This window comes from Balaenoptera musculus, chromosome 13 (genome assembly GCF_009873245.2).
Source record: "Balaenoptera musculus isolate JJ_BM4_2016_0621 chromosome 13, mBalMus1.pri.v3, whole genome shotgun sequence".
NCBI classification, from domain to species: Eukaryota; Metazoa; Chordata; class Mammalia; order Artiodactyla; family Balaenopteridae; genus Balaenoptera; species Balaenoptera musculus.
The window spans coordinates 72,690,882-72,748,315 of NC_045797.1; the positions used below are offsets into that span (position 1 = coordinate 72,690,882).

General features: G+C 41.5%; 1 protein-coding gene and 1 pseudogene across 1 annotated transcript; both read left to right on the plus strand.

Annotated features, from left to right (window-relative positions):
* The first annotated feature begins 22,750 nt into the window (after positions 1–22,750).
* LOC118906387 lies at positions 22,751–23,808 on the plus strand (annotated as a pseudogene).
* Positions 23,809–23,988: 180 nt separating this feature from the next.
* On the plus strand, positions 23,989–24,404 carry LOC118906053 (acyl-CoA-binding protein-like). The gene has a single exon (XM_036873276.1). The coding sequence runs from the start codon at positions 24,040–24,042 to the stop codon at positions 24,301–24,303; it is 264 nt and encodes an 87-aa protein (XP_036729171.1). The 5' UTR covers positions 23,989–24,039; the 3' UTR covers positions 24,304–24,404.
* Positions 24,405–57,434: the final 33,030 nt, after the last annotated feature.

The window sequence follows — 57,434 nt, forward strand, 5'->3', positions numbered from 1 at the left end:
CTGCAGTGTTCACTGTACCCTAACGTTGGGCTATCCTTGCCCGGCCTTTCCTCGAGAGTTGGGGAGGCACTGGCTGTGATTTTCCCTGATGTCCCCACTTAGAACAAGGCAAGTCTGAGGAGGCACCAGCAGTTCCATTACTATGTCCATTTACTTTGTTTCATATACTGAAGTCACTCATTCATTCAACAAATACTTACTGTGACTGGCTCTTCCCTTTACCCTTATATTTCTGGCTGTTTCAGGACATGTTTTTTTTAAACGCTGCCAGTCACTGAGAGCCAAAGGATTTTATGCTCTCAGAAGTGCCAAGAAACCTCTCTTTTGTCTTTGAGTATCTGTTGGCCATAGCTCATCAGTATATTCTTGGCATTTTCACCCCATCTGAATAAGTTTACATGTCTCAGTGGGGTGGAAAAGGAAGAGAACAGGAGAGCATTGCCACCTCAGGAGGAGGGAGAAGGAAGGATAGGGTGAAGAGGGGAGAAGCCAGGGCCCTGGCTTGGCTTCCAAGTCCTTCCAGCTGTTGCTCATGGACCACCCTTGGTATGAGAAAAGATAAAGAAGAGACAGGCTTTGTGGATGGATCCCACCTGTCTAGCATGGGTGTTGGAGAATTCAGGTGCTCGTCCAAGGCCACCCTGGGAGCTTGTTGCTATGGAAGCACCTACTTAACCCAGGGTGGCTGAGGCTTTATGAACCCATCACTGCACTTTTTATGATGTCACAGAGAGGCCATCCATTTATCACTCACTTCCCCATGTGGTCCCAGAATCCCAGTCTATAAAATTGAAGCTTCTGATCATTTGATCTCAAAGGTCCTTTTCAGAGGGAGAGCCTCTATTGCAATGATTCCTGGCTCAAATGGTTAAGAATAATTAATCCAGGCTGAGGGGACGTGTCTACTGGCATGTCTACTGGCATGTCAACTTGGATGGAGGGACAATGGCATGCTGCTCAGGTTTTGGAGGCATTGAATTGAGGTTGAGGGGACCCACCATTGTGTTGGAATCAAGACTTACTAAACTTGAAAGGCTGGAAAAATGGACAAAAACCCAAAAGATAAAATGCTGCATTTTTAAAGTTAAAAACTAGCAATTGTACAAATACAGTTGAGATAAACCCAGTCAATGAGCAGTTCAAGTGAAAATACATCAGAGTTTTAGTTCAGAATATATTTATAAGTTCAATAAATACTAATTGGATACCAGGCACTGACCCAGGAGCTGGGGACACAGCAGTGAATAAGAAGACATCGTCCTCAAATAGCTTACATTCTAGTATTAAAATGTAATACACAATACACAGTATGCAATACAAATAAGTAGGTTATATGATACGGGCTAGCAAAGGGTGGTGAGAGGAGAGAGAAAGCCTAGCAATGGTAAATGGAATGATGGAGTGCTATTTTAAATGGGGGAGGCAGGGAAGACTTCTACAAGGAAGTAACACTTGGCCCACTAGCTGTTTGACATGGTTGTTATAAAGCTACTGCAATCCTGGGCTCTATGACGAATCATTCGCACTAGTTAGAGTGACCTGCTTGGATACCTCCGCCTACTTAAGATCATGTGACTTCCTTCAGCTGCAGGGTCAGCCCTGCAGGCCAATCCGGGCCTTTCAGAAAATTACCAAGCCAGCCTTGTCTGACCTTGGCCTCATTTCAGTGACTCTGCGTCTCCTGGGCTCTTGTGAGCCATCATCCATGGCAGGACATCCTACCACTGACCACTTCCAGTACTGCCACCCAGGATCTGTGATGATACTACAGAGATTTGGGACTGGCTGGACTCCCCCAGCCCCCTCCGGCCCTAACTGGGGCCCCCCACAGTGCCCAGATGACCCAGCAACCCTGATTTATTCAACCTGAGCTTTCCCACGCCCTTCACTCTTTCAAAGTGCTCTGTTGGCACTGGCTCTAGAATAAGATTCAAAGGGAACATTTTCTGTTTTATTGATGTTCATCTTCCTGAGTTTGCACCATGTGTGGCATAAATGCTAATTATTCTAGGTGGGGGAGAAAGTTTTCTCCCAAACTTCTCGCAATTCTATTAATAATGTAGCAAGGGAGACAACATATTCTGACGGCTTAGTCAGTCCCAGGGAGGCAGCCTGGGCCTTGGAGCACCCACGTTCTCCCTCCTGCAGGCTCGGTCTCTCTCTCCGGTGGGTTGCTGAGGCACTGAGACCAGAGGGCAGGGGGAATTATGTGTGAACAGAGAGATGAGAGGCTGACCTTCTGCGTTTAAAGGTTAAAATGATTTCTTGCGAAATGGAACAAACTCACTAATCAGAGCTGTTCTGAATTTTTTCTGCAAAAATTAGACTCTGTGACTCTCTTCACAAGCTCTGTTTGTGAGGAGATATACACACACACACATTTAACAACTAAGTCAGGTTCAGCCTAAATTCATTGAACCCCTACTATGTTCACAGTACTGGGATGAGTTAGGCTAACAGGGACACAAGGAAATAAATCAAAACCCTTAGTCACCTATAACTAGAACAACAGGAACATGCAATGAGCCATCTTTCAGCTTCATGCTACTTAAAAGGAATAAGATAGTTATTCCAGGGATTTTGTAAAAAGCAAACAAGATCAGGGCCCATCGTGGAGTCTAGCCCACTTCCACAGCCATGGTGCTGGTGGTGAAGTAGCCCTCAGGATGAAGGTCATGGGCACTATGAGATCTTAGGCAGTGGGCTGAACTGAAAACAGAGGAATGGCTTGGAACACAAAAGGCAAACATGGACTGAGTACATTCTCTGTGTCCAGCACTATCGTGGGCACTTGAAAATAGAAGCAAGTCCGATGCAGCTTCTAAAATATAATCCCAGTAAAGGAAGAGACCTTTTCTGTCTTGTTCTCTGCTATATTCCCAGAACTAGACTGGCAGTTAGTAGAGGAGACATCTTTGTCCCTTTACTGGACACAGCCAGGGTGGCTTTCACTACGGACACTGCAATGCTGGGCGCTGGGCACTGCCACTTGAGCCTGGACATTGCCGTCCCCACCCTCGGCAGAATGAGCTCTGTGCTGTGCATCCTTCTTCGTACTGCTGGCTTCAGATTCAGAATCTGACTTGGGTTCATCTGGCGGGGGAAGCTGAGGTCACCTCAGGCAGCCTGGACCTTAGCTGCAAGGGAAGCTGGGAGCATGACCATTTGGTTTGTATTCTGTTTCCACAAAACTCATGAGGTGAGGGATTTGTGAAACATGGGAGGGCGTCCAAAGGTGTTAGTGGTCAAGAAGAAAGATTAATGATTGTTACAGTAGGATAGGTGGTCCTAGTTTGCCAGGGATAAAGTTGCAGATGTGGTGAGAGCAGGTTATGTAGAGCTTTGTATATCTTGTTTTAAAGTTTGGACTCTTACCCATAAACAATTGGGAGTCACTGGTGGGTTTTAGGCAAGGGAGTGACATGGTCAGATTTGCATTTTAGAATTATGACGCTGAAGGCAGAGTGGGGAGGATGGGTAGGAAAGACTGGGGGTAGGATGACTAGTTGGGGAGGGGGGATAGGGAGGGAGAGAAGGAGGAGGAGGGGGAGGGAGAGGAGAAAGGGGAGGAAGAGAGAGAAAGAGAAAGAAAGAAAGAATGAACCTGGGAGGGCAGGTTCTTAGAGGAGAGGAAATCTTGAGCAAAAAGGAGGCTGCAGTCCTGAATGAGGGGAACATTTGCCATTTCCCAGAGGCCAGAGGGAAGAAGGTGCAGCTGAAGGTGTCTGTAGGTGCAGGTGATATGGTTTAGGAAGTTGGGGGAGTTCATGCTTGAGGGACACATTTTCCAAGTTCCTTGAGCCCCAGGGCAGCCTTCCTACATCCTCTTTATGGATTGTTTTTCTCTTTCCCTCTTCCTGTAGCTCAGGGTTCAGCAAACTTTTTCTTAAATGGCCAGATGGTAAATATTTTCGGCTTTGTGGGCCATGAGGTCCCTGCCTAGACTCTAGGGTTGTGGAGCAAAAGCAGCCGTAGACATTCCGTACATGGAAGGGTGAGGCTGTGTGCCAGTAAACTCTGTTTACTAAAGCTGCCAAGCCATAGTTTGCTGACCCCTGATCTACCTGATTCCTACTCATCCTGACCCTCTGGTAGATGCTCTCATTGCCCTTTGCCCTTTTCCTTCGGAGTGCTCATCTCCGCTCTAATTAATTATTTGTCCAATTATTACGTGTTTAGCACTGATTCCCCTGTTCGAATTACAGCAGGGCCTGTGTCCATCTTGTCCTCTTGGCTCCCAGAGCTGGCACACGTGAGAACCAGAATGCATCTCATGCTCACGGTGTGCCAGGCATTGTTCTAAGTGCTTCACATTCATCAATTCATTCAAACCGCCCAGGGGTTGCTCAGTAGATAGATACAGCTCTTAGCCCCCTTTTACAGATAAAGAACCTGAGACTCAGAGAGGCTTACTAACATGCTTGAAATCACACAACTGGAAAGTAGAGGGATCAAGATTTGGACCTAGTCTGGCTCTGTAACCACAATACCATTGACAAGTTGCTGGTGAAAAGTGAACCAAGCGAATAAGAAGTTCAGTTCCTCATCTGGTAGAAAAAGTGGCAGGGTGAGTAGGGCTTCCCAAGGAGGATGATGGAAACCTGGCATTGTCACTGTGGGGAAAGGAAGTGGGATCTGACTGTGGGCAAGAAGTGGCTTTGCCCTGTGGTCCAGGTGAGGATGGAGGACTTGTATGGACTTTCCTAGGGACGGATGCAGCTGTGTGTGTCTGGGAGGAGCAGCTGAGGTCTAGGTTGATGCAGGTTGTGGGTTTACCAGCAGGTTATCTGGGATCAGAGCAGCAGCAGTTGGAGCCTGGATGAGATCACTCTTTGGTTCTGATTTTGGCGCTTACTGACCTTATGACACGGACGCATGGCCTAATTTAGGTGAGCCTTAATTTTATGTACAAATATGCTGATGTTTATAAGATCTATGCTGGTGTTTTGGTGACTGGAAGAGCAAATGCATCTGAAGGTGCAGGCCTGTAATAGGAGCTCAGCAAATTGGCCCTGCTCTCCCTTCAGAGAACTTTTTGACCATGAGGCTCCATGAGGGCAATATCTGGTCCAGGATGCTCAAGCCACGCCTTGGGAAGCTGCACCTCCTCCTGCCTCGCTGTGTGCCTGTGCCCCTCTCTTTATGGCCCCAGCAAGTGTTCTCAACCAGGTAGCACCTAGTACAGACTATGTCCTGCCTACCATGTGCTTTGGACCCATTTTGATGTTGTATTGAGGTGCGTCTGTGGGTGTTTGTCAGGAGAAGTGCCCAGAGCGTGCCTATGCTTTGGGTGAAGGAGTGGGTGCATTCCCCCGTGTGACATGCGTCATTGTGCATCTGAATGTATGTACATGGCTTTCAAATTACAACCTGCAGTTCCTTGTGGTGGAGATGAGTTTCTTTCATGATGTGATGAACAACTAAAAATAAAAAGGCGACTCTACAGCCATGTTGATAAGTCTTCGGAGAACAGGGATCATGGTGTGTAACAAACCCAGGTATCAAACAGGTTGCAAAGAGCTGAAAGGACCGGTCATATCTAATAAGATGAATTTTAGTAGGGGCAAAAGCAAAACAAAGCAGGTTTTGTTTTTTTTTTCAAGATTGATATAATGAATTGGGCAAGTCCATGTACAAGAGGCTGAATAACAGATTACTGGGTGAAGAAGCCCTGGAGGTTTTGTTGACTGAAGCTCATTATGGGTGAAAGACTGCAGGGTTGATCTGGGCCTTTGCCTCCTCTCTTCCTCCTGATTGGGTTGCTTTCCTCTTTTATTATCATCAGCAAATAGTAATTGAGTGTGTAGTGTGTGATATTTGCAGAAGGAATTAATGAAATATGAAATTTAATCTTTGACTTTCATATGTTTTCTTTCATTCATTCTAAAACTATTACTGAAAACCTATATTGTACTAAAATACAAAGGTGAATAAAACATAGTTCTTAAAGAATCCACAACTTATTCGGGAAGACAGGATGAATACACAGGAAAAAATGTCTAGAATACAAGGATATATAATAAGTATATGATGGGATACAAATTCATGAGGTCCGCATGTTCAAAGTCATTGCCTTTCCCCCAGAACACCAAAGAGAATCATGTGGTCTCTACTTTAATCTTCCCCGCTGTAGTAAAGGAAGAAAGAAAGACTCATGGGCTGGGGGACAAAGAGGCACTTTCTGGGGGGGGGGGTTGACAAAAGTGCTGTGGGAGTCTCTTGGGGATAGGAAGGACAATGACGAAAGAGAGTTTTAATAAATATGCCTATAAACTATGCTTTTGGAGACCTTCTCATGACTTTTGAGAAATGTGAGTAGAGAATGAAGTTCCTTTTTAATTACTTTGGGTGGTTGAAATTTAACTTCTTGAAATCAACCCCACTCTGAAATAGAACCTCTGGTTCCAAGGGATGTAGATAATGCTAAATATGTAATGCCATGATAGCCTTCATGGTGGAGATGAAGTGGAGCCTGATTTCCAAGGATGGGAGAAGCCAGGCAGACAGAAGGGTCAAGGGAGGACATTGCATGGTGGAGGGCTAGGGGATGGTGTGGGGAAAGCAGTAGTGGAGGTGCTGAGGAGGGAACGCTCAGGGCATCTCCAGAGGTCAGTGCAGAGGCCCGTGTAAAGGAGAGTTTGGGGATGCTAGCCCGACCCATGCCCTCCTTTGGGAGCTGTCCTTCATCCACCAAGGCTTTCTCCTATATTTCCTACACAAAGTGTCTCCAGAGAATCAGAGTCAGCCCAGTGAATACAGTGATGGTGTGCCCCTTCCTGTCTCCTTGGCACTGTTACCCCTTCTGACAGGAGTCCAACTGCTCTCTATTTGGGTCTTTCCAACCACAGACCTGGGTATAAGAATCCTTGCACCTTATTTTCACTCGTAGGAGGCTTCCTAAATGACAAAGGGCTATTTCCTAAATGACAAAGACAGAATTCAGAGCCACATAAATGCATAAAATATTTATAATGAACCTGAGAGGTTAGTTTAATCACATACATCTCTTTCCTCTTGTGTATTAATTAATCCTGATAAATCCCCCTCCTCTTTTTGTTTTTTTTCCTCCTTCTACACCTAAATCACTCAGAAAAGGCATGTTTGTGGAAGACAAGCTGAAGGGGGTGTTTCGGGATCATCTTAAAAGAACAAGCCCTAAATATTTCAGATGGAGTCATGAGTGTAGCAGATACATCATCAGAGAATATGATTATGTTGACTTCATGAGAAACACCCATTTTTATGTACTTGAAAACTGCCCTGAACTCACTCTGGTCTCTGAGACCTTCTCTGTTATTACAGAAGACCAGCAGGATGGGTTGGGTTTGAATCCATCAAAATGGAACCCTATGCTCTACCATCAGTACCTACTAAGTCATAACCAAATTGTCTGGATATATTATGCTAGAGGATGAGGAAAGAATGGGGAGAGGTGTCAGGAATTATGATTCCCTTTCATAGCTCTGGCAACTGCAATAAATCTTTTTCTATAGTTAGACAATGGGTTTTACCCTGCAGATGAAGAAAACCAACACCAACACAATATATCCACCACAGAGATGAGCTGCTGCAGAGGAATCTTAAAAGACTTCACTCTGTATTTTCTTCTCATTTAGATTCATCAAATTTCCCAAATTTCCCAGACTAGCTTTTGATGTAGTTTCCTTACTCTGGTGATTTAACTCTTGCTCAAAATGAAACATTATTTCTGACATTCATTTCCAGGGAAAAAAATAACCTGATTTGGGAGGCAATGTTTTAGTGTTTGGGCTGCTATAACAAAATACCACAGACTGGGTAGCTTATAAACAACAGAAATGGGTTTCTCACAGTTCTGGAGGCTGGGAAGTTCAGGATGAAGGCACCAGGGTGGTCGCATTTGGTGAGGGCCCTCTTCCTGGTTCATAGCCGGCAACTTCTCCCTGTATCCTCACATGGAGGAAGGAGCAAGGAGTCTCTCTGGAGCCTCTTATAAGGTGCTAATCCCATTTATGAGTGTACCACTCTCATGACTTAAGAACCTCTCAAAGGCCCTATCTCTTAATACCATCATCTTTGGGGGTTAGGATTTCAGCATATGAATTTGCGGGGGACATAAGCATTCAGATCATAGGAGGCAAATACTACTGATAGGGAGACCTTGGAAGAGACATTAACATCATTCCTAACTTCAGATTTCTCCAAGTATGGTGAAACAGATCTGGGGGTCTGGGCAGGCATGATGTGCATGAAAAAGGACATTTATTTCAGTACAACTAGAGAGGCACGTGCATGGGGTAGATGATGGGAGAAGCAGGGGTCAGAGCACAGAGGACATTTTATGCCACCAGTTCTCAAGACAGGCTGCTCATGAAAATCTCCTGGGGAGATTAAAAAAAATACCATTGTCAGGTCCTATATCAGAATGATGTATTTTTAATAATTTATGCTTTAGGGTGAATTAATTCAATTAGTTCACTTTCCTTCTAAACTCTTGTTGAGACTACTGAATAAATTGTTTTGTTTGGGGGAGTTAATTAACCTTGGAGCATGGATTAATTAATTAATTAATTAATTAATTAATTAATTAAGCAACCATGTGTGTGTTATTTTTCTAGGCAGTGTGTTAGAATGAAGAGATAAGGAAGTCCTTGTCCCATGCTTTGAAGAGTTCACCCACCAGTGGAGGATATATGCAGATAGACAGATATTTTTTCATACTGCTCAAAAAAAGTTCTCTAGGCAGAGAGAACCCTGGTTCTTTTCAGTAAACAGTCTTTTATTCTCATACTTTTGGCTCTTACAATGACCCTTGGACACCAACCACCACTCTTGAGTCTTGAAGGTCTGTGTTCTGGTGAGGTGTGGATGGAGTGAGGGGATAGAGGGTCTTTCCACATGTGGAGCACAGAGGCAGATACAGGAGGTCATGTTCTAAAGGGGTGAAAAGGCCAAGTCAAGAAGCTTGATAGAGTTTGACAGCCAAGATTGGTGTCAAAGAGAATGAAAGAGAATCGAGAACTAGGGTACTAGCGTACGGGAACAATTGGAATTGGTTGGCTAGAGGGGACCTGGAGATATTCTGGAAGGACTGCTCTTTTATGATTTCTCCTAACAGCTGACATGGGCTTGGCAGGTGCATTTAAAGGGCTGAAATAGAAGGGATACTAATTGCCATATGTATTACATTGTCTCTTTGGGAAAATGCATTCTGTGTTAGGAAAGGAAGTAAGGTGGAACCCAAAGACATTTCGATTCATAGAAAAATAGTGGCATTATTGATGCTTTTCCTTTGCTTCATCAAGTAAATGGAATGACAAGGTAGCCACGTGATATGATTACTTGACTTTTCTGCTTATAGGCAAGGAAAGGAGAACTCATTATTTCAATTACCATTGGAAATATTTCAAGAATATGTTAATCTACTTTCCTGCCTTGCTAATAGAGTGTAGTGGATATAATGGAATATTTGTTTCCCTGAACCTCAGCAGCCTCACATTTTGATTGTTTTAATCACATATCTCCTTGTGTTATTTAATAATTATATCACATATGAATCTTACCTTCCTGCTATGGTCTGAATGTTTCTATCCCCCCCGCCCAAATTTATATACTGAAATCTTAACCCCCAAGGTAATTGTATTAGGAAGTGGGGACTTTGGGAGGTGACTGGGTCACAAGGGCAGAGCCCTAATGATTGGAATTATGCCATCCTCTGAGGGCACAGCAAAACGGCACCATTTATGCACCAAAAAGTGGGTCTCACTAGACACCAAATCTGCTGGTGCTGTGATCTTGGACTTCCCAGCCTCTAGAACTGTGAGTAATAAATGTTTGTTGTTTATCAGCCATCCAGTTTATGGTATTTTTCTTACAGCAGCCTGAATGGACCAAGACACTCTCCAAAGAGTCCATTAATTCCTTGGGAAGCAGAACATATTTCCTAAATCTTGACCTTCCCTACAAAACCCAGCCCTTTGGCTTGGGCATTAGCAGTGACCCATGAAGAGCTATGAATAGAACTGGAATGATCAAGGAACATCAGTCCTTTGGCTATTGCTATGGTCTGAATGTTTGTATTCCCCTAGAATTCATGTTGAAACTTCAGCACCCAAAAGTGATGGTATTAGTAGGTGGGGCCTTTAGGAGGTGATTAGGTCATGAGGATGGAGTCCTCATGAATGGGATCAACGTCCTTATAAAAGAGAGCTCCCTGGTCCCTTCCACCATGTGAAGCCACAAAAAGTCTGCAGCCCAGAAGAGGGCCCTCACCCGACCATACTGGCACCATGATCCTGGACTTTGAGCCTCCAGAACTGTGAGAAACCAACTTCTGTTTATAAGCCACCCAGTCTGTGGTATTTCGTTATAGCAGCCCAAACAGACTAAGACAGCTGTTTTAGTTTCCTGACGAGTGAGGCGCTACAGATGCTTGCTTAATAAGGGATGCTGATCAATCAAAGAGGGTAGAACTAAGGTATTAAGAGTAGAAATTGCAGCACATTAAAAAGTAGAAGTTCCTTGTCGAGACATTAGGAGACCCTCTTAAAAGTAAATTTATTAGTTGATTAAATGTGTGTTTTCTCTCACTGGAATCCAAGTCTCTGAGATCTGAAGAGACAGGAGCACCTGAGGGCTCCTTTATTCGATGGGTACGTATCGGTGACCCTTGGAGCCCATTGTGCAGTCACGACCCACCTGGGCGGTCCACTTCCTGTCTGAGCAGAGGTCTGTCTGCTTCAGCTCCCTCACGGCTTGGTGAGCACTCCTGCTGGCAAAGGTGGGATTCTGCAGCTAAGTCTAGACTTGGGAATCTGCAGGGAGGAAGATTTCTTGCGGAGGAAACATTTTTTTAATGTAAACAGTATTTTGGCTAAGAGTTCTTTTTCTACTGAAGGAAAATAGGACTAGTGCACCGACATCCACAGTGTAATGATTTTATATCTAATCCATACCACAGGCCATATTGTGCAGGGCACAGGAAGTGCAAACTATGTGTGGACTCAAACACACACAGTCATGCAGCAGATGCACATTTTTCTCTCTAGAGTGTGGTTGAATTATCGTTGGGGTATAGGCGAGAATCACACCGTGGTCTGGCCTTCACTAATCTGTATATCTTTCCTTGAAGGAAGGCTTTAGCTGTTCAATTTAGTTTTGTTTACTTAAGATGTTGTGTTTGAACTTGGCCTGCATGCCTAGAGGCTAGAAGGACATGGAAAAATGTGTGCATTCTAACTAAATCCCAAAGCACATCACATCAATTCAGACACGGACAGCTGGGGACCATCTTTTACTCCTAGAAGCAAGTTAGGGTGGAAAAGAAAGCTCTTTCCACCCTTGAAAAGATGGAAAAGGAAAAAAAAATGTTTAAAAGTGAAATTTCATACAACAAAATCTTGTATCCAAAAATATAACAAAATTTCCAAAAGGATATTATGAGAAAATTTCCTTCTGCATTGGTTTCATTTCAAATTATTCTGTGTCCCTAACTGCCTGCTAGTTTTAGTTTTTGTTAACTCAAGAATATGCTCTCACCCCATCTGATTTAAGTAATATTAATTGAGGCTTTCAATTATATTGAATGAATATTTATTGTGGTAAAAGGAGAGAGGGCATCTAGAGAATCTGTTTATTAGGAACATTGCAAAGGTTTAGCTTTTCCCTCTCAACAGCAGTGCTTAAAGAACAACCTTCCAGATTAATAAAAAAAAAAAAAGATTAGTTCTCTCCTAAAATATTTCAAATAACTGATAGTTTATAAGAGTACAGATTACTCTGTGAAGAGATTGTCTAATGATTAGAGTTCACAGAAAAAGAAGCTAAAATGTAAAGAAAAATAGGTTTGGGGTTTCCATAATGCAGAAAATATGGGAAAGATTAAATCCAGTTTTTGAGAGGTCAAGCGAATCAACATAATTAGCATACAAAAGCAGCCAGTGATTAAATATCTAATGTTTTATAGGTTTGGTACAATGTCCAGCAAACCACATGTGCTTAGTAAATTTTAAATGATATCAACAATATTCCCTTGCTGCTGATAGACAGTTAATGTTATCAGTTTGGGAGGCATAATTAACCCTTTAAGTATGGTTATTTCACTGAGTGAAGAGGGGAAAGGGTTCATCGGACAACAGTGGTGGGGTGGAAATGATGCTTCTTCCCATAATGAACAGATGTCTCGCCTCTCATCGGAATAATCGATTCTAATATTACTAAGCACAAGCCCCATATATCTGCCCTTATATTTTTCGGATACAAATACAATATACCTACCACTGCTCAATATCTTTCGTATGTGAAGTAATAAAACTGCTTCAATATGAAATCGTGTACTTTACATGTAGATTGGATTGCTATGGGCCATTAGACTCTTTACATAAACAATATATTTTGTTTAAAAGAAAACTGTGCTCAGTTTAACATTCTGAAAGTTCATAACGTGCAAAACCACCTTAGCAGTGTAAACGGTGTCAGGAAGGAATCTGGCATGGCCAACCGAGGCACGAAGGAGAAAGGAGCCTTAACTTCTAGTAAAACAACTTTTCTCCCATGGGTGGTTTTATCAAGATGGCTGCCAACAGGTGAAAGCTCACTAATGTCAGGTGTAATTAAAAACCTTAATTCCAGAATCATTCTCTGAAGCATTCACAGTGTACCATGCTGAGGGGCTGAGGCGGAGAATTCTAACCAAGGCAGCACATTATTTGCCTTTCTGAGAAGAGAGCCATTTCTGCACAGAGAGGTGATGACGTATTGAGGCCAAGTCTGGCAGTATAATATGATGTCACAGGATCCATTTTTGATAGTAGATAATAGCCTTCATTCTGGTAGGTCAGTATCTCATTCCTTAGCTTATTTATCTCCATTAGGTAAAAAATCTGCAAACCAGAATTTGTAGACAAACCTTACCCAAGTGTCCTGCAATATTTGCATCTTGGGCTCCTTTGCATCACTGATCCGTGTGCTCTGCCACAGCTGTCAGAGTAATGGCTTTTTTTCCCTTTTTATCTGGGTTGGCTTTATTCCCAGATTCCAAATGAAAGAGACAGCATTTTACTTGACCACCCCATTCCAACCGTTAAATACTGTGCCTTCAGGCTCCGATGCTCTAATGGTCGATTAAAGTTGATAACAGTCTGTCCAATTTCCATTTTTTAACATCCAGCCTGCTGAAATTGTAATATTGTGAAAATCTGAAGTCTACAGGACCTGCCTAAGAATCTGTCTCGATGTCAACACATAATAAACAAGGAGAAAAAGTAATGCCAACAGGCCTCAGCATTTGCAGAGCTTGGGTTAGCTACGTAGCCTAGCCATGTTTGTGTAGAGTAGAACTAGCTGATAGATCAACTGATCTATCAAACAGGATGTAGAGTGGAGACACTCATGGGGTCATTCACAGCTGCAGAAGGCAGACATCCTCAAAAACTCTCTAAACCAATGAATGACCTATGCATTCCCTTCCCTACCTGCCTTACCAAGAGCTCAGTCTTTATTTGGTCTTATTAAAACCCTTTCTTAACTTGTTTGGCAGACACATAACTCATAGCTCCTGGACTTTGTTGTTAGGGATGTTGTTGTGGGATGAAGGGTCACAAGGGTACAAATCTAATTGAAATATTTTTGAAAATCTGATATCTCAGGGGATCAGAATAAAATAGTTTGAAATAATCTCTTTTCAAACCAACAGTGGTCTTTCTTGAGCCTTAGAAAAACAAAACTAAAATCAGGGATTCTGAGATGGATTTGTAGACCAGTAGAACTCTGAGATAAGCAGTTTGATCCCAGTCTTCTAAGTGATGGAAAAAAATAACAATTTCACCATGAGCCATGCTCCCTCTGTTTGTAATATGCAGAATCTACTGAGTTCCTTCCATTGTACTAGTCATCTTGCCTTTCTCAGTCACGCTTAGATCCTCTATCTGAACGTGGATGACCTCCCAGTGTTCTCATCTTTTAGGCTAGTCTCATTTTTTCCAATCAATTGCTTTGCTCTTGGATGCTTTTTTCATGTTGGGGAAGCGATTGCCCATTTTCTGAGTCTTTGCTGCTAAATTAAGTGCAGATGAGTCCCTCAGATTCTGAGAAATTTATCACTGTCGATAAATATGACATTTCTGGGAATGTGGCTTCAATCTCCTTTTTCCTAGGCAGGTTGAAATGATGACCAAAGAACCTAAAGGGCCAAATATTTAGTTCTTCATGTTATGACCACATCACAGAGCCTGTGCTTACTTTTTTAGACAAATAATCTTTTCATCTAAAAACATGGCTATTATTGCTTAAAAAAAGACTCTAACACTATCAAACAATTTGAACTCTGTCTTTTGTCCACTTCAGCTTTTTCAGAGGGGTCTTTTCTTCGAGGGAAGGGAGTATTCATGTTTTCTCATATGCAATGAGATAAAAGAAGAGTATGCAGAAATTTAACATCAAAAATTGATATGACTCCAGAAGTTTTCTTTCTCCTGTTTTTGGACTGTGGTGGAATAAAGTCTGCCCCCTGGCACATAAGAACTGATGATATTTGTCTTTATTGTTCTTTTTCTTCATATTAATGCAAATATTGGTGCTTAATGTTTATTGCTGAAATGCTTTTGAATGCTGGGAAGCCCAGACTTCTGACAATGAGTGTGAATTAAAGGGGAGACATACTCTGTCTTCCAGAAATGTCTTCATTTCCTAGAATTAGCTATTGATGTTTGCCGGGTACAAGCTTTAGGTCACAAACTTTCTGCCTCAAAAATCCATTTCTGTTTACATGTTTCCTCTAGTCTCTAGTTTCTCTCTAGTCTCATCAATCTTCTTCTGCCTTTCTGGAAACGCATGAAAAATCCTGGCACATTAGATGATGATGATGATGATGATAGTAATAGTAATAATAGTAGCAACTAATATAGCATATGCCAGATAGTTTTTTAAGCACATTACAAAGATTAATTTATTTAATTCTTATGACAACTTTGTGAGCTAGGTACCATTATCCTCCTTGTTAAACAGATGAGAAAATTGAGGCACAGTTTGGTTACATAACTTGCCCAAGGTCACATAGCTAGTAAGTGGTCAGGTGAGATTGGAACCCAGGAAATCTGACCTGAGGGTTTTCTGCTTAACTTATCCTCTGGGTGAATGCATTAGTTTGCTTGGGTTGCCATAACAAAATACAGGTTGGATGACTTAAACAACGGAAATTTATTTTTTTTAAGCTAGAATTCCAACATCAAGGTGTAGGCAGGTTTGGTTTCTTCTGAGGACTCTCTCCTTGGCTTGCAGACTGCCATCTTCTTGCTGTGTCTCACCTGGTCTTTCCTCTGTGTGTGCATCCCTGGTGTCTCTTTCTGTGTCCAAATTTCCTCTTCTTGTAATAACACCAGTCAGATTGGATTAGGGCCCACCCTAATGGCCTCCTCATTTTAGCTTAATCACCTCTGTAGAGGCCCTATCTCCAATTTTGGCCATAACAGTGAACTTCTGAAGACCTGTTTTCCTGGCCTTTGAGTCTTCTGCCTGGCATCGTTGTTGGGTATCTCTTTTTCTTCCCTCTCTACCTAGGATTCTACTCTGCTTACTTGCCCAGACCTTCTGCCCACAGAGGCCCATACCTTGCAGACTTAGTTCCACCTGAGAACCAGATTAAGTCTCATTTAAGAGCCCATTTCTATGATCTGTGATGCCTGGAATGAGGTGCTTCCCAGAGCCTGCTGTTGGAGTTAGTGAGGGATGCTTAGGTCTTCTGTGGGCCTCAGAGTTGTAGCATTTCCCATTTTTGTTGGGTGTGCTTGATTGTGAGGTTTTAATCCTCTGTTTTCTAATTATCCTTACACATTGCTTATAGGATGTGAACTCTGGCTTCAGTGTCAACTTTTTGTTCTGCTACTTCAAAAAGTTCAAAATCCCTTGGTCTAGATCCAGCTCTGAAGTGCTTTCCATGGTTCTTTATGATGATTGATAATGCAAAGTGAGTGGGAAAGAGAAATTACAATAGGAGATTAGAAGAAAATAGAAAATAATTAGAATAATAATTAGAAGAAAGCAGGAAATTAAAAAAAGTCTGTTATGTAATGTGTCTTCTGGATGGGAGAATTTATAGGAAAGTGTTTGAAAAGCCCTCAGTGCTCTCTAGTGTGAGGTGGCATTATTATTATAATTGTTTCATTTGCTTTATTATTCTCACCTCAAGATTCTGGTTTCTGTCAAAGGTAAACATAGAAATAAATCAGTAGGTGGATTGGAAACCCAGAAGGCTGGGGTGCTGTTGAACTACCATGAATGGGGAAGATGTCTTCTTGGAGCTCTTGCCTGACCAATGAGTGTCCTGAAGATCAAGGGAACATTCAGTCCAGCTTCATGAAGGGGCAGCTGGAAGATGAAGGAAAAGACCCATCTGTGCTATAAACGGGAAGAGAGAGCCCATTCCCAAATCAAGGCCATGCGAGACTAGTTCAAACTGCTGGGAAAAGGCACAGGCCACCAAAACACAGAAAAATTCCAACCTGGCAAAGGGGTCAGAGAGAATCAGAAACACTCTTGCAAATACGGCAGAGAAGGAGGTGAGGCTAGCGAAAAAATAGAACAAGTAATAAGTGTGAAAGGGGATTAAAGCTAGTAATGACTCAAAAATGACTGAGCTGCCGAACCTATTTAAAAATCCTCTTAAAAACAGAAGCAGAGAAGAAAAGGAACATGGACAGGAGTGGCAAAGGGATGACCTTGAAGAATAATTAAGCCAAAACCAAGTGAGGGGCTATTTTGCAGCTCAGAACATAGAGAAATCAGTGGGGGATGGCAGGATTCCGAAGGCATTAAGGGAGCTTGTGCTCTCTAAGCTAATTAGTTCACACACTTACAGTTATTTTGGGGAAAAGTAATAGGGATCTTAGGATGCTAGGAAGAGAGGGGAATATAAAAGGTGGTTTCAATCTTAAACCAAGACAGAAGCCTTATGGAAATGCAGTTCAATATAGCTGATGTAAACATGCAATGGGGATGTGAAGGAGGGACCCCGGCACCCAGAGGGTAATGGGATCGTTGGCAAGAACTATGATTGATTTTTGTTTTTCAAGAACAAAGCAGGCCCAACAATTGATTTTTTCTTGTGCACAGGAATTGGCCGAATTTTAAAAGATAGCATAAGTCTTTGAACTTTACTTACACATTTGGCACCAGTGTTCACATCATTTATTTCAAAGCTGGGGTAGCTTGGCTGTATGGGCCCTTGTCACACGGATTAAGAGTGGCCAGAAGACCAAAGCAAAGGAGGAGACAGACAGCAGTTTATCCAGCTCATGGTTGGGTGGTGAGTAAATCCTTCAGGTTAACGAAGCCTTCAGGTGATTCTCAACTGGGGGATTCTGATGATTCCCTCAGAATGTGAAGTCCTGAACAATGAGATGAGAAAATTGTAAGATGAGGTTTGGCTGAGGGCAAAACTACTGTCTTAGTAATGTAACTGGGCTTGAAAAGATTCTTGCTTTGGATGGATGACTGGACTATATGAATGCTCATGTTCCTTATATATTGAGTATTTTATAATTCTAGAAATAGTGGCTATTGTAATTTTTGAACAGTAAGAGGAAGCAGGCAGACAGACCAACCAGAGACTAAGTTGGAATCTCAAGGAAATAGGAGTTATCCCAGGGTAATGAGAATGACAGACCCTTCGATGCCCTTCTTTTTTTCCACCCACGCTCTGTTCTAAGATTGAATATGCTGTTTCTATTGCCCCAGCCATCTCTGAGTCTTGCACTTTTAATCCCACAACCTATAACTCACCTGATTCCTGAGTACCACCACTGTTATTCCTAACTTGAACCTGATTCTATTTTTGGTAGAGTTTGTACTATGAAAGTGCAGAGTAGGGCAAAATGTTAGGGATACAGAGGCCAAAAGGAATACATAATCTAGTACTTTATGACTTAATTCAGAAATCCTCATGGGCAAAGATACGTTAAGTCTGTGAGATTCTGAATGAGTAGAATGAAAAAGTAATCAGCTTTGATAAAATGAAAGGCTGATAGATCGCATAGAAAGAAGGTCCTGGCTCATGATCCTCCTGAAAGACCCCCTCCCTATATGATTCATCACCTTGCAGCCTCCAGGGCAGGGTCTTTTCCACTTTCTAGGTGAGAATATTGAAACACAAGTCAAAAGGAACATCCAATTTTAGCTCCTACATGTGAAGATCCTGGAAGTCATCACTGTCATCCTTACAACAAGAAAAAGCTGAGCAAACTGAAAACCAGTGACTTTTCTTGGACCATCAGAGAATGATGTTGTGGAGCAAACTATCACTTTGAAATCTGGAGAGACAGGTGAATACAGAAAAGTCACATTGAAATATGCTTACCTGGAGAACAAAAGTAAAATAAAATTTTTTACATTTCTTACTCTTAATTCATTTAAAAGATAACTGTTGAAGTAGTATATGGCTTATGGATAAATGAAATGACTAATAGCAATGTCATAAGGGATGGGGAGGAGGAATTGGGAAAACTCTGTTATAAGGTACTTTCCATAAATGTGGAACAGTATACTGTTATTTGAAGGTGGGCCTAGATTAATTAAAAATGTATATTTCAAACTCTAGGGCAACCACTAAATTTTTTTAAAAAGAAGAATAATTGATATGCTAAGAGAGGAGAGAAAATAGACTCATGTAATTAAAACCAGAGAAAGCACAGAAAGGTGGGGAAAAGAAACAAGTAACAAGTATAGTGAATAGAAACAGCTACAGATATAATAGACATTAATCCAACTATATCAATAATCACTTTAATGTAAATGGTCTAAATACACCAATTAAAAGAGAGAAATTGTCAGAGTGAATTAAAAAAACAAGAACCAACTATATTTTGTCTACAAGAAAAACACTTTAAATGTTTCAGATATATTAAAAGTAAGGGGATGGTGAAAGATATACCATACCATGCTACCGTTAATCAAAAGAAAGCTGGAGTAACTATGCTAATTTCAGACAAAGCAGACTTCAGGACAAGGAAAATTATTAGGAATAAAGAAGCTATATAATAATATTGGGGTTGTAATTATATAATAATGTAGGGATCAGTTCTCCAAGAAGACATGACAATCCTTAATGTATATGTAACTAACAAAAGAGTGCCAAAATACATGAGGCAAAACTGACAGAACTGCAAGGAGAAATGGAAAAATCCATTACCATAGCTGCAAACTTTAATACCCCTCTTTAGTCATTGATAGATAGAGTAGGTTCAAAATCAGTAAGGATATACTTGATCTGAACAGCATTATCAATCAACTTGATTTGTACAATATTCCATCCCATGACAACAGAATATACATTTTTTTCGAATTCACATGGAACATTCACCAAAATAGACTACATTCTGGACCTTAAAACACATCTTAACAAATTTAAAATAACAGAAATCATATTAAGTATGTCTCAGACTATAATATAATTAAACTGGAAATCAATAACAAAAAGATAACTGGAAGATACTCAAATATTTGGAAATTAAACACAACATTTCTAAATAACACACAGATGAAAGAAAAAGTTTCAAGAGAAATTAAAAATTATTTTGAACTAAATGAAAATAAAACATCAAAATTTGTGGAATTCAGTGAAAACAGTGCTTAGAAGGAAATTTATAGTGTTAAATGCATATGTTAGAAAAGAACAAATATCTTAAATCAATAATCTAGCTTCCACCTTAGGAAACTAGAGAAAGAAGTGCAATTTAAGCCTAAAGCAAGCCAAAAAATAATAAAAATTAGAGCAAATGTCAATGAAACTGAAAATAGGAAAATAATAGGGAAAGTCAATAAAACCAAAATCTCATTCTTTGAAAATATCAATAAATCTGATAAACATCTAGTCAGGCTAACCAAGGGAAAAAGAGAGAAGATACAAAATTTTCCAAAATCAGAAATAAAGGAGGAATATCACTACTGAGTCCACAGACATTAAAAGAATAATAAAGGAATACCATGTATAACTCTATGCTCACAAAATTGATAACTTAGATTAATGGATGAATTCCTTGAAAGACAAGAACTGCCAAACTCTCACAAGGATAAATAGGTTACATGAATAGCCCTATATCTATTAAAGAGATAAAATCAGTAATTAATAACCTTTCAAAAAAAGAAAACATCAGTCCCAGATAGTTCACTAGTAGATTATGCCATGTATTTAAAGAAGTGATACTACTTTTCAACAGTCTCCTCCAGAAAAGTAGAAGCAGAAAGAATACTTCTTGATTCATTCTATGACTACAGCATTAAACTGATTTTAAAAAAAAACCCAAAACAGATAAAGACGTTACAAGAAGGGAAGACTACATCAACATAGAAGCAAAAGTTTTCAACAAAATATTAGTTGATGGAGTCAAACATTGTATAAAAAGAATTATACACCACAGCCAAATAGGATTTATCCCAGGTCTGCAAAACTAGTTCAACATCAGAAAATCAATCAGCATAATCCACCACACTAACAGGTTAAAAAAAAAAAAAAGTCATATGATAATATAAATTGGTACAGAGAAGACATTTGACAAAGTCCAGCACCAATTCATGATAAAAACTCCCAGTAAACTAGGATTAGAGGGGAATTTCCTCAATTTTGTAAAGAACACCTACAAAAACCCTGCAGTTGACATGACACTTAATGGTGAGAAACTTACTCCCTAAGATCGGGAACAAGTCTAGGATGCCCTCTCTTACCACTTCTATTTACCATCATACTGGAGTCCCAGCTAATGCAAAAAGACAATAAAAACAAATATAGTTATACAGATTGGGCAGGAAAAAATAAAACTGTCTTTGTTATTTGTAGACTTTTTAATGATGGCCATTCTGACTGATGTGAGGTGACAACCTCACTGTAGTTTTGATTCGCATTTCTCTAATAATTATCAATATTGAGCATCTTTTCATGTGCTTGGTCATCTGTATATCTTCTTTGAAGAAATGTCTATTTAGATCTTCTGCCCATTTTTTGATTGGATTGTTTGTTTTTTGATATTAAGCTGTATGAGCTATTTGTATACTTTAGAAATTAACTCCTTGTTGGTAACATCGTTTGCAAATATTTTCTCCTAGTCTATAGGTTGTCTTTTTATTTTGTTCATGGTTTCCTTTGCTGTGAAAAAGCTTTTAAGTTCAATTAGGTCCCATTTATTTATTTTTGTTTTTATTTCCATTACTCTAGGAGACAGATCCAAAAAAATCGTGCTGCAATTTATGTCAAAAAGTGTTCTGCCTATGTTTTCCTCTAGGAGTTTTATAGTCTTACATTTAGGTCTTTAATCCATTTTGAGTTTATTTTTGTATATGGTGTTAGAGAATGTTTTAATTTCATTCTTTTACATTTCATTCTTTTTCATTCTTTTCCAGTTTTCTCAGCACCACTTGTTGAAAAGACTGTCTTTTCTCCATTGTATATTCTTGCCTCCTTTGTCAGAGATTAATTGACCATAAGTGCATGGGTTTATTTCTGGGCTTTCTATCCCATTCCATTGATGTATATGTCTGTTTTTATTCCAGTACCATACTAATTTTATTACTGTAGCTTTGTAGTATAGTCTGAAATTGGGGAGCATGGTTCCTCCAGCTCCATTCTTCTTTCTCAAGTTTGTTTTTGCTATTCGGGTACTTGGGGTCTTTTGTGTTTCCATACAAATTTAAAAAATTTTTGTTCTAGTTCTGTTAAAAATGCCATTGGTAATTTGATATGGATTACATTGAATTTATAGATTGCCTTGGGTAGTGTAGTCATTTTAACAATATTGATTCTTCCAATCCAAGAATACGGTATATTTTTCCATCTGTGTCGTCCTCAATTTCTCTCATCAGCATCTTATAGTTTTTGGAGTGCAGGTCTTTTGCTTCCTTAGGTAGGTTTATTCCTAGGTATTTTATTCTTTTAGATGCATGGTAAATGGGATTGTTTCCTTAATTTCTCTTTCTGATATTTCATTGTTAGTGTATAGAAATGCTGGAGAGGGTGTGGAGAAAAAGGAACCCTCCTACACTGTTGGTGGGAATGTAAATTGTTGCAGCCACTATGGAGAACAGTATGGAGGCTCCTTAAAAAGCTAAAAATAGTTACCATATGATCCTGCAATCCCACTTCTGGGCATATATCCAGAGAAAACTCTAATTCAAAAAGATACATGCACCCAAATGTTTATTGCAGCACTATTTACAATAGCCAAGACATGGAAGCAACCTAAATGTCCATCAACAGATGACTGGATAAAGAAAGTGTGGTATATATTGATATACACAATGGAATATTACACAACCATAAAAAAGAATGAAATAATGCCATTTGCAGCAACATGGGTAGACAGAGATTATCATATTAAGTGAAGTAAGTCGGACAGAGTAAGACAAATTTATGATATTACTTATATGTGGAGTCTAAAAAAGAAGATACAAATGAACTTATTTACAATACAGAAATAGACTCGCTTTTTCCAGCAAGCTACAGGCTGTCTGCATCTCAGGAGTGGGTCCCAGGACAGCTCTTGAACTGGGGGAACCTGCATCAGCCTTTTTCACAAATCAGACTCTGGAAAATTGAAAGGTGTTCCAAGAATTATTCAAGGGAGTCACCGGGTCCTGTGTGGAGGTGCTCCTAGAAAGTGTTGCTGGAGCATTGGAGGTTCGTTCTCACCTCAGATCCGGGGCAGGTCAGGTTCCAGGTCCATGATCTTCCCCTGGGATCTCCCTTATCTCTCTCAGCTTCAAGAAAATGGCTGAAGCAATGGAGTCCGAGATGGAGGAAACTTTCAAAACTGTTACTTTCTGGAGGAAGAAGAAGGAACAAGAAGAATTCCGTAAACTCTTTATTGGTGGCTTGAGCTCTGAAACCACAGAAGAAAGTCTGAGGAACTACTACCAGCAATGGGGAAAACTTACAGGCTGTGTGGTCATAAGGGATCCTGCCAGCAAAAGATCAAGAGGATTCGGTTTTGTCACGTTTTCATCCATGGCTGAGGTGGATGTTGCCATGGCTGCCAGACCTCATTCCATTGATGGGAAAACGGTTGCGCCCAAACGTGCTGTCCCAAGAGAGGATTCTGGACAGCGGGGTGCTTTCTTGACTGTGAAGAAGCTGTTTGTTGGTGGAATTGAAGAAGATACTGAGGAGCATCATCTTAGAGGTTACTTTGAGAAATATGGAAAAATCGATGCCATTGAGATAATTACCGATAGGGAGTCTGAAAGAAAAGAGGCTTTGGATTTGTTACTTTTAATGACCATGATCCCGTGGATAAGCTTGTGCTGCAGAAATACCATAGCATCAATGGTCATCATGCAGAAGTAAGAAAGACCTTGTCTCGACCTAAAATGCAGGAAATCCACAGTTCTAGAGGTGGAAGAGGAGGCAACGTCGGTTTTGGAGATTCTCCTGGTGGTGGTGGAAATGTTGGAGCAGGACCAGGACGAGGAAGGAAATTTGGAGGATGATCTGACGGATTCAGGAGTGGTCGGTGGACTTGGTCATGGCTCTAATAGGTGTGGAGGAGGACCTGGAGGTGACAATTTTGGAGGTGGCCCTGGTTATGGAGGAGGAGGAAGATATGGTGGTGGAGGACCTGGATCTGGCAACCAGGGTGGAGGATCCGGGGGTGGGTATGGCATCTATGGAGGAGGAAAGTGTGCGAGTGGAAACGACAGTGATTTTCAGAAATCATAACCAGCAACCTTCTAACTGAGCTTAGTGAAGAGTGGAAACTTTGGCTGCAGGAACAAGGATTACACCGTGGAGGAAAGTATGGTCCAGGAGGCAGTGGAGGAAGTGGGCGTTATGGAGGGACCATCCGATACTGAGCTTCTATTTGCTGTGGGCAAGCGGGAAAGCCCAGAGGCAGCAGAACATCTTCAGGTCGTGGAAACTCTTACCTCAGTCATGCAGAAAATATGCAGTGATATGGCAGAAGACATCAGAGCAGATGCGGAGAGCCATTTGTGAATGGATTGGATTATTTAAGAACATTACCTGGACTGCTTTCTGCTCCTCCATCTTCGTGGGCTTCCTAGAATTATTGCAACACCACCAGCATGTCTCAGGCTGAGTTTGAGAAAGCTGCTGAGGAAGTTAAGCACCTCAAGACCAAGCCAGCAGACGATGAGATGCTGTTCATCTACAGCCGCTACAAACAAGCAACCGTGGGTGACATAAATACAGAATGGCCTGGAATGTTGGACCTCAAAGGCAAAGCCAAGTGGGATGCCTGGAATGAGCTGAAAGGGACTTCCAGGGAAGATGCCATGAAAGCTTATGTCGACAAAGTAGAAGAACTAAAGAAAAAATATGGAATGTAAGGGACTGGGTTTGGCTGCCAGCCACACATTTCACCTAAACTGATCTAATACCTTGTTTTTCTAATACTGTGGATGAAGTTAATAAATAACTAGTTAACCCAGTTGCTCAAAATAGCCCAGGATATGACACTAACAGAGTAGGGGCTGAAATGGTTACTGATCCTCGCTGAGTAGTTTTTATCAATAGATCAATTAAAAGTACGTTTGTTACTTAAAAAAAAAAAAAAAAGAACATTACCTTACTATGGAGGAAAGATTGTGGAAAAAAATGCTTTTGAGACAGTTTCTTGGCTTTCTAATTGTTTCTTTCTACTGGTCTTTGTAAGAGTGTAGAAGTATACCTTCTTTGATAATGTTGAAATTTGTAAGTGTTGGGTGACATATGAAACCATTTTCAAGAATTTTCTCACAAAGTTTTGAAAAGCTGTTATCCAGGACCATGGTGTAATGAGACATAATGTTACATGTATTCCTTTAAAAAACCGAAGTGTCTGTGTAGACTTAAGAAGCTATTGTACATTTATGATCTAATAAAGACTTCTAAAGGAAAAACAAAAAAAAAAAAAAAAAGAAATAGACTCACAGTCATAGAAAACAAACTTATGGTTACCAAAGGGGGTAGCAGGTGTGGGGGGGGAGGTAAATTAGGAGTTTGGGATGAACATATACACACTACTATGTATAAAATAGATAAATAACAAGAACCTACTGAATAGCACAGGGAACTATACTCAATACCTTGTAATAACCTATAATGGAAAAAAAATCTGAAAAAGAATATGTACATATATATATGAGATATATATATATATATATATACATATCTATATGAGATATATATATATATATATATATATATATATATATGTGTGTGTGTGTGTGAATCACTTTGCTGTACACTTGAAACTAATACAACACTGTAAATTAACTATACTTCCATTTAAAAAAAAAAACCTGTGCAACACAAAAAAAGAAAAAAAATCTTTGTTTACAGATGACATGATTGTCTAAAGTCCCAAAGAATTGAGAAACAAGCAAACAACTCTCCTGGAACTCATGAGTGAGTATAGCAAGGTCATAGGACACAAGCTTAATGTACAAAAGTCAAATGTTTTCCTATATACCAGTAATGAACAATTGAAATTTGAAATTAAAAAAAATTACAATGGTACCAGAAACCAAAATGCTTAGGTATAAATCTAACAAGATATGTATTATAAGATGTATATGTGGAAAACTACAAAATTGATGAAAGAAATAGAAGAAAATCAATAAATGGAACAATTCTGTGTTCATGGATTGGAAACACAAGTCATGAGACATATTAAGGAGAGGGCTGGGACTAAAACTTCTGTTTTCAGATCCTCAAACCAGAAAAGAACTTTAATTTGTGGGACTAGATTTGATGTCTTCTTAACAAGAACAACTTTTAAAAATTAGCCAATTGATTAATTGTCTGATTTGGTTATTACCTTCACTTTTAGAAGACAATGCATGCTTAGAGTGAAAAATTTAAACACTGTAAAAGGTTATGAAAAGTAAGTTTTTCTCCATTCCAAGAAGTAATTATAGTTATCACTTTCTGGTATGATTTTCCAGAAATGTTCTAATCATCTACTATCTTTCAGAAGGTAAATCAGAGCTTGTAGCTCAAGATGTTAAGAAGAATGTTGACTTTCCCATTTGTGAAATCTTCATAAACCATATATATATACGGAAACTTTTACTTTCTAGTTTGCATTGTTTTAATTTTTTTTACAAGGAGTACTTACTAATTTCATTGTTAACTAATTCATAGTTAACTCATAGATACTAATTTTATAGTTAACATGTAAAATTTCTGGTTTCTACTGCCTTCTATTCTTTTTGGGCAAATAATTCAAGAACGAGGTCAGAGTTGGTGAGATTTTTCCTGTTCTTTCCAACTGTGCATTGCATGTGCATATGTATGTGGAGTTTGGAAAGGAGAAAATAGCCAGAGAAGATGGAAAGCAAGAGATAAGAAAAGACTTTTCCCTTCTGTGTGTCTCTAGGTCCTCCAGAATGTCTTAGGAGGGGCACAGGGATGTCCCAGATCATGGGACATTTCCTGTGGACAACACTATTCTGGAAACACATTAGAAGCAGCAGTCAGAGCCTTAAGGTACAGTGGGTCCTTAAAACCTGTGGTTTAGAGGCATGAGCCTGTGCAATTTTCTAGGGTCTGATTGTGGATAGGGAAGCTCTGCGTCTTTAGGAAGATCTCTCTGCCTCCCTACTCAGAGTCTTGTAACCTTCTTCATTCAGCAAAGTCAGTGTGAGATGAGAAGGGAAATGTACAGAGAGCACCCATCCATTATGATCATCTTCAATACCTGGCCCTGATTAAAATGACTTCTGTCTTACTAGTTTTCTTGTTCTGAATTTCTTGCAAACCATCACAAACATATCACAGTTTAGACAGCAAATTGCCTGCCATTTTAATGAACTTAAAAAATGAGTCCAATAAGGAGGAGTTTGATATGCAAGAGTGAACACTGTGATGACACTGGTACAGGGCAGTTGCCTTGACCAATGTCATATATGAGGACTTTATCCTGGGATTTCCATGTGTTTTGAGGTTGAAGCAAATAGGGTTCTGTTCTTTCAGTCGTACCACAGGCATTAGTGTGGGGCCTGTGCTGAGGTTAGGACTAAAGCTAGGCCTGGGGCAGGGGTTTGGAGAAAGAGAGGAGGACATGAGGAATTGGAGAAGGGCTTCCTGCTGCTCTTGAAGAATTTAAGATTAAGGAGGGTAGGCAGAACATTTGAACAACGTTAACAGCATTATTTCAGCAGAAATCAAATAACGCGTCAATATCTGGGAGTACCTTGAATGGTACAGGAGCCTGTGTGGGAGTAGACAGAAGCGAAGAGCATGTGGTTGGAAGATTTCACACTTGCACAGGGGTGTCTGGGAGCATCTTTCAGTTGTGATTGGCAGGCTGTCCTCAGTTCACTATCTGGAGGCTCCATGTATAGCAAGGTCACATTCCCAAATACTCTGCTTTTGGAGTCCAGCCAGATGAGGCCACTATTTTTGCTCAGAATTTACTGGATGCCCTGTTTGAGGTCCTTTGGCTTAGTGACATCTCCCTGTAATGCGGCACTGCATGACTATGCAGACATGTGCAGCCCACGGATATGAACCCCGGGGGAATCTGGTGGTTCTGGTGTTTACCCTTTATAGGGTTGAAAAAGAGCGTGTCTCTCTTCCTGGGCAAAACTGGTTCTCATCTTTCCAGTGCTCTTGTCTTGGTGAAGATAATATAATTGTGATTTTTAGTTCTCATCATTTCTCAGTGGAATAATTGTTGTGTTTTCGATACCCTGTGAAGAATACCTTGGATTGCTCTGAAAAAGAACTATCTGAGGCCAGTTGTCCGTCAAATCTGCGGATGTGAGCAAGGGCAGCCTGGGTGAGTCAGATGCCTCCTGTCCCCCAGTGAATCACCTGGGAACTTTATTAGGAACTTTCCAATGACAGGCTCAGATATATTTACCTGATATCACTAGGTTCTTTTGACTTTAGCTTGCTCATCTCAGAAAGTAGGAAGGTGATGCTAGGTGCTGCCAGCTGTCTTCGTTTGTCTGCTCGAGGGAACTCTTAGCCGTCGAAGTGTCAATCCGTTACTGATGCATTTGAATAGTGTAAAGTTCAGAGTGGAAGGGAGCTTAATGGCATCTAAATCATTCTGCAGCCCCAAGTCAGAAGCAGCTCCTTTTCTCCCCTAAAATTTTATATAAGGACCTACTATTTATCCTGTGCTTGCTTTGTGCCAGGCACAATGCTTTAGACCAAGCATTAGATGTCTCCTTTAATTCTTTCATTTAGCTCTCATGTTAAATGAGGCCCCATCTTACAGGTGAGAAAACTGAGGTGATGCTTTAAGAATGCTTTCTTAGTTAACTCAACCAACGTCCCGTCACTAGACTGTGTCAGAACAGTGGAAACACCACGTTGACCTCACTTTGTTACTTCTTGGAAGTCCTCATGCGGTGTGGATTCACCTCAAAGAGCTCAACTCAGGTTCATTAACCTCAGGGAAGATGTGCTAGGTGTGGGGGGCAGACTGTTTAAATCACCATCGAAGATGTTTGAGGACTAGCGGAGAAGTTTTGACTCAATATTCACTTCTCTCCTTCCTTGAAAAGAACATACAGATTTCACCAAATTTACCCATCACCCACAACCCCTCCAAAACATTTGTTGCATCCAGTTTCCATTCTTATCTGCTGGCCTAATTCATCTGTAAACCCATGTTCAACCATTCTCTCTGTCTTTTTCAAATTGTTCACTTATCTGTCTCCAAACTGATTATCTTGTATTATTTATCTGTTTTTGAAGGGATTATACTGGGAATTAAAGTTTTTCCTGCTCCATGACATCAATAAAGATAAACTATATTCAGTACCAAATACAAGGAAGAGATAGCTTTGTTACTTCCTCACTAAGAGCTTCAGTTTTGCACTTATCTATAGTATGGGTGAGTCAAGTTCAGCCCCATGCTGAACCTTAGCTTTGATCTCTGGAAAATAGTGATAGTTATGACTCAGATGTGTCTAACACCTCAAAGCTGTTGTGAGGACAAAAGAAGTTAATAATGTCCTCCAAAGAGCTTGGAATATATACGAATGAAAGGTTGTATTATGAGCAGTCATGGCCTTGACCTTTCTCTTGTGGCCCCCTGCCTTCTGCCCTTGCCAAAATATGCCCTCTCCTACTCATACTTCAGTCTCAGATGTGTTGTCGTGTCTCTCTGAAGAGTACCATTGCCACACCCTATGTATGCTTGGGCTGCCGTAAGGAAGTACTACAGACTGTGTGGCTTAAACAAGGGAAGTTTATGTCCTCACAGTTCTGGAGGCTAGAAGTCTAAGACGAAGGTGTTGTCAGGGTTGGTTTCCTCTGAAGGCCTCACTTTTTGGCTTGTAGATGGCCATCTTCTCCTGTCTTCACATGGTCTTCCCTTTATGTGTGTTTGTGTCCTAATTTTTTCCTCCTGGAAGGACATCTGTTACATTGTATTAGGGCCTAATCTAATGACCTCATTTAACCTTAATTCCCTCTTTAAATACCTTATCTCCCAGTACATTCACATTAGGAAGTACTGGGAGTTCGAACTTCAACGTATGACTTTTGGGGTGACAAAATTCAGCCCATAACACCTCATTACTTTTTCCTCATTTCCATCCTTCCAAGAGGCCCTTTCTGTGTGTTTTCACACCATCCTTTATTTTTTCCCTATCATGGCACTTACCACTTGCTTGAATTTCTTATTTACTTCTTTATATTCCACATTAGACTCTAATAAATCTGAGTAGATCTCCGCTTTGTTCTCCCTGTATCCTCAGTTCCTGGAGCAAATGGATTTCTAATTAATCCTTGAATATTTGTTGAATGATTGAGTTCTTGTTACCACCTCTAAGTATATGAAATTAGACCAAATATTTATTTCACATATATGATGTCTCAGTTAATTTATATATCTTATGTCATGTAAAAATCACAAGAACCCCATGAGGTAGATGCTACTATTAACATCCCTGTTTTATAGTTGAGGAATTTGAGGCACAAAAAGGTCAAGCAATTTACCTAAGGTCAAAGAGCAAGTCATACTGGTGAAGATGGAATTTGAACCCAGTAAGTATGACTTCAGAGCCCTCGTGGTTAAATACAATATTGAGATGTCTCTTGGTAGAACAACAGTGTGGTTTACAGTGATACCAGCTACTGTCTTATCCAAGTTGAGCCCAATTCTCCCCCTAATCCATGTCCTAAACTGAGGGGTTTTTTTAATGGTTGTCTTAAGAGTGGTAAAATGGAGGTAGAAGGAAGGGAGGGGAGTGATTAGCACATTTGGGTTACAGTATGGGGATTGTGTTTGGAGCCAAGTTAGCTGGAAGAGAGATAATGGAGCTCCTAAGGTATGCAGTATAGATGAAAGAGGATTCACCACAATTTTCATCATCCATTTTACCTTAGAGATGAACAGCTTACAAGTCTTTACAGTCTTCAAAGCACTCTCCCTTTTATCATCTCATGTGATTTTCAAGAGTCAACTAACATAAGCTGAAAAGATAATATTATCTGTGTTTTATTGGTAAGGAAACCGATTGAGGATGGCTAAGTACATTGCCCAACGTTGCCAAGCTAGTCATTGGAGGTCCCTAGGATTAAATTCTAAGCCTTCTGCCTTTCTCTCCCTTGGATTGAGTTTAATATGGGAAAGGAGTAAAGAGAGAGCTGAATTTCAGGGGGGAACACCTTCAATCTGGAAGGGAGAGGAGGGAGAGTGTCCTGAAAAGGAGACTGAATTCGATTGCTAGGAAGCATTGAAGGACATCCAAGAAAGTGCTGGTGGCAGAAGTCAAGGGATCAGGGAGTCTCAGAGTTGAACTCATCAAGGGAGATGACTTAAATGAATGCTTGATACATGTGAATGCTCAGAAGTTGGCGATTGGGAGACCACTGAGCATGTTCTAGAGCATGTTCTCAGTGGTACAGTGTGGTCAGGTCTCAGGTGAACTCCTCTCTCTGAATGAAGTTTGTATTTTTTCTCTAGAATTTCCATTAGTTGAATAACACCAAATTGCTAGATGTCTTTTTATTTGCTTTTGTTTGTTTGAGTTCTATCTGCCTAAAGACATACAGCTTTGATCTTTCCTCAGGATGAGTCCTCTGGAGCAGGTTTGTTTGCAACACCAAAGTACACATTTACTCCTGCCTCTCCCCGACATACCCAAGGCCCCTTTGTTGTAACACAAACAAGACTATTATTTTAAAACCACTATCTCTGAGATTTGGCATCTTAATCTTCATCTGGACTTTCTTTCCTTCTCTCCTTCTATGAGCTAGAATTAAAAATTAGATATATTTTAGAAATATGTCTAGAATAAGAAATAAGATGTTTTCTCCCTTGTACCTTGAGGATTCCTCAGCTTTCCTTCCTCCCTCTAATCTGTTTTCTGACTGCAAGTTGTTGTGCTGTGGTGGCTGCTCTATGAGGTAGCCTAACTTGTAATGAGGATGTGATGTGCTTAACTGGTGTTGCAAGTCGGCAATGAGGTCACTGAATACAAGACACTTGAACAAAATGTTATTTGTCTAACTTCTAAAAACTCTTATGGACTCTCTATTCTTCTTGCCAGAATTAACCCTCACCATTGGATTTTCTTATTTACCAGGATGAGAGCACACTAGCTTGAAGAAGAAACATTATCCTGGTTAACTTCACAGATAACTTTTTGGGAGAGTCATGGGGTGAAATACTGCTTGGCCCTGATGTTTCTCTGTACCTTAGCAGCATATCCTACTGTAGCCAGCAATGTAGAAATTTAATTTTCATACTAGATGTCATTCAATTTTTGACAAAGTGGTTCAGTCCAGTATTGATGTACACAGAGCCTTGAGTATTCAACTGCCTCAACTGCTGCCTCAAATCTCTCCCTTGATGTGGAGACTTTGGGTACTGTCTCTCTTGTATCTAGATCATGCATTTGGCTTCAGATGGGCAGTGTTACCTTTCTCAAAACATAATTGACTCATTCCTGCCTCTGCGGCTTTGCTAATTGCTTTGTCCTTAAGTGCTGACCCCCATTTTTTTCCTGCCTGTGCAAATTCTACCTGCTCTTTAAATTTGATTCAGGTCCTATCTCCTCTCAGAAGCCTTCCATGATATGAAAGTTAACAATTCTCCTCTGTATTCTGATAGCTCCTGTTGTCTCTAGTCATGATCTAACATATATTACTAATTTGGTTTCTGCATGCTTAATCTTTGCCACTAGATTCTAAGCTCTCCAAGGCCAATGACTCTGCCCTTTTCAATCTTTGTATGACCAGCATCTTTCTAGCACAGAGATTTGTTTATAGTAGGTGTGAAATAAATGTGTGATATTGGTTGATTTATGATCATGCTCTCTAACACAAGACATATGGAGTTCACTGGCTTGGTGCTTGAGTGTCAACACCCCCACTACCACCCCTTTCTCCAAGTTATCCTCCTGGCCTGGCCCAGCTGAAGCTGTGGAAAGTAGATAAATCACTCAGCTCCTAGGTCAGACAGCTCAGAGAGAAATGTACACAGCAGGTCGTTGCCACTATAATGATGCAGTGGCTGTGCTGTTTGCCAGTTTCTGGACAACAATAGATTGCCTTCCTTCTCTTAACTTTAATTCCATTTCTCATAAGCCTGAAATTGCACTTGCTGTTTTCCAACTTTTTTCCCCCACCCTGCCCTAGTTCATGTCAGTGTTCCTTAACTAACATTTTTATGGCTTTAAAATCAATTCTGTACCAGATATAAAGACATACTCTGTCTTCAGCCTTTGTTCTCAGTACCAGTCTCAGCACACTGCATTAGCTCAGTGCTGTGGCTTGAGACTCACTCGATGGTTTCTAGTCTCTGATTGTTTTTATTTGAACTCTGGTTAGATCTGGGTTGATGTTTATGAAATAGACCTTCTAATTCTCTCTTTTCATCAATTTATTCCCAGATAATGGAATCTTTGGAATTATAGAACTGAAAAGATTTTCGTTTGAACAATTCTTGTTAATTGAAAGCCTCACTTATTCTATCCAGTTCAAGTTGAAGATTTTGGAAAAGAGGAGAGATTTGTAGGCTAAAGCAGAGGGTTTGAAAAAGCCTTTACTGATTTTGAATGGCCAGCCTCAGAGTAATATTCAAGATCCTTTACAATTCAGATTCAGATTACTTTGTTTTTGTTTTATGCCAACTATGCGGGTCTTCAAATTCAGCACCACGGACAGGGGAGATTAGATCAGGGAATGGTTGGAGCAAACCTCAGCCTGGGGAAGTTTAGTAGGGCACCATAGGACCACTTTTCATTCTCAGGGATGGCCTTATTTAAAGGCACATGCATTGTGAGTTGAGAAACTCCATAAAGGACATCTTTGCTGCCCTAAACAATCACGTGAACTAAAATAATCTGTAAAAAAGCACGTACTTTGGAATCAAAATATCAAAACTTGAATTCTAACATTTTTTTATATTTACTAAGTGTATGACTTTGGGCCTGGTACCCTCTCTGAGGACCAGTTCCTTTATGTGTAGATTTGGGAATCCACTGTCCTTAGAAACTCCTGCTTTGTCATTGCTGCTAGCACAGCCCTTGGTATCTTTCTGCAATCCCTTCACTGGCTTGTCTGCTACCAAATGCTGGTAGATCACAGTGTAGCCCAGTGTCTATACCTGGCACTCACCTGACACAGTCCAGCCTTGATGCACCAGATACAACACAGACACTTCTGTCTCTACCAGAGACCATGTGGCAGCCTGAGGCACAGAGGTCTTTCTGGGCAAACTATATAGAGCTGGGCCTGGTGGCTCTTTTGTTTGCATATACCAAATTTGAAATGGGCTATCATTAACCAAATGGAGAGCAGCTGTGCTTACTGAGAAAGCGTGCTTCCTCAGATTTGTGGACACGATAGAAATTCCTCAGCTAGAATGTCTGGCTCAAGAGGCCTCAGGAATGTGTGAAACTGCCTTTGTCAATGTTCTAGAAGAACCCCTTTCTCTCTGGCCTAATATCTCCTGGGCTGATCCAGTGATGAATCCTTAAGTTTCTCAATTAGAAGATTATGCCTTTGGGATGAGTAGGATTTTCACTGTTAAAAGGCAAATTCCAAAAACAATATCTCACATTAAGCAGTTCCCAGCCAGTGATACCTTCTTTAGTGTGAATTAAGGGCTGGCAACTTCCTTTAGAACTTACACACAGAGCCGAAAAGGGACCAGATGAGGAAGAGAAAAGTCTAGAGTACAAGTCCCCTCACCCGGAGGCTACCAGGGATGAGGAGAAGTTCACGGATGGAAGGTAGAGCTGCCAAAGACCACGTATGCACACCTCAAAATTGTGTCCAAAGTTGCCACTGACTGAAACCAGATTAATTTTTATTTGTTTTTGCAATATGTTCAAACTTATGATTAGATAGACATCTCCTCCACCTTTTCTCTTTGTTTCTCTCTTCCCCAACACTCTCCATTTTTTACCTTTTCGTCTTCTTATCTCTATTCTCAGTGGTCCATGATCCAAGTTGCCACCAGTATCTCACAGTGCACATTACCCACACACTTCTAGGAACCCCAGCATGACTTGTGGAGACATGATTTCTGCAATGGTGGTGTGGGGCACTCCATGGACCCTCTCCGTTCAAAGTCTCTGGACACTGTCTTCAGGACATACAGCAAATGAAATATTTATTCAAGAGAGTTTACTAAATCTCAGTAAGAACAGTAACGTTGTGTGGCACCTGTGCCACAAGTTACTCCTCCCTTCCCCTCTCCCAGCTCACAGTGATGGACATCCACTCCAGGAAAATGCAACCAGGAGCACAGGGCTCCATCTTTACCCAGACCCCAGATGAGGGCTGTGGTGTCTCCTGGGGAGGGGCAGGCAACCAGCACTTCTCATCCTGCCCCCACTCCCATCTCTGTGTTGCAGAGGCTCTGTTCCTGGCAGGAGTGACTGAGAAGTACGGGGCTTTCTTCCTCTACCCAGTTTGCACTTGTAGGGTGGAAAATCTACTTCACACATGGAAGGCCAGAGATAGAGCGCCCTAGTCACCTCACCCTAGCGTGGTTTTAAGGCAGAGGCTCCATTCCAGGAAATGCAAGCTGCAAAGACTGGAGGCTGCTATCCCAGCCCAGGTGACAGTAATGAAGGTCGTGGAGCAGGGGTGTGACTCTGAGAGAAGTAGGCCACTGTCCCTGACCCCAGCTGTGGAGCAGTGGTGCAGATTTTTTGCTCAAGAGGAGAGGCAGGCCATAAGAATAAAGAGCTCTGAAGCTCTCCCCAAGAGAACTAACTTTGTTTGTACAATGGTGTGAGGAAGTTCAAACCTAGGAGTGTTCTTAAAAACAATGGAGATTTTAGTGACAAGCAATTAAGAGGAGACTTGTAGTTCCAGTTCCATGTGACTAACAAGCTAAACCTTAGACCATATAGCAACTTACCAGAGAGAATTATGGAAAGAGACAGTTAAGAAGAACCCTCTTGGGGTTAACACAAACCTCCAAGACTGGCCTCAAAGATTACCACTGCAAAGGTACCCACATTTAATCGTAACAGGCTGTGGAGCAATTTATGCCCCAGAGCATTGTCAAAATAATAGAATAATCAGTGAGCAATTAGTGGAGGCTAGTAGCTAGGCATGATATCAATGGAGGCAGACAACAGAGAGGTCAGCAAAAGAGACAAAAAGATCACTAATAAAATCACTGCCATCCCAGAGTGACAGTATGCATGCCCAAGGCTGAACCCTCTGAGCAGTGATAGCAGAGGCTGCTTTCTCAGGGAGAAGTAAACCACTAAAATAATTCAACCAACTCACCAAACAAATAGCAAACAACAACAAGCCCCAGAGAAGGGGATCAACATACAGAGGTGCATTATTTAAAATGTCCAGTTTTCAATAATTATGAGACATGCAAAGAAATAGAAGAAGGTGACCCAGATGGAAAAAAGCAGGCCACAGAAACTGCCTGTCAAGGACCCAAATGTCAGATTTAGCAGACAAAGACTTTAAAGCAACTAGAGGCATACCTCAGAGATATTGCAGGTTTGGTTCCAGGCCACTGCAATAAAGCATATATCACCACAAAGTGATTCACACAAACTTTTTGGTTTCCCAATGCATATAAAAGTTATGTTTACACTACACTATAGTCTGTTAAGTATGCAATAGCATTATGTCCAAAAAAGTACATATCTTAATTGAAAAATACTTTATTGCTAAAAAATGCCAAAACAATTACCATAGTAACAAAGATCACTGATCAAAGATCACTGATCGCAGATCAGATCACTATAACAAATATAACAATAATTTTAAAGTTATTAATATTAATAATGAAAATAATAATGAAAAAGAAATATTGTGAGAATTACCAGAATGTGACACAGAGACATGACGTGAGCAAATGCTGTCAAGAAATGGTGCTGATAGACTTGCTTGACACAGAGTTGACACAAATCTTCCATCTGTAAAAAATGCAGTATCTGCAAAGTGTAATAAAAAGAAGTGTAATGAAATGAGGTCTGCCAGTATTATATACTCAAGGAACTATAGGAAACTACAGTTAAAGAAGTAAAGAGTGGAAAGGAGATGCAATGACTGTGTCTCATAAAATAGAGAATAATAATGAAGAGTTAGAAATGATATATATAAAAAAGAACCAAATGGAAATGAAGAAGGTGAAAAGTACAATAACTGAAATTAAAATTTTACTAGAGGGGCTTAACTGTAGATTTGAGTTGGCAGATGAAAGAATCAGTGAACTTAAAAGTATATTAATTAGAGACTATGCAATCTGAATAACAGAGAAAAAAATGAAGAAAAATGAACAGACTCAGAAATATGGGACACATATGTGTAATAAAAGTACTAGAAGGAGAGGAGAAAAAAGAGCAAAAAATATATTTGAAGAAATCATGGCTGAAAACTTTCTAAATTTGATGAAAACCATTAATCTACACAACCAAGAAGCTCAACAAATTCCAAATATGATGACCACAAAGGAATTTACATCCAGGCATATCACAGTAAAAAAGCTGAAAGAAAAAAAAATCTTGAAAGCAACAAGAGAAGGTGACTCATAATATATAAGGAGACCTCAATAATATTGTGAACTAATTTTTCATTGGAAACAATAGAGGCCAGAAAAGCAGTGGGATATTCAAAGTGCTGGATAAACAACAACAACAAAAACCAAACTTGTCAAACCAAGAGTCTCATATCCAGCACAACAGTCTTTTGAAAATGAAGGTAAAATAAAAACATTCCCATATAAACAAAATCTGAGAGAATTCGTTGCTAGCAAATCTGCAGGAAATACTAAAGGAAGCTCTCAGGATAAAAACAAATGACTCCAAGCAGTAATTTGAAACCACGTTAAAAGAAAGAAGGACTAAAGATAATTATGTTATTATAAAAGATAGCATAAAAGCATATTTTTTTCTTTTTTCTTCTCTTCCCTGGTTTAAAAAGGAGTTTATTGAACAGTAAGTAAATAATTCTATTGTTTGGGACTTTAACAAAGAGAGATGGTACTTTTTGACAACATAAGTACAAGGAGATAGGTTGGAGAAAAACTGTATTGAGCAAAGAAATGACACTAGTTGGTAACTTGAATTTACAGGAACAAAGAACCAGAAATGGCAAATAAGAAGGTTAACACAACAAACTCTATAAATAAATATTTGTTCTTCTCTATTCTCTAAACTTCTTTAAAAGACATAAAATTATATAAAGTCATACTATGACAATGTATTTTGGGTTTGTAGCTTATCTATATATAATATGTATACCAATAACAGCACAACAGGAGAGGAAAAGGTACAGGTTTATATAGGAGTAACATTGCTATGTCTCACTGTAATTAAATTGGCGTAAATCTGAAATAGATTTATTTTCTGATAAATTTATATGTATATGGTAAGCCCTAGAGCTTTCACTAAGAAAATATCTTCTAAAAATGATGAAAGAGTTATTAAAGGGATTAAAATGTTACTTTGGAAAATGTTTGCTTTATGCAAAAGGAAGCAGTAAAGGAAGAATAAAGGAACAAAAAAGATATGAGACATATAGACAACAAAAAGTAAAAGGGCAACCATAAATTCAAATATAATAATAATAGCATTAAATGTGAATAGATTAAACAATCTGATCAAAATACAGAGATTTTCAGACTGGATTTAAAAAAGTTGTGATCCAGCTATAGGCTGTCTATAGGAGATACATTTGAAATTCAAACATACAAATAGAATTAAAGTAAAGAATGGACAAAGATATATCACACAAATCAACTATAGGAAACCAGGAGTGGCTCTCACTAAGATCAGACAAAATAAAAGGCAAAAAAAATGTTAATAGACATAAAGAGGGACATTTTATAATCATAAAAGTATCAATTTATCATGATGATATAGCAATTAACATATATATACCTAACAGACAGAGCCCATGAATGCATAAAGCACAGACTGTTAGAAATGCGGGGAGAAATAGACAACCCAAAACTAATAGTTGGAAATCTTAATACTCTACTTTCAATAATGGATAGAACATCTAGGCAGAAGATTAACAAGGAAATAGAAGACTTGAACAACACTGTAAACCAAATTGACCTAATAGACATCTATAGAAAAATAAGAGCCAAATTATACTCTTCTCAAGTGCACATGGATATGGTAGTCCATGAAAAAAGCTTTGATAAATATAGAAGAATTAGAATCATACAAAGTATACTCTCTGATCGTAGTAGAATGAAATTACAGATCAATAACAAAAAAATGAAAATTCACAAACATATGGATATTAAACAACTCACTCCTAAATGACCAGTGGATCAAAGAAGAAACTGAAGAAAACTTAGAAAATACATTGAGATGAATGAAAATAAAGACACACATACCAAAACTTACAGCAGTGCTTAGGGAGAAATCTATAGTTTTGAATGCCTATATGAATAAAAAAATGAAGAAAGATCTTAAATCAATAACCTCATCTTTCATCTTAAGACACTGAAAAAAACAGCACAATAAACCTAAAGCCAACAGAAGGAAGAAAACAAAGATTTGAGCAGAAATTAATGAAATAGGGACTTCCCTGGTGGTGCAATGGTTAGGAATCCACCTGCCAATGCAGGAGGCACTGGTTCGAGCCCTCGTCCAGGAAGATCCCACATGCTGCGGTGCAACTAAGCCCATGCACCACAACTACTGAGCCTGCGCTCTAGAGCCTGAGTGCCACAACTACTGAAGCCCGTGTGCCTAGAGGCCGTGCTCCACAACAAAAGAAGCCACCACAATGAGAAGCCCGTGCACCGCAACAAAGACTAGCCCGCTCACCACAACTAGAGAAGGCCCGCCCGCAGCAACGAAGACCCCACGCAGCCAAAAATAAATTAAATAAATTAATTTTAAAAAAAGAAATTAATGAAATACAGAAAATGATAGAGAATGTAAACAAAAGCAAAAGTTGTTTCTTTGAAAATACCAACAAAATTGACAAATCTTTAGCTAAACTGACCAAGGCAATAAAGAAAGAAATGACTTAAATTACTAAAATCACTATAGTCCACAGATTTATGGAGGTTCTGGTCAATGAAGTAACACACAAAAGACACACAAACACAAAGACACACACCCACTTTGAGTAAAAGGGAAGATACAAAACTGTTACTCTCTTCTTATAAAAACCATCAGAATCAACAAACCACTAGGACCAGTAAGAGAGTACGGTTATGAAACAAGATGACATAAAAATATATAGAGTCTTTCTATATCAGAAGTAACAGAATTGAAGACATAATAGAGTATAAAATACCATTCATGATATCAATAAAACCCTGCAGGATATATAAGCATTAATCTAATGAAGAATGTATAAAACACAAATGGAAAAAATTCTATTAAAGGACATTTAAGAAGACTTTTAAAAAGCAAAAAAACATACTGTGTTTATGAGTGGGGCACTCATGAAGGTAATTCACCTCAAATTAATCTAGGAATATGGCATGCGGCACTCTCCCCAGACAGCTCAGGGAAGGGCTGATGCTCGCAGACCTGGCCTCATTCCTGTGAGCGCTACACCAGGTCAGGGAGAAGGAAGGTAGAAAGAGAAAAGTTGGGAAAGAGGCCAAGGCAGATACCTTACTGATCTCTCAGTGTATATGTGGCCCAGAGGAGTGTACTGAGCACCAGGAACAGTGACAGTGAGTGACGGTGACCACCAGAAGGGAGAGGTGGAGGCCACCCCAAGGTCTGGACCCAACTCTGTCAGTGATTCGTGTCTGACTTCTGGTAACTTCTTGAATGATGCTGAATGTTGCAGGATCTCCCTGTACACAGTGAGGATACTAATCCCTTCCCCACCCTCCTCACAGAGTGGCTGTAAGGGTCTAATAACATGATGGAAGTACTCCTTGAAAAATGTAAGAACACTGTGTGACATTTGAGGTGACATTCCAGCTGTCTTGCTAAGACACACAAAATGACACTTAGATTCTGATCATCAGAAATGTCCAGATTTCCCGTCTCATGTGTCACTCCTCAGTACCACAGTGGAAGGCCTTGGTGAGGCTGGGGCTAAGTTGGAATCAGTGCCCAATTTAATAATTTAGTAACTTAGGGACCTACACCTACAAGGCGCTGCCTCTGATTCGCCTGAGTACAACAGATGCGGCTGCCAGCAGTCTGTTCTCTATCAAACCCAGTTCCATTAGGTGGGAGAAATATGCAGAAAACTTGCCTTTGCAGCTGGCTGGATGCTTAGTTAGAAGAAAGTGAACATGAAAGGACTCATCCCCACCAGGAACTTAGGATCCTAATTTTGAGGAGGTGCCTCCAGCCAGTAGCATTGAGAATGGGGAAGTCCTGTCTATGATTTAACCCGAACACACTTTAGACAGTTTTCAGAAACAAGTAGGACCTCTCTTGGGATCAGATGAAATCACTACGATAAAAAAATTTCTTAGTAATCTTACCTTACATCTTACCTTAGAGCAGAGGAGAAGAGGAGGGTGGAGTCTGATGTATCTATCTGTCTTATTTTCATTTGTTAACTAAATATTTATTGAATGCCTACTATTTTTAAAGTCCTTAAAATGCTTTAAGTTTTTGAATCTCAGCTGCCGTAGCATTAAAAAATCAGGGGAAAAAAGTCCAACCTCCTGCATCAAGTCAAGCTCCCTTAGGAGTAGGAGGTGATCTCAAGTTACGTCTCAGATGCACTAGTTGGCTCTTTCTTGTAGTGATGCCAGCCTCACTTTCTTTAGTAAGTGTAGGAAGGGTCACCCAGTATACTGCTTACATGTCCCCATCCCCACAGACCAGCGGACTGGAGTGGCTTCGTATTGTCTGAAGGGGATGAGTACTTTTGCCTGCTGCAAAGGAAGCTGGTTTAGTGCACAGTGAGAGAACCGTGGGGATACTCACAATGGTTGCTGCAGCTTAGCCTGGGAAGAGTGATCTGGCTCCTTCAGCGGGAACGAAGGGCTTCCTCTGGCATGGAGGTCGCCAAAGCGTATTCAGGATTCTCAATAGCATATGGCTACTTCCTGGATAGTAACCCAGAGTTACTGGAAGGATGATTATTTCCTGTTCACTGACATCCAGGCCTGTGTTCTAAAGATTTGGCAATTAGTGAGAATCTAAGACAAAAGCTGTTGCTAAATTAGAGTGGTTGAATCTTGGGGGCTAGATCCCCAAGGAGGTAGACCCAATGGGACCATGATTGTCCAGTCATGTTTCTTCCTGTTTATCCGAACCTGTCATTGTGCCAGGTAGATGTTAAATATGGTGAAAAAATATGTTTGAAAGAAATATCGGGAAGCTGTTTCCTGACCGGGAGATCAGGGTGTGTGAATGGTCCACCAAATAGCAGCCCAGGCTCTGCTTGTGGATGGGAGGTTTGCCTTCCTGGGTACAAGGGCACCCCATTTTTCCAGCAACTATATCCTACCTGATTCCAGCTCCATCTTCTGTCCTGGCTTCTCCATTTGATACTTTGATCAATTAACCAGGTAGTAGGCAACATGAAAGCAGGAAGGAGGAGGAGAGATCCACCAGGGGAATCGAGTACTTTATCCCTGGATGGGTACAGCTTCTTTCGTTCTTTCAAAAATACTCCATCATCTCTACCCTTGTTTGCTTCTGGTTCTGGAGCACACAGGGCACCGGGCTGGCAATGTCCCCCACTGCACACTTCTTTAGAAAGCCAATCCTCACGCTCAGCGAGACAAGGGGAGAGAGGGCTAAGGCATGAGGTCTGCTTTCACGTAGCTGCTCCTGGGCTGTGCCTAGCTCACAGTGCTCAGGGTGCCATCAGGGGATGGGGTGTCCTGTGGCTGGGCAGAGGGCTTGTCGGAGCTGGTCCTGATAATAATTGGGTAGAAACTGTAGTCAGGGTCTCCCAAGGCAATGTGGATTGTAAGCATACACATGTACTCATTTCTCTGACTAACATCCCAGTTAATTTGTATAGAAACCAGTTTTTAAAATGTCATCTTTGTTGGAATGGGGTGGTCTAGATAGAAGGTGACATTTTCATGGCTGGAAAGTGCTGGAGTGAGAAGGGAAAAGTATCAAGACAGTGTAGATGTAGGGTAGGGATCTGATGGGATCCAGCAGTTAGCTAGGTTTAGAGAGAAAAATGCTGAGCGAGGCAGCAGGGGCTTTTCTGTGATTTAACAGAAGTGGGTTTGCTGCACTAGCCCTTCTGAGAAGACTCCTTCCTCTAAGGCGCAGGCTTATAATTTGGGTATATTGTGGGCTGGTAAACAGAAGTACTGAGACACAGCCCCAGGGTCCAAGCAGTGGTTGATACATGGGTATGGGTCAATGGAGAAGAAGATTCTTATGTTTTTCCAGTCAAATAGAACATTTTCCAAAGGGGATCTGAGACACCAATATGACTTTTCTGTCTTTGCCTGAGCACAAAGGGGCAGGACAGGCAGGTGAAAGGAAATGGGGGAAATGGTAGGGTCCTTCCCTTTTCTGACTTGCCCTACGAGGAAAACAATCTGCTTGTGGCTAAGGTGGAAGAAGGCTGTGGACAAGATGCCAAAAAAGGCTTTTTTTAAAAAAAAATTTATTTATTTTATTTATTTATTTTTGGCTGCATTGGGTCTTCATTGCTGTGCGCGGGCTTTCTCTAGTTGCGGAGAGCGGGGGCTACTCTTTATTGAGGTGCGCGGGCTTCTCGTTGCGGTGGCTTCTCTTGCTGCAGAGCACAGGCTCTAGGCACGCGGGCTTCAGTAGTTGTGGCTCATGGGCTTAGTTGCTCCGCGGCATGTGGGATCTTCCCGGACCAGGGCTCGAACCCGTGTCCCCTGCATTGGCAGGCAGATTCTTAACCACTGTGCCACCAGGGAAGCCCCCAAAAAGGCGTTTGATGTCACCCCGGCATGCAGTTTGGGAGCTGTTGTCCTAGAGAGACTGTTTTTGAAATAAAGATTTAGGATAAATTAAGAGGAAGTCCTCTGATGAACCCTAGAAGTAAAAACCAGGTTAAGGAATAAATAAAAAACAATCTGAGTTAGAGAGGTACCAAATGCATCTTGAAATTTTATTTACTTAAAATGTGGCTTTTTAGGACTCTTTCCTTTAGCCTTTCAGGTTTCAACCATGCTACCCAAAAAAATGGAGTTTATTATGGAAAATTGTGAGCGTAAAAGGCAGACAGACTCTTGTAGGGAACTCCCATGTACTCATCACCTGGTCCCCGTGGTGGTTCACTCAAGCCGAGACTGCCCCATCCACACACTAGGCTCGCTAACCCCCTCCCAGATTATTCTGAAGGAAATCTTGTAAGTCACATCATTTCCTCTATATAAATATCTCAGTGTATTTCTCTAAAAGAGAAATCATCGCCCCTTTAATAACCAAGATAAACCTTTCGCTCATCCATCCAGGCCTGGGGGGAGATGAACTGTGCGACTGGTGAGGTCAGAATTAGGTGATGTTGGCTCCCATTGGGGGATCCAGAACCCTCCAGCCTCTTGAGTTCTTGACCTAGAAACTTAAGCTTGGAATGGAATAGAAAATGACGGCATATGTACGAGCCCCTTTGCTGAGAGAGCCCTTCCCCAGTGAGTGCAGGATGGTGCTTTGAGTTAGCCATGCTCCCAGCCAGGCTGTATTAACTGGGCCATTTAGCTGCAAGCAGACTTAAGTTACTAACTGCAGAGGAGGGAAAGAGAAATTAGGAGGTTTAGTATGGTCAAGGGAAATGAGATGGGTTTTCACTTAAGACACACTTTTATTTTCTGCATAGGGCAAGGGGGGCACAATTAGCCCTGGAACACAATGCAATCAGCACCGACGAGCAGCTGTGCTTCCCTGTTCCAGAAACCATACACAGGGAACAGAGCCTGGCTGGACCTTTGTTTTGAGGCTGGAGGGTATCCTGAATGGGATGATTAAGTTTATGTGTCAACTTGATTCGCTTAAGGGATGCTCAGATAGCTGGTAAAACATTGTTTCTGGGTTTGTTGTTTGTGAGAATGTTTCTGAATGAGATTAGCATTAGAGTCTATAGACTGAGTGAAGAAGATTCACACTCACTCCCTCATCAGTCCAATCTACTGGGGATCCAGATAGAACAAACAGGCAAACAGAGGGCGAATTCTCTCCCCCCATTTTTTTGAGTTGGGACTTGTATCTTCTCCCACCCTCAGACATTGGAGCTCCCGGTTCTCAGGCCTTTGGCCTTGGACTTATTATAACACTGGCTTTCCTGATTTTCCATCTTGCAGAAGGCAGATTGTGGGGCTTGTCAGCCTCTGTAACCACCTGATCCAATTCCTATAGTAAGTCTCCACTGCTGTATCTCTCTCTCTCTATCCTATTGGTTCTGTTTCTCTGGAGAATCTTAACCAATACACTGAGTCCTTGTTCCCTGCCTTCCCTCTTACTTGGTCCTTGGGTCCAAGGTCAGCAGTAAGGAGGGTAGAGGCTGACTGTGCCAGTCTCCAGGCTTCTCTTCCTAAGATAGGGTGGGCTATATTAACAAGAGCTTGTTCATGCTCTTTTTTCCTAGTGTGTACTCACAACAAGCCTGTGCGTGAACTGTTTTCATTCCTACTTCACAGTAAGAGTGCTAGTGAAGTGGGAGGCTAGGAGAACAAGGGGTCGCAGGGTTGGACGTATAATCTAAGGACAAGCCATTGAAGCTGCTGCCCCTTGTAGGTTTCCTGATTTCAAAAGTGTCTTTCTGTCTGTGATTTTTGAGTTCCAACTATGAACCGCCCTCTGATGGGGCCATCAGGCAGCCCTGTTTCAGACTAAACCTGTTTGAGGCTTCTAAGTGGGGCCAGCTCCATCATGAATCTATGTCTGGGAAAAGTGGGTGTGTCATGCTACTAATTATGAGAGTCGAGTCCCTGCTGGGTGGACAAGACCCCAGGGCCTCTGTGGCTCTAGTTTTCTGTGTAAGCTGGGACCTCAGTCATTGTAGCTCTCATGTGGGAGTAAGAACCACCACCATTTCCTAGACCTACAGGGAATTTGCCATCAGGAAGTTCTCCAAGCCACACAGAGAAGAAAAAGCGCAGGGATGAAGTCAGAAGACATGCATTTGAGTCCCAGATCTACCACTCGTTAACTTTGGGACTCTCAATATCTCTGTCCCTGTGGGCAGGGACAATAGTAGCTGTATTTGGAAGGTTGTCGTGTAGTCAATTAGATCATGTAAGCTTTGAGATCATAACATGTTTTATTGCTTTTATGTTGTTGTCATTGTTATTGAAAAAGCCATTGGATTTATATGTCAAGTATGACAGTGGTCTGCCTATCTCAGTAGCATGATGATATTACATCCAAGAGCTAAAAAAGGAATATTCCATTCCTGCTGTTTATTGGCTATAATTTTAATGAAGCGTACTGCTCCTTCCTCCTTCCTGCTCTTAAAAAATATATATAAAGAATCTTCCTGATAATTAGTTCTAGCAACACCAATGCTAAATTCATTCTCATTTTGATTTCCTGGCCCCAACCCAATTCTTCCTGAGTGGGCTGGCTGCAGTTTTTCTTTCCTTGGCTTTCTTTTCCCTGAGGACACAGAATATTTGCAAGGCACAACATTTTCCTTTAAAAAGATTTCCTCTAAAATCCAAATGTTATTAATGGATCTTCAGTCCCTCCTGGAAGACACTGACCCAAATAGCAGACACAGTTTAAAAACCATACAGTCATGTAATTGCGTTCGACTTCTCCCCTCTGCTCTTTCTGTTGTTCTCAGATACGTAGGATGTATTCAGAAAGTCACATAATAGTGTTTAGTAGTAGAGTTTGACACTGTATTGTTTTATATTTTCTTGCCAACTTGATGATGGATTAGAAGGAATTGAAGGTCATTTATGAAATCCTCAACTATTTCACAGTAAATAAAATTTCTTAAAAATAGGGTTCATTTATTCGTTTATGCATCAACAATTTTTTGAGGGTCTACAATGTGCCAGGTCTTTGCTAGACATTGTAGAGAATACAAAAGTGAGAAATTCAGGTTCCTCACCTCAAGGAGCTCATATCTAGTAAGGAGGTAGGGAAATAAGTAGAAAGATAAAAAAATGTGAGAAGACAAAGGAAGGAGTAGGGGATTTTGCCTGGAAGGATGGAGACGGCTTCCGAGCTTGGCTCACTTCTTAGTGCTCCACATCCTGCACGGGTACCGTTTTCATACCCTTGTCTCTGGCAGTTCTTACAGACCTCACTTCTGAGTCTGCTGGCCTGGACACACCTCATCTGAAGGTGGGTTGGCCACTTCTCGTCTTTTGATGTCATACCTCTCATTTGCACTTTCCCTGTCTCAGGCATTGTGTCTTTATATCCTTTGGGTGTTGGTTCTGAGGGATTCTAAAATATTTCCAGGAATGTCAGTGAGAGGCAGAGGCAGAGGGTTACTGAATCTGACCCATCTCCCCTCCCTCTCCCTTCTCTCCAGCTGGCAAGTTTGCAAGAGCCAGGAGCTCAGCGTCCTGCTGGTGCTGGAAGTTGCCTGAGAAGTGTGAGGATGTGGATCCAATGGGCCATTATACCCAGGTCCTCCCTAAACATCTAATATGAGCTTATCTCTGTGGTTGGCCAAGCAGAACCTCCCTGGAGGTGGGGCAGGAGGCGGGAGAGTGGAGGCCCCGTAGGGCTGGCAGTGTTGCTGGGGAACCAGAAATTACCAGAACAAAATGTTACGTAAAAAAAAAAAAAAAAAAAAATGTTACGTGTTCAGCCCTGTGCTGCGCCTTGCTGGAGTCTGTGGTGGGGTGGGGTGGAGTTGTGGCCTCCCAGGAGCCCTAACTGTACAGGTTTAACGTGTGCTCGGAGCCTAAAGAGGGTCAGAGGTTGATGGGGCTGAAGGTGCTCAGATGTAGAGGCCCTCTAGTCTTCAGTGGTCAGAGAAGATTCTGGAAAGTGGGTGGGGCAGACAGGTGAAGGTGAGGCTCAAAGCCTCTGAGGGATTTTGGTGAGGCTGAGAGGGGATTGCATGATGTCACCTTTGCATCCCTGGATTCCTAAAGGTTTAGAGGTGGTGCTTTGTAATATTAACTGACGGATCCATTCGTTTTGGGTTGAGTTTAAGACTGGTGTGAATTCTAAAAAGATCCCTTTTCTTTTCACTGCTTTGCTTTCTTGTTGTATTTCTTTTCTTTGCCCTAAACAGAGACATTAGACTCTCCCTATGTTTAATTCATTTTATTAAAAAATTCTATAGATAATCCTTCTTAATGACCCTCCACAGCAAAAGGTTTATCTAGCCAAGTGCTGGGCATAGTATATTCTGAACAAATGCTTGGAACGGCCACCTTGTGTGATTCTCCATCTAGAGCTCAACCCATACCTTTTGCTGATCTCCAGACCTATATATCCAATCGTTTGCTGGGTTTCCACCTGGATATCCTGTAGAGACCTCAGAGTTAACATTTCTGAAGCTTTTTGTTGTATCTGGTATCTGCCATCCCCCCAACGCCCCCCCCATGCCCCCCGCCAACATACACTCAACCTAGACCTTCTTCCTCAAAAGCACTACAGCCAAAACACTGGGGTCACCTCTGACTCCCCGCTGCCTTTCTCACCCTTTTCTAGAGCTAGCTGGTGTCTAAGTTCCACACTTGTGGCTACTAGCTCACTCTCCATCCTACCCCTTCTCCTCATCCATCCCTGCAACTTTAGCCACTCTCCCTCTGCATAGTGCTTAGATTATTCAGTAGAATGTGAATTGGTATGCTCGCTCTGAAATACAAATCTGACCAATCAGTCCCTCACTTAACACCCACCTGTGGGTTTGTCTGCAGGTGAAAACCAGCTTCTTAGTGTGGCTTACTTTCTCCCTCCATCCTCCTTTTCAGCCTCACTTCCTGTTTTCCCAGCAGACTCCTCATGATCTTGAATTCACCCACATCCTTGTCTTTGCTTGTACCCGTAAGTATGCTTGTTGTATTATCTTTTCCTCATTTCTACGCTGAAAAATCAGCGTCCAGGACCTCACATCATCTCTTTACTGAAGCCTTCTTTGACTGCTCTACAAGAGTCACCCCTCACGTGGGTTTCTGTGCCACTTTGGGTTACTACATTTTATTATCACTATATTTAAATTTGTATTATGATGATCTGCCAGACTGAGAGGGAAGGGATTACTGTCTTATCCATCATGGATACTTCATTGCCTAGCTGAATGCTCTAAGTGTTTGTTAATGGTTAAAATAGAAAAAGATCTTAGATCTTAAAGAGTCTCTCCTAGTTTAATTCCTCTTAAATTCATTTATTTACTCATTCATTCTTTCGCTCCTTGGGCAAACATTTGCTGAGTACCTACTATGTGGGAACGCTCTGTTTCTAGGCAACAAAGCCTTGATTAAACAGACATGAAAGAGAAACAGCTGCCAATCCTCCAGGAAGCTCTGCTCCACAGGCCTTCATTTAAGGATCCTGGAGGTTCAGTTTTCTTTCGTCAGCGTTTTCCTTAATGGCCAAACTCGTGGTGGCAGTGACAATGGATTCTGCATTAGTATTAAAAATGTATTCAATAAATAATGGATTAGAACCTCTGTTTAATAATTATTAATGCACTGCAATTTCAGTTGCCCAAATCTCAAGATGTTTTAAACATAACTAATTGAAAACACAATTAACAGCAACTTGACGAAATAAATCTGGAAGGCAAAGCACCCTTGAAAGCCTCAGACTATGAGAGCAAAAATCCAAAAGCAGCCCCCTCCTCACACTGCTCTAAGATGCAGTGTTCATGCTGGGCTCCGGCAGAGACTCTGGTAGCAGATGGTGGCACCTGGCCAGGTTTGGGACATGAAAGTTGGTTTAATGGCAGCTTCTCTGCAGCTACTAAAACTTCAGGTAATGGCTTCATTATGCCTGGAGGCAGGGGGCATTTGCTTGACCAATAGGCTGTACTCAGACACTTATGTCCTTTGGGCTCTTAGAGAGAGACTGACTCAGTGACTTGGTTATATGCAAACTCAGCAAAACAAAATCCAGTCCCTGAGGTGTGGCAGTGCATGGGCTGGGGCATTGCCTCAAGTTAAGCCACAGGATGAGTGAGTGGCAGAACTGTGGCTGGGAAAACCTGGGCTCCCAGCATCAAATGCTCCCAGCATCACACCCACCAGCCCTGATGCCTCCCAGGTTCTTTCTGGGGCTAGTTCTGCTTGTCCTGACTCAGCACAAATGGTGCATCTGGGTTTTTGGATCAAAGGCTAAAGCAAGGGTCCCTTGACTTTCTTGCTTCAATAATAGTCAGCAAGGAAAGGAAATGCATTGAGGCATTTATAGGAAGAGCCCTGGATTGGCTATTAGATGCTAGGATCCTAGAAAGGCACTGAAGGAAGACATTGGCCTTTGGGCTGGGTTTGGCATGGGTAAGCATGGATCTTTTTCCTCCACTTTTCATCTTTTTATACCTGTTCCTACCTTACTCTCTACCCCAGAGATTTTGGACCTGGATACACAGGCCTCTTAGCTTTTATCAGTCCTTCATAGGTTTTTTGTTTTTGTTTTTGTTGCTTTTGTTTTTTGGGTGAGTAGTCAATGAGATGTAAGGAAATTAATCAACAACAGGGTTGGCCGGTGGCAGGCCCTCAGCACATGGTAATTCCCCTTCCACTCCCAGCCTTGTTTACTGCTCCTGCATGGTTAATCCATCCCCAGGATTCTAAACACTGCTGTGGGCATACTTTCAACAGAATAATATGGTTATTGAACACACGGATGTTATTCCTGGAGAACACAAATTTTAAGGTGGTATCGCTCAGGTTCGTACAACCTTGCCTGACCCCAGGGTTCCACACACCTGTACATGACTTGTATGGATCTGAATTTTCTGTCCACAGGACTTGAATGGAGCTGGTCAGTGGAGACAGAGATGGCTGGAAAGCCTTACAAATCCATAGCACCCTGTCTGGATGAGGTGGAGGCAACCCTCAGGTGTTAGCAATGCCTATATTCTGCACCAGCTGAGCCAATGAACAGAGCCAGCTGTTCTCTAGAAGGGCAAAGAGAGAGTCTTGGAGTGTTTTTCTTGAGCAAACTTTTAAAGCTATTTTGTTGTTGTTTGTTTTTGTTTCTGTTTTTGTTTTAAGGACTTAATCTATGGCGCTCCAACATGCAACCAAAGCAATCCAAGTTTAATCTCTAAGCATTCATCTCCCAAGTTCAGATTTTTCTTCCATCTTCTCAGCTGGTGCATTCCCCAACTTCTGAATTTCTAAAAATACCCAGTGTGGTTCCCTCTACAAAGCACCAGCGCCCTGCCAGCTGTTAAATAAATAAACTCAAAACAAAAATGCTGTAGTTGTGAAAGAAGATATATTTAATTAAATAAAAAAGAAGAAGCAAGTGCTATTACAAGAGCATAAAACTGTAAGGCATAAGATAAAAACTAAATTACTACAAGGCAGCTCGATCCAATCTAATCCTTAAAGATAAAGATGAAACCAGAAAATTGCATGTATTGAGAAATCAACATAAGCCCTGAGCAAATATTAACTAGAGATCTATAAACTGGTTGATAATAAACAGCCCTATGAACATTAGGATTAGGGAAGGAAATGGAAATGGAACCACATTGGGGTGTGGGGGACTTGAGTTCACCTCTCCATCCTGCTTGGAGCAGCCTTAGTAGAATGATCTCGTTAGAGTGACTTTTCCATTAGCTAATTTCAGTAAATCTGAGAGGAAAAATTGAATGGCATAGAGGTACCTGGGCAAATTTCTATCTATCATCTTGAAAGACACAGAGATGGATGTGATCTCATCTTACCAGGCTATAAAATGGAGCTTGCAGACAAAACGTTTGCCTTTTACTGTGGTTTCTAACTCAGCTATTGACATGATTTTAACAGTGTGTTTAAGCATGAAGAATGGTCCAATTACATGTTAAGTAGCCTTTTTTTATAGTTCTAATAAAGGTTCATTTAGACATTTATACTGACAACTCAGTTCTTTGGAAGGGTATTTTTCAAGCTGCCTGCTAAAAGAGGACATTTCCTGGTTGGAAAAAAAAAAAAAAATGAAGCCTGCTATTAGCTAGAAAATTTTGCTCCAGCTTTCAGAGACGTCATTTGTGTAGAGGCCAGGTCTTCTGATGGAGAAGTGAGCGGTGGCAGCTGGAAAAATCAAGCTAATTCACAGGTGAAGATGCCCTCTTTGTCACAGTTTCAGGCTCTGGGATAAAAACTCTCCTTTGAGAGCATTCATGCACTTCACGCCCCACACAGGGAGCTTCAGAATACAATCTGAATGGGAAACTGACTCCGAGAGCGAGAGGGACGGCTCTGACAGGCAGGGAACGCGGTTCTCCATCAGATCAAGGTCCAGGGGTGGCCAGGTCCTCAGAGGGAGCTGGAAGGCCCTCTGGGGACAGAGTTAGTGTTCTTAGGCCCCTGGGGATGTAAGTGACCTGGGGGCTTCTAGAAACAGGTTTTTTTTTGGGTTTTTTTTGCCTGTAGTGAGACTCCAACTAACGTGTTCCTGACAGAAAAAGAGATACCCGTGTGCTCTTCGGTCTGGAAAAAAATCTCCACAACTTCCTGGAGTCAGGGCCAACATTGGAGTCTTGCCATTAACTCACTGTGAGTCTTCTTGGGGTCTCAAACTCTTGCTGCTAGCTCCTTGATAAAAAGGGGCTTGTATTCATGTGCAAGGGCTGCCATAACAAAGTACCACAGAATGGGGGGTGTAAGCAATAGAAATTTATTTTCTCATAGTTTTGGAAGCTGGAAGTCCAAGATCAAGGCGTCAGCAAGAATGGTTTCTTCTGAGACCTCTCTCCTTGGCTTACCCATGGCCATCTTCTCCCTGTGGCTTCACATGGTCTTCCCCTTGTATGTGTCTGTGTCCAAATTCCCTCTTCTTAGAAGTCTACCAGTCATATTGGATTAGGGCCTACCCTAATGACCTCATTTTAACTTAATTGCCTTTTAAAAGACCCTCTCTTCACATAGAGTCACATTCTGAGGTACTTGGGATAAAGACTTCAACATATGAATTTGGTGGGGGGGACATAATTCAGCCCATCACAGGACTGCATCTTTATCCTCATGTGTATCTGGGAGTACAACTATACCTACTTCTTACCCTGCCTCCAGAGAATTGCTCTGTTTTTTGTGGGGGGCAAAAAATCAACATCATCTGTTAATGGAGAGCAGAGGTAAGCTGCCCTACTGAGGCCTTTTTGTCACAAGGTAAGGAAAACTTTATTTTCAGAGCAGCTGCAAGTGTGATTCTCAACTGTACCTGGGCCTCCTCTCGAGAGCTTCTCATCTAATTGATCTGGGGTAAGGTCCAGGCATGGATAAATGTTTAAAGTTCCCTAAGTGATTCTACTAGGTAGCCGGGATAGATAAACCACTGTTTTCAGGGTTCCCTGGCTACGTAAGTTTGACTCTCAAGGGCACATGCTTTTGTTCAGCCAGTTGTTTCTGATGCATTGGTGGCCCCTGGACCCCTGGGCATGTTCTGGAAGTGGCAGAGAAGAGCTTCAGCTGTTCTGGTTAATAATATGCAGGGATTGTCATGGTGGCTGGGACAATAGTCTTTATGGATTATGTAGCCTTAGGAAAATATTTCTCCTTTTATTATGGATTCAAACTGTGCTGTCTCCTGTATCTGAGAATAATTCTATGTTCTTGGGGGAGGGGAATGGAGAGAGAAAGAGAGGGAGAGAGAGAGAGAGAGAGAGAGAGAGAGAGAGAGAAGAAGATACTGAGAATATCTCAAGAGTAATAGGTGCTAAAGTTTCCCCTGGGTCCCAGTGAAGTGAACATGTCGCTGCCACCACCCTGGAGTGACTTGCTGAAAGCGCCGGTGGGGTTATTCCAGATGGAATAGATCCAACCTTGGAAACAATAGTGTCTCAGTGATTGCCTTGATGAGCAGGAGGTTTGCATGAAAGGCTGAGACCAACCCCTCGTGGTAAAGTGTGTGGAGGGTCAAAAACTGAAGGGTTGAGGAGGGCTGTCTATCAGAAGACGGGGTTGGCTGACCTGACACTGGGAAGCATGTTTACAAACTGGACTGTGCTTGTGAGAGCATCTCCTGGGAAGAGCTTATCATTACTCTTGAATTTTAGGAAAATCATATTGTATCTCATTTAAATTGTGCTACCCCTATATCTTCATTCCTTGTAGTTGCCCACACACCTTTGGGAGAGTCTGTTTATATTCTCAGCCTTTGTAGAACAAAGGCAAGGACCATAAAAGGAAGTGTGGGGTTCCCCTAACCAGGGCAGAAGTGGAGGTATATAATGCAGTGGGTCTTAACCGGCTGCATGTTAGAAACAAGAGGGGCTTTCAAAACTACTTATGTCTGGGCCCCACCTAGACCAGTAACATTAGCGTCTGGGGGTGGGGCCCATGCAACCAGAGTGGAGGACCAGTGATATAGAGATGGACGCTGGTCCTGGAGTCCCAGGTAGTGAAGGGCCAAGCCCCAGGGCAACTCGGAGAGAAGCATGGTGAAGAGCAGGTGAGACAAGCATGGGGGTCCAGGTGTACCAGATGAAGGTGGGTCATGATGTGCTGGTGGGAGTGTCATCGGACTGCTGTTGTACCCACAGAACCTAAGGAAAGGCTTAGCAGGTTGGCAAACCTGGTTTCTACTGTACTCATCTGTATACTTGTGTTATGTACTTCTCAAGAATATTGGAATGTCTGCCAACACTCAGGACCAGTATGATGAAGCAGAAGGATACAAGTAGTAAAGTGTTAGAATTGTTCTTACGTTTCACCCACATGCTACCTATTTTAATTCCCCTAGTCTCAAGAATCAGTGGGGACTCCTTGGCCACAATCCTTCACATAAGTAAATATTTATTGAATATTAACTATGTGTAACATGGACTTCTAGGAAGCTTACAATTGAGTTGTGAGGATAAAGTATGTCCATGTGAAAATATGAATTTCTACATAAATCTAAATGCTTTGCGAACAGTGTCTGGGCAGGCTTTTAGAGGAAGCATTGCTCCCTGTGGGCAGGAAAGAAGCTGGATCCGTGGAGAGCCAGAGACTTGAGCTAGGTCTTACAGGATGGGGATGTTTATAGGGCTGGGGCCTTCTTGGTAGAGGTGATCCCACGTTGGGCAGACGTGGTGTATATTATGGAGAGTGGGGAGAGAGCAGTGACACATAAGGCCTGACTGCAGGGTGTGCAACGGGGAAGCTGTCAGAGACACTACGTGATAGGACAGGTCTCTTTGGAGGCACTGGGCAGAAATGTGGGTGAGTGGTGGGTGGGTGGAAAGTTACTATCTGGTTACTGGGTCTTGCTGCCCCGGACTCTCTCTCCTCCCACTCTACATTGCTATGAAAATTACAACAAGGAGCCACTGCGAAGCTACCAAAGACATATCTCTCAGAGTTGATAAACACTAAGTAGACGAAGGTAGGGATGGGGGCTGTTGAATAGAGATCAAGGAAAAGGAGGCTGATGGGGAAGAAGCAATTGCTTTATTTTAATAATAAAAGAAAGAAAAAGTAGGTTAGATGTGAGTGATTTCATGCTGGACTCAAAGGCTCCTTAAAGTATTCCTATCTCTTCAATTGGCTTTTGTTCAAACTCCATGGCCACGTTCCTAACCTACCTTAAGGAGTCCTATTTTCCAAGTCATGAATTGTTTTCTTGCATTCTTAGAGACTTTCAAGTTTCTCCTAATCCCTCCCAAATCCTGTGCATTTCAGAGGTAACCCGGAGAGGCTCAGAGTACCCTAGAGATGCTGATAAATCTCCAAATACTTCATCTGGTGGAGGAGCTTTTCCATCATCTGCCCCTGCATTTAATTCACTTAATTCCTGTGTATGTGCGTGTTGACACCCCATGTGCAGGGGGGCAGGAACTGACTGAACACAAAGCGAATAAAACTCCAATCCTCGCTTTGTGGAAGAGGAGCTAGCTATGCAGCAATTTCTATTAAGTATGCTATAAAATCAGATATGGATTAGTAGGAAAAAAATAACTCTGGTTTAGGTAGAATGTCATCCTACCTAACTGACAAGCTTTTTAAAAAATCACCCCTTTTAAGAAAAATAACAGTGACACAAAATCATATCAATACAACTATTTTATTTGCAGTAAGTCACAAAATTTAAACAGAGGCAAATTCCAAAATTGAACATCTAGGTCAAAATCATGATGAGTCAGGAACTTTTGTACAAATCATTCAGCCTGATTGTTTCCTGAGTGATAAATTCATGTCAAAGGGAATTTTCCATTGTTTGAATTTGCCAGCCTCTACCCCTGTCTCTGCCCAGAGCCCAAAAGACCCTGCAGAGGGTATTACAGGGAGCTTGGACCAAGGGGAAGCAGCCCCTGGGGCGAGAGCCCACGGTGCCGGGGCACCAGAGTTAGTCTGATAAGCACTGATGGGCTCCAAGCGGTGCTGGTGCAAAATCTCCCCGTTCTGACTGCTTCTTCACCTAATGCATTGAGGGCCTCGTTGGAAGCTGTCAGGACATAAAGGGTACGTGTTGCTTGGTGAAGAGGAGGAACCAGCACAGAGAGAGACTCAGGCGCTCCCACTCATCCTCCAAGTTTGAGGGTAGAGACAAGGCAAAGTTGTGATTAAAAGTAACCATGACTTACTTCACTCTGTATGACAGACTCGAGGTCCATCCACCTCACTACAAATAACTCAATTTCGTTCCTTTTTATGGCTGAGTAATATTCCATTGTATATATGTGCCACATCTTCTTTACCCATTCATCTGTCAATGGACACTTAGGTTGCTTCCATGTCCTGGCTATTGTAAATAGTGCTGCAATGAACATTATGGTACATGACTCTTTTTGAATTATGGTTTTCTCAGGGTATATGCCCGGTAGGGAGATTGCTGGGTCATATGGTAGTTCTATTTTTAGTTTTTTAGGGAACCTCCATACTGTTTTCCATAGTGGTTGTATTGTGAAACAATTATACTCCAATAAAGATCTATTAAAAAATTAAAAAAGAAAAAAGAAAACCCAAGTAACCATGAGTTTCTGTAAAACACTGGGATGAGAAGTAGTGAGTTTCCAGGAGAGGAGCAGGGAGTCAGGAAACGCTGGGTGGGGCCCTCTGAAGAACTGGGGGACCAGAGGTCAGTGCCTTCTGGGGTCAGCTAGCATTGAGCACTGAAAACAGTGGCTCTGGGGGCATGGTCAGCCTTGGCAGCCAGGAGCAGTTTATCACCTTGATGAGGCAGGTAAGGGGAGTGAGGAGTGTGAGGCTGGGAGGCTGGGAGGCTGGCTGGGCCTGCCCTGGAGGCTGCTGACCTCAGCCACAGAGGGAGGGTGCTGACGGCAGGTGGAAGCTTCCAGTAACAAGGGAGGCTCCCTTGGTCTTTCCACCTTCTGCTCAACGTGCCAACCTTGGCCCAGGCCCTTCGGCTCCATTCTGTGCTTGGGGAGGATGTTTGTGTGTGTGGTGGGAGAAGGTGGGCAGGACTTGGAATAAGAGGATATATGTGAGAGTCCCCGGAATCCCGCCCACCTCTTACCCATTCTCAGTATAAGGGAGGCAAGTGAGAGAGCTGAACACTCTGCGGCTATCATTTTCCTTCTGACTCTACCCTGCGCTGGGGGCCTAGGGAAGCCCTGTTGCATCCACATCAGCGATGAGAACAAAAAGGTTGAAGTGAGTGTAACGGGGTTGTATTCATTTACTAGAGCTGCCCTAACAAAGTACCACAAACTGGGCATCTGAAGTGGCAGAAATTTATTGTGTCCTAGTTCTAGAGGCTAGAAGTCCAAGATCAAGGTGCTGGCAGGGTTGGTTCCTTTTGTAGGTTGTGAGGGAGAATCTGCCACTTGAGTCTCCCCCAGCATCTCCTGGTGTGCTGGCATCTTTGTTGTTCCTTGACTTGCAGCTGTATTACCCCAATCTCTGACTCATCTTCACTTGCCGTTTTCCCAGCAATGGGAAATGTCTGTCCCTGTGTCCACATTTCCCCTTTTCATAAGGACACAGTCATATTGGATTAGATCCACCCTAATGACCTCATCTTAACTTGATCATCTGCAAAGACTAGTTCCCAATAAGGTCACATTTACAGGTACTGGAGTTTAGAACTTCCATAACTTTTTGGGGGGACAGAAGTCAAACCATAAT

Coding starts and splice junctions, on each gene's coding strand:
- LOC118906053 (XM_036873276.1), top strand. CDS start 24,040: ATGTCTCAGGCTGAGTTTGAGAAAGCTGCTGAGGAAGTTAAGCACCTC.